General features: G+C 54.8%; 4 protein-coding genes and 1 pseudogene across 4 annotated transcripts in view; 2 read left to right on the plus strand and 3 right to left on the minus strand.

Annotated features, from left to right (window-relative positions):
* Positions 1 to 3: 3 nt before the first annotated feature.
* LOC148594821 (transcription elongation factor A protein 2-like) lies at positions 4 to 13,341 on the minus strand (the record flags this gene model as incomplete). Its single annotated transcript, XM_088523615.1, is given in 9 exon segments — positions 4 to 147; positions 452 to 511; positions 514 to 608; positions 1,356 to 1,412; positions 2,474 to 2,607; positions 8,494 to 8,581; positions 10,103 to 10,208; positions 10,837 to 10,899; positions 13,196 to 13,341. Coding segments are annotated over 9 exon segments (816 nt in total), but the record flags the coding sequence as incomplete, so codon positions are not given.
* Positions 13,342 to 22,278: 8,937 nt separating this feature from the next.
* SOX18 (SRY-box transcription factor 18) lies at positions 22,279 to 25,323 on the plus strand. Its single transcript, XM_088523549.1, has 2 exons — positions 22,279 to 22,819; positions 24,373 to 25,323. Exons 1-2 carry the CDS (start codon positions 22,429 to 22,431, stop codon positions 25,221 to 25,223), a joined length of 1,242 nt encoding a protein of 413 aa, XP_088379675.1. The 5' UTR covers positions 22,279 to 22,428; the 3' UTR covers positions 25,224 to 25,323.
* Positions 25,324 to 39,032: 13,709 nt separating this feature from the next.
* On the plus strand, positions 39,033 to 40,424 carry LOC148594822 (ammonium transporter Rh type B pseudogene; annotated as a pseudogene).
* A 3,707-nt stretch (positions 40,425 to 44,131) lies between these two features.
* CUNH20orf204 (chromosome unknown C20orf204 homolog) lies at positions 44,132 to 45,864 on the minus strand. The gene is made up of 5 exons (XM_088523616.1): positions 45,766 to 45,864; positions 45,440 to 45,574; positions 45,210 to 45,272; positions 44,951 to 45,103; positions 44,132 to 44,277 (listed from the first exon to the last, which is right to left on the minus strand). The coding sequence occupies exons 1-5, from the start codon at positions 45,862 to 45,864 to the stop codon at positions 44,134 to 44,136; spliced, it is 594 nt and encodes a 197-aa protein (XP_088379742.1). The 3' UTR covers positions 44,132 to 44,133.
* Positions 45,865 to 50,670: 4,806 nt separating this feature from the next.
* The window catches only part of PRPF6 (pre-mRNA processing factor 6), a 22,903-nt gene continuing 4,651 nt past the window's right edge, over positions 50,671 to 68,922 (minus strand). The window contains exons 7-21 of the mRNA XM_088523528.1: positions 68,520 to 68,614; positions 67,638 to 67,794; positions 67,259 to 67,421; positions 64,047 to 64,165; positions 63,155 to 63,373; positions 62,221 to 62,343; positions 61,319 to 61,440; positions 60,159 to 60,297; positions 59,069 to 59,188; positions 57,829 to 58,005; positions 56,847 to 56,980; positions 56,192 to 56,283; positions 54,005 to 54,119; positions 51,890 to 52,016; positions 50,671 to 51,142 (exon numbers count right to left, since the gene is read on the minus strand). Of these exons, the coding sequence (XP_088379654.1) occupies positions 50,990 to 51,142; positions 51,890 to 52,016; positions 54,005 to 54,119; positions 56,192 to 56,283; positions 56,847 to 56,980; positions 57,829 to 58,005; positions 59,069 to 59,188; positions 60,159 to 60,297; positions 61,319 to 61,440; positions 62,221 to 62,343; positions 63,155 to 63,373; positions 64,047 to 64,165; positions 67,259 to 67,421; positions 67,638 to 67,794; positions 68,520 to 68,614 (2,055 nt within the window). The 3' untranslated portion in view covers positions 50,671 to 50,989. The remainder of the gene's footprint in view (positions 51,143 to 51,889; positions 52,017 to 54,004; positions 54,120 to 56,191; positions 56,284 to 56,846; positions 56,981 to 57,828; positions 58,006 to 59,068; positions 59,189 to 60,158; positions 60,298 to 61,318; positions 61,441 to 62,220; positions 62,344 to 63,154; positions 63,374 to 64,046; positions 64,166 to 67,258; positions 67,422 to 67,637; positions 67,795 to 68,519; positions 68,615 to 68,922) is intronic.

Raw genomic sequence — 68,922 nt, forward strand, 5'->3', positions numbered from 1 at the left:
GTAGGTGTAGGTGCAGTTCTTCTTCTTGCATTTCCCACAGGTAAAGAGGTCAGTCTGCGTCCCTCCCGTCTTGGCCATCTGATGCTCCCGGATTGCTTCTTTCGTCATGGCTTTCCTGATCTCTTTCAGCTCGTTACTGGCCATTTCCTTTCAAAAAAGAAAAAAAAAGGCAATAAAATCACATCTGTCCACAGTTTAACCACCACATCCACTGCAGGGGAAGAGAAGCGACAGGGGCGGGATGGCTTAAGGGATAGGTAACAAAGCAAGAAGCCTTTCCTTTCTGGTTGTTGCCTAATATCTAGCCCCTTTTCATGATCTAAAGTCCCAGCAGGCTCCTCTTCCACACGGAAAATCCCATTGCAGCCCCCGCAGCAGACCAAGTCCCAGCTTCAACCCCATCCCTGTGACACAGCCCCGGGAGGAGACAAACTCGCTCCGACTTCCTCACCTCTGAGGTCATCACGGCGATCTGCTCCGGGGTAATGGCCCCCACACAGCACGTTCTTTTTTGAGCTCAGGGTTTTTGGAGTCCTTCAGGTTCGAGATGCGGCTCCTCACGCGGTTTTTGTACTTCATGTCGGTGTTCTTGATGTCCTGGTATATGCGTGCGTGGCAGTCAAGGAGCGTGCAAGCAATCCGGAGAATCCAAGCAGCGGGAATTGTCACTGCTGCCAGGACATCCAACAGGGTGCTGGGATCCCAAAGCAGTGTCTGCTCTGGGAGGGGTAACACTGGATTTGAGAACACATTTCCGCAATCCCAGAGTCCAGGGGCTGTCAATTCTTTGGGCTTTTCCCCTGTACTGGAAATAATCTTTACTTTCAGGTATGCAGCAAGGCAGCCACAAAACTCTCTGCTAACAGAATCCAGCTGCACCTCCTGCCCCACAGCCCCCATAGCCAGCAACTTCCCGGCTTATCTCACATCCACCTGCAACTTGATCCCCACTGCTCCATCCTCCCCATCACTTTTGCCCCACGTCAGCAAACTCTCCTCAGTAGGGAGGCAGAGGGAAGTTGCATGTACCTGGAAGCAGAGCTGGGAACGGGAAGCAGCATTTTGGCAGGATAGAGAAATTGAGGCCTGAAAATCCATTTGGTGAGAGCGGGAAGGAAGCAGCAGCATCAATCACCCCAGCAGGGGCTTGGAGCTCCCAGTACCCTGCTCATGTTTCCTTAGTGATCCAGGACGGAGCCAGGCAGAGCTGGAAGCCGACCCAGAGCCCTGACAAGCAGAGCTGCACTGCAATATTCATACAAACAAAGCAGCTTGGCCCATTTGTCCTCATTAATTTCCTGGCCTGGGGGCTGCACTCCTGCAGACCCCTGAAAGACTCCACATAGCAAGGATATATTCTTCGATCTGGGCTGCTATGTGCTCGCAGTCAGCGCCAATGGCAACATAGTCATCTGCAAGACAAGAGAACAGGAGGTCACTGACTTCCAACCAGGCATCCAAATTTCTGAGATACAAATCTACATAGTTTGTTATTCTGATTTACATCAACCGGCATCGTGGCCTTTGTTCTAGGTATCCTTCAACTTTTCTGAAAAGGCCAATGATAAAAACAGACAAATCCAGCCAGTTTATGCCCTCTGCCTCTCTGCTAGATAGACTGCACTGGGCCAGATGCAAAGAACCTACCCCCCAACTCAATAAACACAGTTTTCCAAAATCCGGTGTATCCCTGATATAGCTGAAGTCAAGCACATAGGGTCAGGAATTGATTCTCAGTGGCCACTGGTGTCAGTGAGAAGTAGCTCTACTCAGATCAAGTGATGGGGCCTGAAAATATATAGTGTTGGAGTTGAGCCTGTGTTTCCCTTCTCAGCTCCGTGCTCCATCTGACTTTACCTTTCCTTTACACAGCTCTTCTCGTGCGTTAAACAGCACCACACAGAGCACAGGAACTGTAAGAGCTTGGACATTGGTTATGTTAACCCATACCATAAGGCAGGAGAAGGTAGAGCAGAGCAGGGCTCAGCTAAAGGCAGCAACAGAAGGGACTATTTTTCAGGCTCCACAGAGCAAGGGTTTTGCTAAGAGTTACACCAAGTATGCAATGCAGCATATATATATACACACACACACTCAGCAAGGCTAGAAATGATGAGTTTCTGAACCTGTATTCTCTGGAGATCTTCCAAATCCTCCTGTGCCATTGGGCTCTGGGTATCCCTGCTAGAGCAGAGGGGTTGTACTAGATGATCCCTAGAGGTCCCTTCCAACCTCACCCATCCTGGGATTCTGGGATTCCTTGGCTCCTGCACTCCCGTTTGCACACACAGGTCCTAGCAGCCATCGCCTGACACACTGCCATGGTGCAGCTCAATGCCTGTTCCTATCCAAGTGCCTGGAAATGCCGCCGTGCCAGCAAATCTAACACTGGCTGGACTGAGCTGAGCAGAGATCCCACTGCCAGAGGCACCAGAGTGTCAGGAGCCAACACGCTGGTGCCTCCCTCACTTACCATCAGCCTGGAGAGCAGTTGTCAACATCTCTCTGCATTTGTTGCGGACCGCGTCGCAGGTGACGGGCGCTGGAGGGAAGCTGGTGATTTTGGGGGTTGTCGGGGTCTTCGGAGGCTCCTGCCTTTTGTTGGAGCTAAAAGAGAAACTTCACCCATCAGAACGCCTCGATTCACTGAGAGCAGTGAAGGGAGCAGCAGGCATGTGGCCAAGCACCCTGTTAATTATAACACAAAACCAGTCAGAGGAAACAGTGCAAAGACACATGCCCTAAATGAGCACACAGCACAATATAGCAGTCACCACCATCAATGCAGGTACAGGCTCCTCTGCACACCCTGGTGCTTTAATCCATTAAATAACCACGCCACAACTACTGGACCGCTGGATATCAGCTGAAAACACGATGGAGCCGTTGGGCACTGTCAGGAACTAGGGCTTAGGACTTCCATGAGCACCAGCACTCGCTGGGTCTGTTATCGCAGCCACACAGTCTGTCCTGTCCCTCCTGCTTCCCAAGATACAGCAAATATATTCTCTCAGAAGCAAGGCAGCACTCAGGTTAATCTCAGCGGGTTCCTCAACTCCCATCCAAGAAGTCAGCAGTGGGGAAGGAGAAGGGCCCAACAGAAAAGCCCCTGGCTCTCTGCTCAGCCCCCCAGGGCTGCGAGCAGAGGGTGCGATGGGGTCCCCTCCCGCACCAGGAGCCGCCAAGAAGCAGCCCCGCAGCTTCCACACGAGGAAGAACAAAGGAAACGGCTCCTTCAGCTCTGCTATTTTTCAAAAACACAGTGTTACAAATCAGAGGGGCTTTTATTTTCCCTGTGGCTCTGAACGAGAGTTTTGATTCCTCCTCTTGCAGAAGAGCATCCCTGCATGACCACATGCAAGTGCCAGGCCGACAGAAGACAAATAAACAGCACTTCACTTGCAAAAAAAGAGCTGCGTTTGCCACCTGCGAGCAATTGTGGGCACTGCAAGGGAGCACAAACATCTGCCTGTCGTGACTGTGCGTCAGGCAGGTCGTTTGCCAGAGGGGAACCAGCTTGAGGCCTAGGGCACCTACTTGCAGCCCAATTAGTGCACGAGGAAGCCCTGCATGTGACACCGTGTGCCAGGGGACCTCGGGGTGCACCTACAGCATGGAGACGTCCTGCCCATAAAGCCCAACATCTGCACAGAGAGTCAGTTAACCTCACAAAAAATGGAAAGAAAAAAAAGGCCTATTATGATTCCCAGATGATTTTATGGAGCTCTTAAATCTAGGCAGCAAAACAGCAAGCTTTTCAGCAGAGGTTGCTCTGTCTTTGGTGTTTGGGCCATAAAATGCACAGCATTTATGGGCAGTGTCTGGGTAATATTAATGCAGTAACAGACAAAAAGGAAGAAATAGGGAAACCCACGATACTTCACCCCTGCCATCCTGGAAATGCCTCCTTGAAGACCCAAGTAGCTTCACAGTCACCATCAGGCTGGGATGTGACCGCCAGTTTTTACTGTCATCTGTTTTACTAGTCAGCATTGCATGAAGCTGCTAAGGCACAAATTTAGTAAGGTGGGCAAATAACTAAAAACGTTCTGTAGGATTCGCACTGCACATTAATAAAATAATAAGGAACAACTTAGCTTGCAAATAACCAGTTCCAGGACGAGCACCTCCTGTTTGGATGTACAAATCACTACCAGCACTCTCGAACCTAAGAAGCTATGCAGAGGTTACAGACACTTTATAGTGCACGGTGGGGTATGTATAGCAAATCACACCCAATTCAGAAAAACTCTTCTAAAAATCAAGGCTAATGCTTCTCTTGTACGAAATAGCTTGGAGAAAAATAAGACTTTCCAAAAGACAAATGCAAAAAGCCTAAAAAACACAACCTAAGCAAAAAGAAAAGACTGAAAAAAATGGGGGTGATTTACAGCAGAAAAGACTATGAAAACCCAGGTTTTGAAAAACTTGCCAAGTTATTGCAAAGGACCATGGTAGGAAAACATCCTCGCTGTTTGCTGAAGATAGAACATGAAGCAACGGCCTTAAGCTGAAGCAACACAGGTTTTGGTTGAGAAGGGATTTCAAATTGCAGCTATAGAAACGTCTTACTCAAGTTTTTTTTTTAAGGGTTTTTAAAGAGCAGCTTAGGAACAGCTTGGACAGAGTTCATGATGTCCTAGGAAGGCAGTGGCAGATGGTGCCTTCTTCAGAGCTCTTCTAACTTCCCAAGTTCTTTGTCTCATTCTGGAAGCAATGACAAGGCTAAGGTCTCCCAGAGCAAAACACTAAGTGTAAATCCCCACCAAGGGCCTTCATCGCATCTTATTTATGACAGTTAACGTAAAAAGCACCAAGTTGACCAGCATCCTAACATGCAGGAAACAGAGCCACAATACCAAGCATCAATACTTAAATCCAGGCTTTAAACTAAGATTTACACAAGTAATATTTGATTTTTCAAGAAGGTTCTTGCCACAAGTGCAATTGACTTAGATATTTGGATGTTTGTATCCTGGAGGCAGGGGAGGAAAAAAATTAAAAATACATTAAAAATAGATAGTTTTTCCCATTTCTATTAGGTAATAAGTAAAGAAATATTCATCTACATACATGGCATCTCAAAAAGCTTCAAGCAGGCTGAAGGAAACTGAAGAACTTCTGCTTGGAGGTGTCTGGTGAGCGGAACCTCCCCCTGAGTGTCCTCAGCACCCGGTCGATGGCCATTTCGAAATAACTAAAAATACTCTGACGCACCAGGCTTCGTTCAGCTACAGCACAGGAAAGGCTTTGAAATCGTAAATTTCCACTGGACAGGAAAGCTGTTTCTTGCCTATTTCTAAAGAGAAGTCCCTGGAGTCTATTCCAGGAATCTTTATGGCCCAAGGTACCCCCAAATACTGCAAGACAGCGGATGAGTGAATCAAAGCGGAATCAAAGATGACTGGAGCGGGCGGGTTGAATCAAATTCCATTCAAGCCCCGTCAGACACTGACAGGACAACTGATGGCTCCTGAATCAAGAGAACAGACTTGGGCCACTCCACGGACCGTATAGAAAGTTATTTATTAGGCTTTAGAAGTTTATAATTAGAATAGTTGGAAAATAGACCTCAAACGGTCTGAGAAGACTTATTTCAGGAAATCCTTGTGGTTCATGCTGTTCCTGTTAAGAGAAGGAACTTTTCAGTCTATCCGGATAACCGAAGCTTATGTGTTAAAAAGAGAAAAATGCCAGAGCAAAATGGTGGTAAAGAACCAGCCGAGGCCCACAGGCAGAACACAGGGAAGAGAAACAGGCAGCAGAGCAGAATTTGGGCCACAAATCCCAAAATTCCTAAGAAAGGCTTAAGAGGATGCTGGAAAAGAGAAAGTTCACACTGTCAGAGAGGGAAACACTAGACACAGCCCATGAGAAGGCAGGTGTAAAATACTGGAGCCCAACGGAGCCTCCAGCTCCGGCACCACGCGAGGACTCCTGCATCTGCGCTCCAGAGCCAGGCAAGGCTCAGGCCAAGAGCTGCTCAGATATTTCTCCCTGACAGAAGAGGAAGCCCCAGCCAAAATCTATGAGGCTGAGAGGCTGAGCTATGAGAACACAAACTGATCTTTTGGGCCCTGGTAGCAGCCTCAGCTGAACCGGCCATCAGGCTCCAGGCAATGAATCAGCCTCCCTTCATCACAGCCTGTGCTTTGGAGAGCCAAGCCAAAGGCTCTTTACTGCTAATAAATTATTTTTTTTTTGTCAAGGCAGATTAGTAGCTTGTTTTGCACCACTGGAGAATAAGCAGTTTTGGCTTTGCAAGGAGAGCCTGGGTCAACAGCCTGACACCAGGAGCCACCCTCCTCCTCTGCGTCTGTGCTAATCCCCTTGCTCCTGTTTCTCCCAGAAAACCAAGGGCACGTCCTGTCATTTAGAAGGTACCAGAGGATGAATACACGTAGGAAGCATCAAGAGGGAAAAAAACATCTAACAAAGCAGGAACTGCAGCATATCCAAAGGCACGGTAGTGTGTGGCACAAGCCAAAAGGCTCCACTGCACACTGCTATAGTGGGGCAGTTACCTCTATAACTAACTTTGAATAATTTTGAATTAAATTACTACAAGCCTTAGCCATTCAGTCAGATGTCCAAACAAACCCGGCTAGCTTTGCTCACCAGTGCTGACCCCCACCACACGCAGGGATATGCATCATGCTTTCTTTGCTCTAGGCTTAGCATTCCCTGGACTCCCTCTTCCAAAGATTCAGTCAGGGGCTTCTCCTTTCCTTGAACTGCAAAGGCTTGAGCAGCATCAGCCACATCGGTAATACTTACCCCTCCTTTACAACCATGCATGAATCATTGGCACGGGTGTACAAGTAGCCTTAAGGTTAACTCAGCATGAACGCAGAGGCACTTACTACTGGTGAGAGCAGTCGGTAAGTGCAAAGCAAAATATTCCTCCTTCATGTCGAGCTTCAGAAGGAAAGGACTTTCTTTTCCCATCAGGAGAAGCAGAAAAACGTTTCCACCTCATCCTGCAGGGGAAGATGCCCCACCAGTGCACAGAAAACGAGCACCAAGGCTCTTACCCTCCTCTGGCTCAGTGCCACCCTGATCAGTCCTACAGCAGCTCCTTCCCGTGTTCACAGCCTCAGGAAGGGGGTACTAGTCTGCATTTTAGCCTGTTGTTGGGATCAGGTACCTGTCACACAGAGAAGGAGTTATCATCACAAGCCAGGTGGAAGTGGCCAGGCCAGTTCTCTCAGGTTATCAGCAAACTCTGCTATCATTGGCTGCTCTTCAGCCTCAGACTCAGGTCTCTTTTCAACAGCACAAAAGGAAACAGCAGCTGGGAGACTCCATCCTACTGCTCTTATCCCAGGAAGACTCTCACGCACCAGAGTGTCACTGTGTCACCCCCACACACAACTCGGACCCCGCGTTGCTGCAAAGCTGAATGCTTCTGGCGGGGAGGTCTTCTCCACACATTCATTGCAACAGTTAGTTGGAATTGTGGTCTTCCTATTCTATGCAAGGTGAGCTAGGCAAAGATGCAAGCAACAAAGTGAAGTTCTCCAGCTCAGCGTTAAGCAGCCCTCTTCAGAGCAGCCCGGGTGAGAAGGCTCTGAGCACAGTGACAAGCCTCGAGACAGGCCTGAGCAAGCACAGAAACGGGTGGAGGGACAGGAAAGGTGACTAAGAGAGAGTCTACAAAGCAGAGGGAATCTAGCACTAATATTCTAAATCCTCCGGCAAAATTCAGGAACTATCAAAGCTACAAAATACTCCAGGGATCTGAGGCTGAAAACAGTCTCACCTCTGGAAAGGGTCTAGGACAAGACTGTGTAAACCTGCATTTGCTCCCTCCCTGTAGATCACACTGCTTCCACTCCACGGCTTAGCAAGGGCAGCTGCAGACGGTGGAAACAGGATGCGACATTCAAGGCATGGCCAGGGCCAGGCATGCAGCAGACCTGCTGGATGGGGGGACAGCAGTCCAGAGCGAAAACAGGGCTTCTACTGGCACTTGCTGACAAGAGGACAAGAGAAAAAGAGGAAGGTTTACTACAGTGATGTATGAGGATCACTACCATCCACCATCTGAGCCTGCAAAGGCTAAAAATAATCTCTATTGTACAGGAGCTCAAAGTCAGAAATATGCAAAAGTATAAAAATGCAACACAAAACACCCAGAGGAATGTTTTATTAATAATAATAAAAATAACACAAAACCAAGAATGGAAAAATAAAAAATAAGTCATAAGACATGAACAAAAGAAAAAAAAAGGAAAAAAAAGAAAAAAAGAAAAATCACTAAAGCCACTGTATTTTGTAGATGTTTATTTCTGCATTACAGTTGTGTTTTTCTTTATTAAGAATACCACACAGATGGTCACTGAAGATGTCTAGACTCCTGGTGTATCTGACCAGGCATTTGAGTGTGCCAAATTCTTGGCTCAGACACTTAAAATTAAAAATTAACACAAGATGCCACAATAATATTTAAATGACCTAAAAGTACCATCTTTGGCTAAAGGGAAGTATTACCTTTGGTCTCTCGAGTTACTCTCCTTTGAGGATGATGTTGGCAATGACAGGTTTTTCTTTTTCTCCTCACTTTTCTCCTCAGAAGCATCTATATTCAAAAGCAAAGAGAAAAAGCAAATGTGAATGCTAAAGACTTCAGAATTGGTATTTACACTAGAACCCTGCATATATTAAGTGTCTTCAAGAGACTCAACAGAGTTGGCCTGAGGCAAACTGTTATCCTCAGAAAAAAAATAGGAGAGGGGTGGCCTTTGGGGCCTCCCTCACTTCCAGACCTTTCACTTGCCTCCACATAGAAAGGAGGTGAAACAAGTTTCCCTCACCTGGCTTCAGGAAGGCAGGGAGCAGCCCCCTTCCCTTGTTGGGAGATAAGCTTCCTCACAAGACATGCCTCATCACAAAGGTTTATTTGTGAGGGGCCTTTGGCTGCAGAGCACAGATTAGATCACGTTCTCCAGAGCACCACTTTTCTAGCAGTATTTCATGCCAGTGACACTTGAGGGGCCAGTAAGGGCAGGCCCTTCTGGGAATCCAACTTCTCATGTTTCCTAAATGCTGCTGAAAGCCAGTAGCACAATCCTGGAGAGAAGTTTCATTTTTACTGTAGAAAAAGATCAGCCCAAGAGGTAAACTGTGCCAGCCTAGCCAACACAGCTGCACTGTTAAAATGCCAGCTTAAGGTAGGAGAGGAAAACAGCACTTCCAGCACTCATTGAGCCTGTCAAGAAATGGGGCGTTCCCAGGTACAGATCAGGGCTAGCCACTCACTTCACTTGAAACAAACACCATGGCACATTTGTTCCTATTCTTTCACTTTACAGAGCTACACAAGATACCAGTTTTAAAATAGAAATAAGGCAAGTTTGGATTTCTCTTCAGTAGCACAGACTGGCAGACACGTTTGTTGTCCTGTTAGCAGGGCCCAGGTAGAGCTGCCTTCCTGGCCTCAGCACTGCCAACAACTCTTGGGTTTGTTTTGTTTTTAAAAAACTACACAAATGTAACCACTGAAGACCACATCTGTGAACTCTATTTGCAGTTTTGAAGTTGGTTAATTTGGGCTGTATCAGCATTAAGAGTCTTCAAGCAGAATCACAAGCTTCTGCCTGTAAGTGTCTAGCACCATGAAAGCCTCCCCAGCACGAAGAAGCCTGGGGGAATTTGCCTACAAAGGTGTTAAAACAAGGCCATCACCCAAAACACATTCCAGCATTTCTCTTTCCAGGCTGTTACACCAGGATGACAGCAGATGCTGGTTTAATGCACACCAAAACGTGGTGGAGTGTTCAGAGCACAGACACCGTTTAGAGTTTCTGCACTAACACTGCTAATTATATGATCGGGTACATGTTCAGAACAGTCCTGAGGCTTCCAGGACACTTTCCAGGAAAAGCTATACTTAGGGTTGACAACAGGAACTAAACCCAGAGGAATGCATGCTAAGACATGAAACTCCCAAGACAGAGGGTGCATTCTGAAAAGCCGACCTGCTGAAATGCTCCATATAAATCAATAGATAAATTTGCTTATTTTCTTGTGAGCCTCAATCTCTAGCTGAAATTAGCTATTTAGCAGGTTGAATCTGACAGGAAAAAATATATTTTCTTACCTAGAAGTTTTTTCCAAGACTTGATGAGTGATTTGGCAAGCGATATCACCTCTTCATCTGTGCTCTGCTTCCTCAGTGCATTTACTGACATCCCAATGCGGGTGGACTGCAAGGGAACGTTCAGATGGATCATTTGGGAGCAGACATTTGTTACGGACCAAAACCAAAAATAAGCATCAGCCAAAGCAACGACCAAGATGCAGAGTACCCAGGGACCCACAAAACGATTATCCCCTTCCAGCTCTGGAAGGGCAAGATGACAGTCCTTGGTTTACTCAAACTGATCACATGAGTTTGGCTTCTGCTCACCCTCAAATACCTTTTCTACCTATAAATGGCAATTAAAGTTGAACTTGCAAAAATCCAGGATGAATATCTTAGTCTCTGCATTGTTATTCTATTCAAGTCTCCCCACAGACAGCATCCCACATATCACCATTAAGAGACTTAAACAACCACACCCATGATGGCCTTTCTATTCTGCTTTTCCCTCTTTTTGAAATCCCTGAAAGGATTTGAGTAGCTACCCACACTTCCCTCATCAAGAGTGCATTAATTTATTGAGGCACCAAAACCACTTAACTGTGAGTCTAAAGCCACAGTTCAGCACTATTTTCTAGATGCAATGTTTATTTTGATGCTTCGAGGGAGGCAAGAAATCAAAGGGAACCTCATTAAATTCATTTAAACATTTTTGGTTCACTCTGGTGGATTTTTTCAGCTGTGCAACTCACCTGCAGCAAGTCCAGAGTCATAGGCATACTTCTGAGTTCTTTCAATAAATCCATTGCACCATCCTGCAGAGGAAAAAAAATCTAACAGTGAGAGTGCCTCCTTATGCAGAGGAGCTTACGGGTCCTAACAGCTGAAAGATACACCTTGAATCACAACCGTCTCAGCACAACAGTCATCTTGCAGGAATAATCCTACTGTCAGTGTTTTGGGGGTCTTATGAATGATGTAAGTTCAGCAAAAAAAAAACGCATTTTAGCAGAGGTGCAAGAACTTCACGATCACCCACCTAACACTCAGAACCACTGCCCAGAGCCAGAGCTACAGGCACCTTTCTACACTGCAAAACATGAAGTAGCTGTTTCCCAGCTTCCTGCTATTGAGCATTGACTCTGCTCAGCACCAGAACCAAAACCAGCAGCAAGGCCAACAACTCACAAAGCTTCCACACAGCAGCTGTGCATCCAAGGACCCAGATCCAAGCACTATCTCAGAGCCGAGTGGAAGCACCGGCCGAATCTGCTTTCAGTAGCTCTCTGGGCACAGCCTGGAACGTGTCGGTCTCCACTCAGCCTGCAGCTTCCTCCCAGCCCCCTTCTGTCAAGCAAGGCCTTCTAGTGTTCACATTTAGCAGCTCATTTTAAACACTAACCACTCCAGGGCCATTTGCAGTGCAAGGCCTGCGGAGCGGATAACTGCAGGGATGTGGAGCCACCTGCACTGATGGATTCTGTTCTCACATCCCTTTGTGCCTACGCAGAGAGGCTGTCTCCGACTCCTCACGAGCAGCAATCGGGCTGCAGTGCCAAGGCCAAGAAAGCCAGGTCAAAATTGAAGGTTTCAACAAGCACAAGTGATTTAATCCAGCACAAACCATGCGTTACTGCACCTGGAACGAGAGACTTGCCACCCAGGCCGGTTTCACATCTTCAATTTCCCCAATAGTCACAGACCGAGTCCATCAAATTCAAACACAAAACAACAAATCTTAACATACAAAACACCCGATTCCGGTGTCCGTTGTGAGAAATGGAGCCACTTGGGGCCACAGCAATAAACAGGGATCCACTCAAGCTAGAGCAACAAGCAGGTACTCCAGGATATCATCCTGTGGGAAGAGTTTACAAATTAGCTGATAAAATAAACAAACGTATATGGTTCAGTACCATACCAAATGCCAACAGGAGCACTGCAGACAGCTCATTTAAGAAGCTGTCTCTTTCGCCATGAAGTTTGGAAGGAAATTCAGTAAACTTGCTCCTTTCCCATTTAAACACGGGCATCACAAAAACCGCTGGCAGGGGGACCAGGCTGCCGTTTAGCCTGGACGCAGGGTGCTGCTGGAAGGGAAGGCTGGGGGACAGCGAGCTGGGCGTTCTGCAGCCACGACAAGGAGCCTTTTGAGGTCAGCAGTGGGGATAACAGCAGCAGGACATAGAAAAGGCCTCAGGTCCCATCTCTGAAGGCTTTTCCCCAAGCAAATGGCTTAATAAAGCAGCATCCACCAAGAGCAGCGCTAAGGGGATGTTTTGTTGGGAGGGAACCTGCCTGCTTCCAGCATGAACAGCACCACGCGAGCACCGAGACGGCGACGCTGCCCTCACGCCGCCCTGCCAGACGCCCCGTCGGGGCTGCGGGAGGTAAATACGGGAGCTCCTCGAGGGCACGGGAGGAAGAGCGGGGTCAGCGCTGGCGGGAGGCACAAGGAGCCCCCTCCCAAGGGCTCCCAGCTGGAATTGAGGGTGTCCCCCCAGCGGAGGGGAAACCGCTCAGCTGGGAGCAGGGGTGCTGAGCTGGGGGAGTCCCACTGAGGTGGGACAGAAGGGGTGTCCTCTCCTAAGGGGAGAGGACATGGAAGGGACCCCAAAGAAGGGACTGTGCGAGGAAACCAGGTGGATCCCACATCTTCAAGAGATGGATGGGGGGCACCAGACAGGATCCCCCACCACCACCCAACAGATCAGAAATTAGGAAGGGGGAGACTCCCCACATCACAGCAGGAATGGGCGAGGGGAAAGGATCCCCCCCCTCAAAGGGGGAGTTGTAGGGGGGGGAAAACCCCTCCTCGATGTGGGGGGGGGGGGGCATTGAGGCGTGCTGGGGGAGGAGACCACCCCAAAACGGGGGGGGCCCATCACAGGGGGCAGCTTTGGGGATGGGGGGGCTGGAGGGGGCATTACGGGGGGGAATCCTCCACGGCGCGGGGGGGGTTTCACTATAACGGGGAACGTTTATGGGGGGCTGGGCGAGAGGACACCCCCATCACAGGAGGGAATTAAGGGGGGGGGGGGGGTCCGGGAAGGGACCCCTCCCGCATCCGAAAGGGGGCCCCGGCCGCTGCCCGCGCCCCGCGGGCCTCACCGCGCTCTTCTTGGCCACCATCTTGTCCAGCCGCTTGGCGATACGCACGATCTCGTCCTCCCCGCCCATCGCTCCGCTCCCCGCGGCCGTTGCGCCCCCCGGGGAGCCGGGGCGGGAGCGCGGGGGGGCGCGGGGAGCGGCGGCGGGGGAAGGGCTGGCGGCGGCTGCCCGGCGCCCACGGCCCCCAGTACCGCAGTCCGGGCGGGCTAGGCGGCGCGCGGGGCACGACGGGACTCGTAGTCCTCCGGACGCCCGCTCCGCCTCTTCCCGCTGCCCCGGCGCGCGGCGGGACTACAACTCCCAGCGGCCCGCGCGGCGCCGCCCTGTCCCCGCCGCGGGGCGTTGTGGGGGCTGCAGTCCGCCCGCCGGGGCGTGGCGGGAGCGGCGCCGGTACCCTGTGGCGGCCGCCATTTTGCTCCCCGTGCTCTTTAGGGGCTCCCGGAGCAGCCGTTCCGGGCCGGCCGCGCCGGGCCAGGCCGAGCCAGGGAGCGGGGAAACAGCGGGGGCTGAGCCGCGGGAAGCGCCCTGAGAAGCGGTGGCGGTTTCCGGCATTCTTCTCAGCGAGGCCGCCGGGCAGGCGGGCCCAGTGACGCCGGTCTCGGTGCCCTGGCGGGGACGCGGGGCTACCCTGTAGGTGGCACTCGTACACTGCCAAGCGCGGCGCTCCCCGCGGGGCGCCGGGGCTCGGCCCCCTTCGGCGCCTTCCTGGCAGCCGGAGCCGTTGGGCGCCTTGGGGACGCCGTTGGGCGCCTGAGGCGAAAGCGTGAGCCGCGCGAGCAGGCACAGCCCAGTGCCGTCTCCTGCCCAGCACCACTTGTAGGGCCCTTCCTGTGTGCCCAGCAGCCCCCAAAGGGCAAGGAAACCCCTTGTGGGGCGAGTGCCCGGCCAGCAAGGGCTCCCTGAGCCCCCTTCCCGCCGCAGGCGGGTTCCTGGGGCTGGGTTCGGGTCAGCTTGTTGAGCAGGGAGGTGCTCGGTCACTGCTGTGTCACTGTCCCCGGAGCTGCTGCCCTGCCTGGTGGCCCGTGCTGAGGCAGGTGGCCGTTGGGGTGCCCTCAAACAAGAAGTGCTCCCCCAGTGTCCTAGGCAGACCCCTGGATCCTGCTGCAACGCAGCAGGAATGGCCTTGCTCACACCTTAGCTCCAGAGCCTTTCCCTGGCATCGTGCTTGGAGCCACCTTGAAACCTCTTGCCCCGGCCTCGTGTCTGCAACTGCAAATTCCCCCCAGCCGCAATCTGGAGTCTCGGCAGCTTCTGGAAAGCTTCCATGCTCCGCAGGCTCCAGCCGTGAAGGCAGGGGTTGCTGTTTTGGAGGAACCCACCTCTTGCAGGGAGCAGAGGGCAGGTCGGAGCCCGGGTCCGCTCCGGAGGGTGCCGGACACAGCGGGCGGCCGCCTGTGCCGCGTGGGGTCGGGTCACGCCGGTCCTTGGCGTCAGCGGAGCGCTCGAGCGGCCCCGCTGCCACTGCGGTTTGTATCGCTGCGGCGCGAACGTGTTTCCTAACCACAGCTATGGCCGGCGGCGTGTCTGGGATTCCAGAGCGCTCAGTCACGCCAGGCGCCGTCACCCCGTCCGCTCCCTGCCTCGGATCGAGACACCCAGCGCCCCGCTGCCCCCAAACGCCACCCGGCCACCGCAGCCGCACGACTGCGTGAGGGCAGCCCCGATGCACGAAACCCAACTCGCAGCCCCTGCAGCTGGGCGGGAAGGGAAAATGCCCACGGCCCTTGCGCAGCCCCTGGCCCTTCCCCACGGCCCTTGTGCTCTCCCCAAGGGTGGACGGGCGCCGCGGAGCGCCGAGGGCTCCCGGCTGACCTTGGCGGGGCGGCCGAGCGGCGTCGCTCAGCCCAGCCCCCCGAGCCGCTGGCCCCAGCGCTCCCGAGCCTGGGTGGAGGTAGATCCAGAGGAAACTCCACCTCCGCAGGAGCCAACCTGCTGTTGCAGGAATTCCCAGAGAAATTCCCGCTTGGGCTGATCTGTCAACGGAGCCGTGAACTTTCCTTTACCTCTTGCAACAGCAGCTACTTGAATGCACTAAAAGCGGAGCAGGGGTGAGGGGGAGGCTGTCGTTAAAGGCTGAGCCCTGCGAGCAGGCAGAGGTGGCAGAGCAAGGGAGGGAGGTCGGTGCAAAATACCACCAAATTCCCCCTGGATTTGCCACGGTCCCGCAGCTTTTCCCAGGTGATCCCATTCCCATGGGATGGGCCATGCTGGCACGGGGGCTGTTAGACAGGGAAGACCCTGGTTCTTCCCTGGTACCGTAAACCCTTGCAGCACTGCTGCCCAAGCCTTTCCCAGCACCGACCTTGCTCCGAATGGTTCATCCGTTCCCCCTTCCTGAGCAGCCTGTGTTTGGGAGAGGAGAGAGCCAGGGGAACCAGCCCCCCAGACCTGAGCCTTTCGGCACCGGCCCTGGAGTCAAGGCTGGGAGGCTGCCTCTTGTCTCGGTCCTTGCTGCAAGTGTCCGCTATCCCCTTGGAATAGGGGACGTTTGACCTCCAGGGCCAACATCCACCACCCAGAATCTTAAGAAACCTGGAGAGCTTGGTCCATACCATGATTTGTGTTTCTGTCTTGCAGAACATCCTGATTTCTCCTCCTTTCTCCCCCTGAGCACCAAGGGACCGAGGTGCTCACAGCTCCCCTGCGATGCCTGGACACGGCTGGCAAGCTCCCACCTGGGAAGCGAGCGGGACCGACCAGCGGATGCGTGTGAGGGTGTGGATGGGCCTTGGACCCCCAGGAACCACTCTGAGGTTAACAGAGGAGAGACCTGCTCCCCCAATCCCTCCCTCCTGCAGCTTCCCAGAGCGGCACTGCCACGTGGGGGGTAAGTCCTGCACGTGGAGGGACTGCAGGGTTTGACAGCAGCCAAGGAGAAGCCAAGGACAAGCCAAGGCCTCCTGCAAACACGGATGTGGAAAAGGGATTGTAGAGGAGCTGCCAGCTCCCGTGGATGCTGCTCATCACCAGTGCCCGGGTAGAGCTTGGACCTCCAGCTTTGCAGCTGCTCTGCCGAGACATTTTGGATGTTCCCCACATCTCCTCCTTCTAATGACTTTAATTACACTGGCTGCTGTTCAAAATAATCATGGAGGGGGAGGCAAAAGCGCTAAGTGAGCGCGAAGTTCGCAGGGAGCAACACCACGGCCGGGCCTGTGCGTGAGAGCGAGTGCGGCGGCGCCTCTCCCCCTCTCCCTGTCTCCTTTTATTCTCCTCCGTAAAACATAGGAAGTCGGAGCCATTCATTTTGCTATTTGCGTCTCACTCCCCACGCCCGGCTGCTCCGCGGCGCCCCGCGGCCCGGCCGCTCGCTGCTCGCCCGGCATCCTTGACCCCGCGCAGCCCGCTGCGCCGGCACTTCCCTTTTGGCCCACATGAAGCGCCGCTCCGAAACGGGGCCTTGATAACTGCGCTGTGGGAAGGCAGGGGCGCCGGGGCTCCCACACGGCCCTTTCCCAGGGAGCGCTTCCGACGCTGCCGCGAGCCCCGGCGCCCGCGGCAAAGGGCTGCGAAGGACGGGGACCCCCGGCGCCTTCCTCGGAGCCCCTGTCCATCCTGCAGGGACCGACCGGTCTGCTCAAGTGCCTGGCAGGGCAGCCAGCACCGAGACCACGTTGGGGCTGGGGACCCGTCACCGCCACCACGGACACACAGGGGCAGTGCCCACGGAGCAGCGCAGGGACCGGGCGGCGAGGGCCGCATGCGGAGCAGCTTCCCTGCCTTGGGGAAACGTGATCCGAAAGCGCGCGGCGCTCCGCTCTCCCGGGGCTGGATGAGCGCCGTGTCCCGCTCCTCGCCGCGTGGCCATGGCACGGGCGGCCCCAGCGCTGAGCGCGAGCCCTGATCTCATCCGCGCGCCTCGAACAATACCCCCCGTCCCCGCCCGACACAATTCCCAGAAACGCGCGGCCTCCTGCTAGAGCCTCCCGAGGGAAGCGTGCCAGCCGGCCCGCCGGCACCGCCGCCGCTGGCACCGGAGCCGCCCGCCACGAGGGGGGCTTCTCCCGGCCGAAACACGCATGGGACAGGGGCTGCTCCACAGCAGCGCAGGAAGCCCCCAGCCCCGGCGTGAGCGCCGTCCCCGCGCCGTCCCCGCGCCATCCCCGCGCTGTCAGGGCACGTTGTTCGCCGTAATGCGCGGGGACGGCCGGGCAGGACAGACTGGCCGGCTGCGTCGCGCTTCCTGCCTCCCCGGCCACGGGCGCCCGCCTGACATCATTGTTCCCGCTGGGAACGCCGGGGACGGGCCCGATGGCCCCGATAAGGCCCTGACCTCCTGCTGCGCTTCCCACCCACCCAGGGCCGGTTTTGGGGGCCGCTCGCTGGCCCCGCACCCCGGTGCAGAGCCAGGGTGCCCTTCCGAGGCCCTCCTGGTGTGGAGCACATGGGGACACCTCCCACCACCAGCCCGCAGTGCCCGGAGACAGGAGGCGGCTCCGGAGGTGCAGGATGGGGTGATGCCCAATGCCTGAAGCCTGGGAGCGCTCCCGGAGCAGGGCCCGAGTTCCACGCTGGCTCTGCCCCCCTGCCAGCCCTACTTTCATTTTGGTTTTGCACCGTGCAGCAACAGCAGCCGCTGCCTCGGGGCGCACGGCGGTGACAGGGACACGGGGCCCCGCGGGGTCCGCTCGCTCCTTCCCTCTTCCCCATGCAGGGAGCACGGATGTTTTCCCAGCTGCAACCGCCCTTTCCCTGTGAAGCCCCTACATGGATGGGGAAGCTGCACGAGGCCGCAGAGCCTGGTGCGCAGCGCGGGGACACCGTCCCTCCCTGCAGCGTCCGTGTCCCTGCACGCCTGGGGACAGCTCCCGCCACGCGCCGCGCTGCGTGCACCGGCGCTTCCCCGCCCGCTGCAGCCCCATGCGCCTCTTCCACGGCTCCTCGGCCCCTTCTCCCAGCATTGTTGGCCCAACAATGAAAACTGTTTGTGTTATTGTGTCCCCGAAGCCCTGCCAGCAGCACATGTGTCCCGCGCTGATAGCAGCAGCCTTTGGCAGGCCGGAGACTCCATCAGATAAGACGTGGAGCAGCGCTCCTGGCGCGGGCGCGTGGCACGCTCCGGCGCGCGCCCTGCCCGGCGCTCCGAGCCCCACGCGAGCGGCGCTGCCGGAGCGGGGCAGAGCTGCGGGCGCTCGGAGCTGGCAAACGGGCTGCAAGAGCCTTTCCCGGAGCCCTTCCCGCAGCCGAGCGGTGCCCAAGGAGCCTCCGCTGCGCCTGCCTTCGGCCCGGCGCCCGCACCCTCCTCCTCCTCCTCCCACAGCTCACGGCTTTGCGGCCGTCCCTGCTGCCGTTTATCCCCAGCTGTAGCACATAGGATGCTCTGAAATGGGAAAGAAAAGGAAAAAAAGACCTTAACATCTGCCAAGCTTTAAAACATCTTCACTTTCCGGGCAGTCTGTGCGGTGGGGACGGGCGCAGCAGGGCTGGGATCCAGCTCCCACTGTGCCGGGACGCAGGAGCCGCTGTCCCGCTCGCGCTGCAGCCCTTTGCTTTCGCATCCGCGCTCTTTATCCCTATTTCTCCCATCCAGGAGGGAAGCGCGGGGTGCCCATCGCCCCGCGGCCCCCTCCCTTTGCCGGGGAGGCGGCGGCAGCGGGCGCCGCAGGGAGCCGAACGCGGGAGCGAGCGCGGGCGGCAGCCGCCGCGCGCTGATGCCTCGCGCCGAGTTAAAGCACGTCAAGCAGAAAACCCTTCCCAGATGTGTCCTAGCGCTGCCGGCGCGGCCGCCGCAGCCCCGCGCGCCGGCTCCGCGCACCGCGATGGGGAAAAGGCGCCGCGCCGGGGGGAGCCGCTGAACGGCAGCCAGGGCCGCCTCGCGGCGGCTCTCGCGCGCTCCGCGTTCACGTATTTGGCATGAGCAGCTCCGCATTGAGGTAATTCATTAATGCTGACCCAAAAATGTGTTTATGAGAGTCTTGAAATGCTTGCTGCAAGCGTAAGACTTTCCTGCCTAAACGCGCGAGCTCTCGCCGGGAGAAGTGAGGATAAAGCGACCGCCGCCGCCGGCAGCTGCTCGGGAAGCGGCTCAGCCCGCTCCGGCCCGGAGGGCACAAGGTCCCGGGTGCCCAGTGGCTCCTACAATCTGGGATCCGCTGTGCACAGGAGGATGCTCCGGGTCCGGGGAATGAGCCCTGGAGCAGCCCTACGCTGCCTGCACAGGAGGATGCTCCCAGGGGACGAGCCTGGACAAAACGTGGCCGCTTTGAATCATCCCAGGCAGGAGAGTGGGAGAAGGTCAGCTCGATCCCGGCCACAATCCTGCCATCCCATAGGGCAGCAGCAGGGACCGGATGACCACACAGAACCTCCCATTTTTGCACCGTCTCCAGGGGCTTGGAAAAGTGGGGAAGGCAGCTCCTGCGTCCCAGGGCCTCTTCCCGCCATTCCCTGTGTGGCTTTACCCTCAGAAAAGAGGGTCTGTCCCCAGGCTGGGGATTCCCTGGGCTTTCCCCATGTCCTTGCCCACGCTCCTGATTTTCAAGCCCGCACTCGACAGGGCCAAGTGGCTCCGGGCACAGAGGAGCCTCCAGGCCGGGGTGTCCCCCGCTGCCCGCGGGGACCTGTGGGCTCGCTGGTGGTGACACCGGCGCCGGCGGGAGCTCACAGCAACCTCTCCCGGCGAAACATCCCACACACCCGGGCAGACGCGCCGGGAAGCACCGGGTCACTGCCCGGTAACTCACACGTTAGCGGCGCTGATGCTCCCAGGAGGGACGGGTGAGCCCTGGGCAACAAGGGGACAGTGCCCAGACCCCCAGGACGGGCTCCAGCCCCGCCAGACACTGTCATTACCGGCATCCACCTGCTGCAAATCTGGGAAGGGGGGCATCGAGCTGGGCATCCCTTGGGGCTGCTCGTGCAGCACCGTGAGCAGCGGGACACGGGGGTCCCCGCTCGCCAAAGTCCCCTGCACCTCTGAGGAACCCGGCAGCCGAGCGGGACGGGGCGACTTGGGGCTAATGAGAAGCAGGAGGCGACGCGCGGGATGGGGGCAGGGAGGGAGGATTCCCTTTGTGTTCGGAGCGGGGACCGCAGCGGGACCCGCCGGCAGCCTCTGCTAGGGGAGGTGCTGGAGCCGCCAGCCCCAAAACTGGGGGAAAGAGGAAAAAAAGGAGAAAAGAAGGAAGACAGCCCCCCCACAGCCACCCCCCGCCATCGGCTGGGCCGGGGCCGTGGCGACGCCGCGAGGGCGCTGGGAGAGGTCACCCTGCCGGCGCTCGCCGCGATCTTATCGCTGCCCAGGAATAGCCGGGGCTTCCTCCTGGAGCGCCGCGGGGGCCGGCGGCCGCGCAGAGGGATCCGGGGGGTTATTTGAATTTTTCCCGACTCAGGGGGCACTGGGGTGGAGCACGGATGTGTCGCTGCAGCCCGGCCAGGCGCCGCGGGGCCTTCGCCTGCTTCACCTGCTCCTCCTCCTCCTCCTCACACTGCCCCGGGCCCGTATGTCACCAGCAGCCCCAAGCACCCAGAGCCCATCCAGGGATCCTGCTGAAGCCGGGCAGACACCGATGCCAGGAGGCAGCGGTGGGTGCGGATGCACCGGGGACATCCCAAGCAGCCACCAGGGTCGATGGCCCCGAGCGCATCCCAAGCGCCTTCCCCTATCCCAAGGCTTGGGCTCAGCAGCTCCCCGGCACCCGCCTCACTGCTCCTGGCACTTGGAGCAAAATCCTGCAGTGAGGAAGGAGCAGCCGGGACTCTGGGGCACAGGGAAAAGCGGAGACGCCTCGAGCCCTGTGGCGTCTCCCCTGCACTGCTGCAATGCACTCTGCAAAATATTCCCTCCAGGAAGGTGAAGGAAAACTAGTCCAAAATCTCCATCGCTCCTGGCTAGCAACTGAAGTGAGACAAGGCTTTTTTTTATGCATATATGTTATTTTTTCTTATTTTCTTAAGGCCTTTGTTTTGTTCAGGGTTAACAACAGACCGGCGCTTTCAAATCACTTCCAGACACGCAGAGCCCGTGCGCGCAGAGCCCAGCGCGGGGCCGGCGCTTGCACAACCCCGCGCCCCGCTCTCGGGTTTCAGCCGCTGCCGCCGCGGGGGCTTTGGGGACAGATGCGGTGGCCGAGGAGCCTTTTGCCCGCGCAGCGGCCGTGCGGGCGGCTTCAGAGAGCCGCGGCCGGGGCGGCCGAGCTCCTCTCCCTGCTCGCAAGCTGGTGCAGGCAGCAGAGCTCGGGCGCTCGGCAGGACCTCGGCACCATCTCCTCGGACCCTTGTCACATCGCGGGTCCAGAGGAGCGACCCGCCAGGGCACTTAATCGTGGCTGCTGCAAGGGCATTGGCACAGCCCCGTGGTTGCAATGCTGCTGTCGGGGTCCCCATGATCCCCGAGAAGCCCCTGGGCTGTGACTTGGGAAGCACAATTCATTTCATGGGAACAGCCCTTGGAAAAGGAGCAGTTTCTCTCCCCTTTCCTCCCGAAAGCTTCCAGCAGAAAATTGCCGGAGGCAGAGGGCTCCCCTGGGCCCTCACCCCAGGGCTGCTTCCGACCCCAGGCTGGCCAAGACACACACAAAAAAAGTCACAAGGAAAATAAACGTCCCCCCTGCCCCAAGCATCCCTGCCCCTTTGCAACGCGGCCACGGGGCAGGCAAATCTCAACCCATCCCCGTCTCGGCTCCGTGGAGCCACGAGCACCTTTAGGCAGCCAGAAAAGGGGCTTGCAGGGAAAAGAAAGAAGAAAAAAAAAAGTAAAGAAAAAAAAGAACAAGTAAAAAAGAAAGAAAAAGGAGGGAGAGGAAAAATTAAGAGCCCTCCTCCTTGGAAGAAAGGAAACCAGGCAGCGACATCCACAGCGGTCCCTGCACGGCCCTTCACAGGCTGCTTTTCCTGCCGGTGCCTGGGGACGCCCCCCTTCCTCCTCCCGATCCTCCTCCTCCCCCTCTCCTCCTCCTCCTCCTTCGCCTCTCCTCCTCCTCCTCCTCCCCTCCGCCCCGCTGATTGGTCCAGCCCGGCTATATTTTGCCCCTTCCAGCTCAGCATCATCCCAAAAGTTTTTTTGGGGGGGAAAGGGGGAAAAAAAAAAGAAAAGAAACCAAAACAACAACAATATATATATAAACACCCCTGAAAGACCCCAGACCCGCCAAAGGAACCGCGGCGAGCGCAGCTGCCCCCCGAAGCGAGGCGGGCGGCTTCCCTGCTCGGCGGCTGCTCGGAGGCTCTCGGCGGCGGCGGCGGCACCCGGTTCTCACCCGTGCGAGTCGGACCCAAAGCGCTGTCCAGCTGGAATGAATATATCTGAGTCAAACTACTGCCGAGAGGAGATACCGCAACCCCGGGGCGACTGTTCCTGGGCGAGCGCCGCCGAGGCCGGGCTCGCCTTCGCGCGGCCCCCGCCCGCCGCCTCCCCCGCCAGCCGCACGCCCAGCCCCGAGCCCGGCTTCGCCTTCGGTGCCGGCGGCGGCGGCGCGGCCCCCGGCGCGGCCCCCAGCCGCTCGCCCAGCCCCGAGGCGGGCTATGGATACAGCCCCCCGGCCGGGCGCGCCGAGGGCAAGGCGGGCGAGGACTCGCGCATCCGGCGGCCCATGAACGCCTTCATGGTGTGGGCGAAGGACGAGCGCAAGCGGCTGGCGCAGCAGAACCCCGACCTGCACAACGCCGTGCTCAGCAAGATGCTGGGTGAGCGGGGGCGCGGGGCGGCGGGGATGGGGAGCAGGGAGCGGGGATGTAGGAGATGGGATACGAGGGAGAGGGATGGTGGGGATGGGGGTGAGCGAGCAGGGATGCAGGAGCTGGGATACAAGGGAGAGGGGCGGCGGGGATGGGGAGCAGGGAGCGGGGATGCAGGAGCCGGGATATGAGGGAGAGGGGCGGTGGGGATGGGGGTGAGCGAGCAGGGATGCAGGAGCTGGGATACGAGGGAGAGGGGTAGTGGGGATGGGGGTGAGTGAGCAGGGATGCAGGAGCCGGGATACAAGGGAGAGGGATGGTGGGGATGGGGGTGAGTGAGCAGGAATGCAGGGCTGGGATGTGAAGGAGAGAGGCGGCAGGAATGGGATGCAAGGGAGAGGGGCTGCAGGAGCCAGGGTGCAAGGGAGAGGAGCTGCTGGGATGGGGTGCGAGGGAGAGGGGCTGTGGGAGCTGGGATTCAAGGGAGAGGGGCTGCAGGAGCCAGGCTGCAAGGGAGAGGGGTGGTGGGGATGGAGTGCGAGGAAGCGGGGACGTGGGGATGGGGTGTAAGACAGAGGGGCTGCAGGGATGGGGTGAAAGGGAGTGGGACTGCGGGAGCTGGGATGCCAGAATATAGGGCTGTGGGAGCCAGGATGCAGAGGAGTGGGGCTGCAGGAGCAGGGATATGGAGTTGCAGGAGCAGAAATGCTGGAGTACGGAGCTGCAGGAGCCGGGATGCTGGTGTACAGGGTTGTGGGAGCCAGGATGCACGGGCACAGGGCTGCGGGAGTTGAGATGCAAAGGTAGAGGCTGTGGGAGCCAGGATGTAGGGGCGGCAGGATCTGGGACACAAGGATTCTGGGCTGCAGGAGCCACATTCCAGGGCACAGGGCTGCGGGATGCAGGCTATAAGGACAGAGAGGGCTGTGGGATGCAGGCAGCGAGGATACAGAGCCGTGGGATGCGGGCAGTGAGGAACGGAGCTGCGGGATGCGGGGATGAGGGGCTGTGGGCAGCAGGGCTGTAAGGATTTGGAGTTGTAAGGATCTGAGTCTACAAGGCTGCAGGATGCGGGAATGCAGGTTCACAGGAGGCAGGGATATGGGCTGTGGGGAGCTGGAGTGCAGAGATACAGGCTGCAGGATGAGGTGTCCAGAGCTGCAGGGGTGCGGGATACAGGGATACAAGGCTGCGGAATGTGGGATACAGGGATACAAGGCTGCAAGATACCAGACCCGGGGGATACGGGGCGGTAGGATGCAGGACGTGGGAATACGGGAAGCGGGATATGGGCAGCCAGGGCGGCAGGATGCGGGAACACGGGAAGCAGGATATGGGCAGGCAGGGCTGCAGGATGGGGGATACGGAGAGGGATACCCGGCTGCGGGGGGCCAAGATAAGGGAGCGAGGATGGGGGGGCACAGGACGCAGTGTTTGGCACCGGGGATGCAGCCTGTGGGATGTGGGAAAGACACCCCCGGGCCAGGACCCAAGTGCCCCGTGCCCGGGCGTCCCCGCCGCAAAGCCGAGCGGTTTCACAGAGCTTCGTTTTGCCCTCGCAGGCCAGTCGTGGAAAGCGCTGAGCGCCAGCGACAAGCGGCCCTTCGTGGAAGAGGCGGAGAGGCTGCGCATCCAGCACCTCCAGGATCACCCCAACTACAAGTACCGCCCAAGGAGAAAGAAGCAAGCCAAGAAAATCAAGAGGATGGAACCCAATATCCTCCTCCATAACCTTTCCCAGCCTTGCAGCGACAACTTCAGCATGAGTCACCACGGCGGCAGCCAGCCGGGCCACCCCCAGCCTCCCCCACTTAACCACTTCAGAGAACTCCACTCCATGGGGTCGGATATTGAAAACTATGGCTTGCCAACTCCCGAGATGTCGCCCTTGGATGTCTTGGAACAGACCGAGCCGGCGTTTTTCCCTCCGCACATGCAGGATGACTGCAACATGATGCCCTTTCGCGGCTACCACCACCACCACCAGCTGGAGTTTCCGCAGGAGAAGTGCCTGGGGCGGGACGTGCCGGTGCCCTACGCGCAGACCCCCTCGCACTTGGCCGATGCCATGAGGACTCCGCACCCGTCCAGCATTTACTACAACCAGATGTGCCCGGGGGCGCAGGGCGGCCTCTCGGCCCACCTGGGCCAGCTCTCGCCGCCTCCCGAGGGCCACCACCTGGAGAGCGTGGACCACTTGAACCAAAGCGAGCTCTGGACAGACGTCGACCGCAACGAGTTTGACCAGTATTTGAACATGAGCAGGACTCGGCCGGAGAGCTCGGCGCTCCCTTACCATGTGTCCCTGTCCAAAGTGACTCCTAGGAGCATCTCCTGCGAGGAGAGCAGCTTGATATCCGCCCTGTCCGATGCCAGCAGCGCTGTGTACTACAGCCCCTGCATCACCGGCTAGCTCCGCCGCGCTGCCGAGCGGCCGGAGCCGCCCGCCCTTAACCACGAGCTCCATAATATTTAGAGTATCTCATTAAATGCATCGCTTTTTCTTCCTTTTTTTTTTGTTTTTTCTTCTTAAGAAAACCCTCCCAGCTGAAGTCACTGATACACCATATATCTATATATCACACCCAGCCTGCGCCCCGTGCCCCGCGCAGGGCTCCCCGCCGCGGGGCTGAGCTGCAGCTCCCGGTGAGGCTGCTCAACCACCTCGGGGACACGGAGGGGATTTATTTTTAAGGCAAATTACAGCGATTGCTGCCCAAAAAGCAGCGTTGAAGAGGACAAGCCAGAGCAGCGCCGGGCAGCCGCGGCACGGGGGACGCTTCCGGAGCGCTTTGCAGGGACGGGGAGCGATTCGGTGCCTGTTAGCGGGGGTCTTTAGGACAGTTTTTACTGTATTATCAGCAATATATTTTAATTTGGGCAACAAAACTATATTTTTACTAAGCATTTTTTTATATATAAAAATGATATTTAATGTCTTTGTTTTTTTTTTTTAATTAGACTTTTTAAAAATAAATCAAGGGATATCCATGAGATCTAAAGCATTTATGTAGCAAAGCTGGATTAAAAAAAAAAAACACAAAAAAAAACCAAAAAGCAAAATAAAAAAGAACAAAATAAGAAAAAAAAAGAGATATTTTGTGAAAAGAGAATTGCAATGTAAATATTATGGAACAATTGACTGGAATTTTGTACAAAAGAAAAATATGACTGCAAACACTTCTATAGTCTCGAACTGTATGGAGAGCAAACTGTTTTATACTGGTTAATTATTAAAACATCTTCATATAATTGTTGCCATCTTGTGTGCTTGTTGTGCGAACACATATTTTCCGCAAATACATGTTGTCCCCAACCGTTTCCAGATTGCCGTATCCGTTGATTAATGCTCTGACAACCTGGTAAACGGATTAATTTGGAGGCCGCTGTCGGCATGGGCCGCACGAGCCCTCCGCGTCCGGCGGCTCCGGAGCTGCCGGCAGAGAAAAGCCCTCGATAAACCAGGAGGTCCCTCCTCTCCCCATGGTTTGGAAGGGGCTGGGTGGGAGGTCTGTTCCTGCAAACAGCCAGTTTTCCCGGGAAAATCACCAGAAAGAGGTGCTGGGTGGGATGGGGGATGCCCAAGCTGCCAGGGGGACCAAATCCCTGTGTTCCCTACGCGGGGCTGCCCGATCACCGCCCCATTCGCTCCTGTGCGTGTCCATCCTGCCGGCATCGTCCCGCTTCCTTGCAGGAACGTTCCCAAATGCAGGATTTGCAAACCAGCAAAGGGGGTTGCATTTACGCCCAGCGCAGGGTCGCAAACCAGCGGGTTTCGGCTCCCCCAGGCTTTGCAAACCAGCGGGTTTCAGCTGAACGCAGGGCCACACACCAGTGTCTTTAGGCTGCACGCTGGATTTGCAAATGAGCACCCTGAAGCCGAGTGCGGGATTTGCAAACCAGCGCGTTGAACCCGCGCGCGGGGCTCGCACGGCAGCGCCTTGAACCTGGTCGCAGTATTTGCAGAGTGGCACCTTCAAGCCGGGCGCAGCGCTCGCAAACCAGCGCGCTTAAAAAGGAGGGATGACAGTATCTGTTGCATAAAGACCTAGCGGCATCCGTTCCTTGAATGATGAGTGATTTAAACCAGGCTGATATAGCCAAAAAAGGCTCTTAAAAAAAATGAATAGAAGAAGAGCTTTTTTGTTGTTGTTGTTGGCAAAGAATTGCCTTTTAGGGGAAATGGATATTTAACAAATGACATTAATTTTCGAGCTTCTCCTAAATTAAATTCACATTAGTGTTAACAGGACTCAATCCTGACTCACTTTTTTTTTTTTTTTCCCTCTCCGCGGAGCGCTAATAAAACCGGAGCCGTTTGGGGGCCGGCGCTGCGCGCTCCTGCTGCCGGCAGCGCCGCGCTTCCATATACAGCCTGCGAAAAGGGGGAATACATGGAAAAATGACCTCACTACCTACACGGGAGGGCTGGCGCGGGGCCGCGCGCAGTGCGTCCGGCGGCTGCCAGCAGCGGAGCTTGCAGCGAGCGACGCAAGGAGCCGCATCCCGGCACTGATGATGCCTCGCGAGGAAGGAGTCTCCGGCTGGGAGCGAGTGGAGCCCGGGAGCAGAAAGGCCCGGCCTGGGCTCCAGCCCCTTCTCCGTGATGGTGGCTCCGGCGGGCACGCGCTTCCCGGGATTACGCATCCCGCTCCCAGCCGCTCGCACCGGGGCCCCGCCGGGAAAAGCGGATGCGGCCGTGCAGGAAGCGTGAAGTCATCCTGCTGCGGCAGAAAGTCCCCTCTCCCCCTGGGTTTGGTCCCTGAGCTCGCTGGCTCTCTGAGGACGGGGAGGTTTTGGCTGCTTTTAGCTGCTCTTCTTTGAGCATTTTGGGGCTTCGTCATTCCGGTGACGCACCCCGGCACGGCTGCTCTCCTTGCATAGGCACCGGAGCCACATGAAGGGGACGGGAATGTGGCCCCGGAGCGGGCAGATGGGGCCTCGCTTGGGATTTTGGCTCTCTGGCAAAGCGGGTCCCTGTCTGCCACGATTTATTTAATCAAAAAGTGTAACTGCAGTCGAGGACACAAACCACCCCATCTGCCCCTCCGCCAGGTCACAGCCGGTAGGGGCACAAGCAAGAAAGGAAAAAGAGAGAGAAAGAAAACACGGGCACAGGTTGAGGGTGAAAAACCATTGGGAGAAGAGCCCCAGCCAGGCTCATGGCCAAAACCTGCAGCGCCAGCGCCTGCTGCAGCGCTTTGCATCCGCACAGCGGCTGCGCTTGGTCCCGCGGCTCCTGGCATCGCCGAAAATGAGTTATATTCCCCCAAACTTGCCCTCGCAGTTTTAGTCATCACAAGAAAAGGCAGCTCCTCCATGGGGTTTGTTGTCAAGCTCAGCTGCATTGCAAGAGCTGCAGCTAAATCTTTAATTCCCGGCTGAATTTACATGGGATATTCGGCTGCATTTGCTTGATTATTAGGGAGAGTGTCCGGAGCGGGTGTCTGGATCGGGCATCCCGTGTGGGCAGCGCGCGGGGTGCAGGAAAGGAGCCCCGAGCGCCCCGGCCAAGCTCAGGTGTGAACTGGAAATGGGAATGGGCCATGTTGGAATAGTTTGGGGATGATTTCACTGCCATTACGGCTCAGGCTGGGGCTGTTTCCACGCAGCCCTTCTGATTTTATGACTTAATCTCTGCACAGCTCGGGGCCTGATGGGCTCTTCCCAGCAGGAGCAGCCAGGGGCTCTTAGCAGGTCGTTACTGCCCAAATGTGCAGGAGGAATTTGACAGGTATATTTAAAAGCTGACAGCCTGGGGCTGCGCGCAGGGCTCCGAGAGGAGGGGGGACACATGGGGGACCTCCTTGGCTTGCAGAGTTGGTGGCATCAGCCCTGTGCCTGCAGCGAGGCGCGCAGCCGCATGTGCACATCTGTGTGCGTGCACTTGTGCATGCAGCCGTGTGCAGGTGTGCCTCACTCTGCAGCTGTGTGTGCGTGCATCTGTGCACGGCTGCATTGCTGCATGCAGTGTGCCAGCGCGTGTGCACGTGCATCGTTGCATACCGGAGGGATGCATGCATTGCACACATGCATGGGGGCGTTTGCGTGTGCATGTGTGTGCATCCATTCTCCTCTATCCTTGGGCGAGCGCATCCCTGCGTATCTGCATCCATATGCATGGATCCATGCGCAGGGACGTCCCAGTGCGTATCTGCGCGTGCAGCTGTGCGTGATATCCGCGCATGTCGCACACGTGTGGCAGCGTCCCCGTGCGCACGCACACCCGCACGCGTGCGTGTCCGCGCGCCCGCCCGTGCGCGTGTGTGTTCTGCAGGAGGCTCCCTGGCCAGGTTTATAGATGTTCTGCTTTTTTATGGCACTACAGAGCACTCGATGACATCACCCAAATATTAAAACAGCATGTGCCAGGCGGCCCGGGCCGGGGACGGAGCGGCGCGAGGGGGAAAACTCCCCGGTGGGCCGGGAAGGGGCCCGGGAGCCTCCGGCACCTCGGCCGAGCATCCGCGCGCGCTCCAACCACGCTGCGCGGCGAGGACGACCTTCTCCTCCTCTTCCTCCCCATCCCGGTGACCACACGCTTGCGAGGCTGCCGCTCGGGAGGTTTCTTTGGAATTTTTGCTTTTCCACCAATAAATAAATAAATGAAGCGGGGATTTTTGCAAACCAAACCTGTCTGTGGGAAATGGTTCCCAAACATTTCCTGACTGCCGGAAAAAAAAATAGTGCTGGGGAAAAATAAAGTTTCCAGGTTTTTTAGCTCCAGGCTGTGTGACTTGCCTTATGTTTTAAAGACTGGATGAAGGGAAAAGGTCGAGCTCCAGAGGAAGGTTCCAAGGGTGCCTGGAGAAACTCCCCTCTACCACCAATCCACAGGCAAAGCCACCTTGGCTTGTGTGTTCCCAAACTTTCCCAAACTTTCTGCTTTGCAGCCCAGTTTGGGAACGGAAACGCTTTAAAATCTCGGCGCTGCTCAGAGCACAGGAAAGCCGTGGTTTCCTCCCGGCGCTGCGCGGAGGTGCCCGGCACAGGACACACAGGCAGTGCCAAGTCGGTGCGGGTGACGTTCTGGCCTTGTTTGCTGCTTTGCCCGTTAATCCCCCAAATTGGAGGCCAGCGAGGAGGGAGGAAGAGTGTGGCTGGGAGGGCGATGAAGGCCCTGGCCGCAGAGGTTAAAGCTTGGTTTTCATCCTGCAAAGCTCGTGGTTATGATGAACGGAGATCTCCCTGCTTCTCTGCTCCACTTGGGAATAATTTCCTGAGCAGCCAAGTGTCCTCAAGCCCCATTGGCTTCAGCACAACCCATCCCAACCTTCCAGACCCAATTGAACCCCACTAACCTGTCCTACCCTCCGCCTCACTCAGCCTAACCCATTTGAGCTGAATCTCCTCTTAACCCAGCACAACCTCCTCATAACCTAAAACTAACCTGCCCCAGTCCAACCTAATCAACCTAAACCAACCTAACGTCTTCCGGACCTGCTTCTAGTCCATTCTATCCAACGTATCCTCCACCAAAATCACCTAATATCCCCCTAACCTGTCTCCAACCTGCTTCTAATCCAACTTAAGCACCCTGACCTCTCCCAACCCAACCCACCCTCCCTCTAACCCAGTCCAACCTCCCCTTAACACGACTCATCCTTCCTCCAATCCAACATAACCAACTTGCACTTCCCCAATGCAATCCAGCTTTCCTCTAACCTGCCTCTAGTTCAATCCAACCTCCCCCAAACCCAAACCGACCTCCTTCCAACCCAGCATAACCAACCAACCCTCCTCCTAACCCAGCATAACCAACCAACCCTCCCCCTAACCCAACCCAACCGCACCATAGCCTGTCCCTCACCCAACCCAACCTCCCTTTAACCTAACTCAACCTTCCTCTAATCCGACATAACCAAGTTGACCTCCCCTAAACCCAACCCAACCTCCCCCTAACCCAACACAACCAACCCAACCTGCTCATGACCCAACCTCATGCTCCGAGCAGGTCTATCCGTCACCTCCCAGCTGGTTGAGCTCATGTCTCCTGGGCGGTGGGGAGGTGTTGGTGGAAGCCTCTCCTTGCCGGTGGCTCAGGGCTGAGCCCTGGCGGGGACTGGGTCACCCCCTGCGGCGCAGGAGCGTCAGAGACCGTCTAGAGCCTGTCAGGAGAGTCAGGCCAGGCCGCGCAGGGCCGTTCTGGGAAACCGTCCAGCCATCCGCTGGAGAGACGAGTCTGCCTAAAAATGACTCTCCTGGCTCCTCTCCACACTCCGACCGTCCCATATGGAACGAATGTACATTTTCCATCGGTTGTTTGTATTTTTCATTTAAAGAAAGGGAAAAAAAAAGAGAGAGAGGGGCAGAAAGAGGAGAGAACGGCCTCTCCATACATGCGAAGTGTCAGCGGCAGCAGATAGGCCCCATCGCGGAGAGGGAGAACCACTGGCCGCCGTTCAAGAGACTCAAACGTATGGTATGGAGCAATAAATTTTAAGTGTGTTTTGACATATTTGGTGGTCTCTGCCTTGCGCTTAACGAGTGTCGGCCCCTGTTAGAGGGGAGCCGCCGCTCGAGGAGGTTGGCAGCCGCGCGGGGAAGCCCCGGCCAGGAGAGCCAGCCCGGAGGTCGGTGCCGAGGTGGTCCCGGCCCACAAGGACCGGGCACAGGAGAAGAGTCCCAAGTGATGCCGGGAAGGGATGCGGATTGGGGGAGATGAGAGTCTGGGGTGCGGGACGTTGCATGGTGTTGCAAACCGTTGCACGCCGTTGCACGCCGTTGCACACTGTCACGCGCCACCCGCATGCTGCCGGATGATGCTCCATTGCACATCCGGATGGCTTTGGAAAAGCTGAGCCCAGATGTGCCCAACGGTGTCACAACAGCCGCGCTCGACCCCGCGGCCGCCCGTTTCCCTATGGAGCCGGGCGCTGGATGCAGGAGCATCGCTGCCCGCGGAGCCTCCTGCCTCCCCAGTCAACCAGGGCCTGATCACAAAGATGGACATGAAAGTGGAGCTTGGCTCTGTTTTCTCTCTCATTCAGAACATTCAAAAACTATTAACTGTGGTGGGGGTAAAAAAGCAGCTGGTTTCAATATCGTGCTCTTCCAATTGTGTTTCTTTTCTTTCTTTCTTTTTTTTTTTTTTTTTTTTTTGCTTTTTGCTTTTTCGCGAGCACTTTAAGTGACATGGTTACATGTATTTGATTAAAAAGCTGTAATTCAACGAGTGCGTTTTCTTGTACCGTACGAAACTGCTTAAAGACACAGGGTGGATTTCTGGTGGTCTCCAGGTTTCAGCTGAAAGCCGGGATGCCAGGGAGATGGGGAAGGAGGGATGGAGAGAGCCGGCAGCGGACACGAAATCGGAGCCACTACTTGGAAAACCAGAGCAGGGATTTGGGATGCAATCGGCTGGTCCTGCCCCGGGGTGCCCCATGGGGTGCAATGATGGGTGCCAAGCTGGGAGCCCCTTTTTGGGCACCCCAAGCTCCTTCCTGGGGGGAATGTCCTGCGCCCCCTTGGCCTGGGCTGGGTGGGCACTGACACTGCAGTCCTGAGCAGAAAGCAGCTTCGCCCAGGCCCGGGGTTGCCTCCGGCACCAGCGCTGCTTCTTGCACAATAAAAACAGAAAAAAAAAAAAAAAAAGGGGAAAAAAGGCAGATTTTGGCCCTCCAAGCCGCAGTCTTGCACCCTGTGCCCGCAGGACACAAACTGCCCCGTGCCCCGACGCCGGCCGGGGCGGGCAGGCGGCGGGTCCAGGGCGCGCGCCGCTTCCCGGCGGCTTCGGGCCGTGTCTTTTCCTTGGCTCGCGCCGGCTCAGGGATCACCTGCGGTTCAGTTGATTTATGAACGGAGAATTTTTCGGGCTGCGTTTCCTTCTCATTGTTGTTTCAGTTGCTGCGCTCGCTTCCGCCCGCCTTTGAATAGCTCCGGCCGCGCCGCGAGCGATGAGAATCGCCGGGAGTAAACACTCACACTCGGGCCGGGAACGGCGGCTCCCGGGCGGACGCGCGCGGAGGAAAGACCCCTCTCCCCCACCACGTCCCCATGGGGACGTTGTCCCCCTGCACTGCAGCTGCGGAGGGACATTCGGGCCCCGGTGCCACCGCGGGGATGGGGCTTTTCCTGGCCAGAGCCTGAAGAGCGGCTCGTGCCCCAGCTTTGTCCCGCTGCCGCTGCCGCTCCTGCCATTGCATCCCAAGGCAGGAGGAGGTTTTGCCGGGAGCCTGGGCTGATTTGCAGCAAGACCCTAAAAAAGGAAAAAAAAAAAAAAAAAAAAAAAAAAAGGAAAGAAAAGGAACAAAAGGGGGAAATAAAAGAAAACCAAAGGAACCCCAGCTGCAATCTCAGCTCAGCACTCAGGGCCTGGCGCTGATGACCTGCAGGCTGCAGCACCCGCTGCTTTGCTGTCCCCTTTGTACCACAGCTGGGGACATCAGCAGCAGCTTGAGGGGACACTGGGGTCCCCGTGGTGTGTGTGGGGGTCCCCGTGGCGCAGGGGGGTCCCGGGCGGTTCCTGCCCCCCGCTGCGGAGCCCGTCGCAAACAGGAAGCTCTCCCCAGCGTGATGCAGCGGAAATGAGACAAACGAGCTGGAGCGGCAGCGAGGAAGCGAGCGGAAGCGCGCCGGATATTTGGAACGGCCAGCGAATTCTTGGGCTTATCTCTGCGCCGCAGAGGCCCGGGAGTCCTTACAAAACAGCGCCCAGCTGGAGCGCGGCCCGCGGCGAGGCCGGAGCCGGCGGCCACCGGGCTGCTCCCTGGCCACCATTTGGGCTGGCGGCCCCAGGCGGCGGCAGAGCCACCATGCACGAGGCATGGGGACGGCTCTGGAGCTCATGGCCGTGATCCCAACCCTTTGCTGCTCAGTCCTTGCAGCCCGCTCTCGTCCCGGCCCCGGTTTCTCCCCGCGCTGCCCTCTCGCTCGCGCGGCACAGCCCCGAGCCCGGTGCCCGGGCGCGAAGGGTTACTCGCCGAGGCGGCTCGCTGCCGCGCGGCCGTTCCCACTGCCGCTGCCTTTTTGTTCCTTTTCAATTCTTTTTCGTAACAATGCCCCATTCCCGACAGGCCCCGCGCACGGGGCAGCCTGGGGAAGAGCAAATGGGTTCAGGCTGTGAGCGCCGCGCTGGAATGCTCTTGCCCAGAGAGGAAGGGCTTTGCAGCGGTTCCGAAAGCCGGGCAGGCGCCATCCGCAGCCATCGCGGCCGTGAGCTCGGCACAGCCCGACGCACTCCGCTCCATCCGCGCGGCATCGTGCTGGGTGACCAGAGCTGTCACAGGAGTGCAGGGATCGGGCTGTGCTGGAGCCCAGGGCACGGATGGGTCTGGGGAATGAGGACAGGGCTAGTGCGGAAGGCTGGTCTTGGGGGCAGCAAGCATGGGAAGCGGTGTTGGAGCATTGCCGTAGGGATGCTGGGGCCGGAGCATTGCCATAGGGATGCTGGCGATGGAGCATTCGTGCAGGGGAGCTGGATCTGGCGCATCGCTGTAGGGATGCTGGAGCATTGCCGGGGATATTGGGGACGGAGCATCCCTGCAGGGATGCTGGGATCGGAGCATCTCCATGGGAAGCCTGGGGTTGGAGCATCCCTGCCGGGATGCCGGGGCTGGCACGGGCGCCAGGGCCGGGGGGGCTGGCGAGCGCGCGGCTCCTCCGCGGCGTGCGGGGAGACAAAGGATGGAAGCGGCGGCGGGTTGCGCCACATCCCCCGCGAGCACAATGGAAATGCCACGGGCCGCCTTGTGAAACCCAAACCTCAGATGCTCCCGCGCGGGGCTGCAGACGCCCGCGGAGGTCCCGGCCCCGCCAGGTCCCCGGGGAGGCAGCCGGGCCCTTTCCTACCCCGGCGAGGGCCACGTGTCCCCTTGGAGCTGGGAAGCCTCCTGGGGACGCGGCTGGTGACGGTGACGTGGGGCTGGCGGGCGCAGCTGCCCGCACACCTGCAGCCCTGGGGCTCCAACCACCGGCACCTCCTGCAGCCCGGCCGTGCGACACCCCAAAAGGGGCCTCCCCGCACCAGGAACCCGGCAAAGGGCCGGGAAGCGGCGCCGGGATGTCCCCCTGCACCGGGTGCTCCGCACGTTCCCGCGTCGGCCGCCCCGCCGCCCCCGGGGCTGTGGATAAACCTGCTCTGCCTTTATGCTCTTGACCCGAGGTTTAATTAGCCCCCCGCTTCCTGGCGCGATGAAAAATCACTTCCCCGAGCAGGTGGCTGCGATCCCGCCGGGGCCACCGCTGTTGTGCTGCTTTTTATTTGTTAAGGGAGGGGAGGACAAGGTAAATCGGGGGAAGAGTTTGTTGTTTATTTTCATATTTACAAAGCGCAGCTTTTTCCTGATGCCGGGCAGAGGAAGAGGGGCAGGATGTGGCCTTCCTCCATCCCCTCCTCGCGCACAGAGCCGCAGCCCGGTGCAGCCGACGGGCCCGCGGCGCTGGCATCCCCGGCAAGGGGGGCAAAGCTCCAAGCGTGGGGTAAAACAAGAGCAAACCCCATGCAGTCCACAACTGCTTCTTATTTCAAATAAACACCACCATATATATATATATTTGCATGCATATACATATATATGTGCATCTGCAGGCCTGCAGCTACTTAAATGAGGGGAATACAATGCGCTGACTTCACTTCCAGCCTTTTTGCTCAGCGAGTGCTGAGGTGCTGAGGCCAGGGCTACAAAAAGCCACCCAGGGGCTACATGGCGATGGTCAGCGGGTCCCTGTGCCACCGTGGGGCCCCAAAGTGCCCCGGGTGCTTTCACACTGCTTGCCAAGACCGAGAGACTTTTGCTGCTGCGTTTTCACACTTTGGCCCCCAGAATGGTTGCCCTGACACGCAGGGCTCCAGGGCTGAGCCCAGCTACCTATCCCGGCTCCGACACGCTCCGTATCCGCATCGGCATCGGCCACTTCCACTCGGCTCCGTAGGGGAGGGTGAGCGCGAAGGCGCGCGCGGCTCGGGGCGGTTTCATACGCTCCGCGTTACGAGCTGGGGAAAAGCTGTGGAACACACAAGTGGTAACGCAGGATTAATCTTCCCTTTAGTCTTGGGAATTATGTTTTCATTAATCCTAATTTTTCCAGATGTTTCGCTCCTTATACCATGGTCTTCAAAGCCTCTGTGGCTACAGAGTCTAATGAAGCCATGAGAACATTTTAAAGAGAGAGATTCAAAGCTTAAATTGCTTCCTTTTTTTTTTTCCCCCCCCCCTTTTCTTTCTTTGCCCCCCTTTTCCCTTCGGTGTGTGTTGGGGAGCGCGTGTGTGTGCGGTCCCGGCGCCGCCGCGCACAATGTGCAAACAAGATGGGGCCGCGGCCGGGCCCCGCGATGCGCCCTGGCGCCCATGGGCCTGCAGGGCCCGGGGGTTTCACACAGGGCTGTTTAATGCAGCCCGCGGGAAGCGTCTCCGGGTGCTGCTGGAGAGGGGTGGCCGGGTGGGATGCTCATGGGTGGCAGAACCCGCGGTGCAGGAGCGCCTTGGGTGCAAGTACCCAGAGGGGTCCCCATGCCTGCAGCGTCCCTTATGTTTGGAGAGTCCCCAGTGCTTGCAGGGTCCCTGTTTGTTCAGAGGGTCCCCAATGTTTGGAGGGTCCTCGGGGCTTGCAGGGTCCCTGATTGTTCAGAAGGTCCCCAATGTTTGGAGGGTCCTCAGTGCTTGCAGGGTCCCCAGTGCTTGGAGGTCCCCAAGGCTCAGAAAGTCCCCGATACTCAGAGGCTCCCCGATGCTCAGAGGGTCCCCAATGCTCGGAGGATCCCTGATGCTCACAGTGTCCCCAGTACTCGGAGGGTCCCCAAGGTCCGGCAGCGGGTCCCCAAAGCGGGTGCCGGACAATCCCTCCGCTCGCCGCCGCCCGGGATTCACATCCATGTACTTATATGGCCTTCAAGCTGCGGCAGGAGCATGACCAACGTCTGGAAATCCAGCTACGACTAGCTCCCTTCATTAGTAATTTCTTGTACATGACTTTCGAGACCATAGGGATTTGTTAAATTTGCAGGAGTGTTTTCTCACAGTGCCACGGACTGGCTGCTGCCAGCATCTCTTGGCTCGGCTCTGTCGGATCCTGTTGCCTTATATGACCCTGGGCTAATTCAGCTTTCCTTTGTACGCGGCGCTCAGCGGGGAATCCTCCGGCAGGCTCGGCGCATCCTGCCGCGCCGGCGGCTCCGCGGGGCCGGAGCATCCCGCCGAAAACCTTCCCGGAGCCCCCTGGATCGGCATCCCCTGCCCCACACCACCGCAGGGAGGGAGATGCCCCCTCCAGCCTCCCCGGCGACCTCTGGAAACTTCGACCTTTTTTATGGGTGCCATAAAGGTTATTTTTTAATCGGCTCCCGGCCACGCGTCCCCACCGCTGGGTGCCCTGGGGGGCATCGAGGCGTTGCTGCGTTTCTGCTCCATTCCGTTTTTCTTTTGGGATTTTTTTTGGAAGAAGCGAGGCTTTTGGGAGCAGCTGCTTTGCTGAAGAGAGGCACCAGGGCAGGGATCCTGGCAGGAGGCTGCGGCCCCGGCCGGCCTCTCCTTGAGGCCAGGTCTGAGCTGCCTCCCTGTGGGCGCTCGAGGTGCCGGTGCCAGATTGGGCCACCCTGGGGCCACCCCGTTCCCCTCCGCAGGGACCAACCCCGCCACAGCCGTGCCCAACACAACCAGGCATGGAAAGAGCCTGGAGAACTACCCCGATTCCTCACGTTCTGCCTGCGCATTCGCAGGTGGGAGATGAGCACGCGTGCGCACGGTGTCCTGCATCGCCCCGCAGCTCGTGCCCTCTGGATTCGATCCTCGGGAGCATCGCGTGCCCCAGTGGGATGTCCCTGCCGTTCCCTGCACCGGCTCCGCTGCTGGAAGAGCCCCATGTTCTCCCAGCCGGATGCCTGGATTTCTCCCTGTGCAAGGGAGACCAGGAGCCTCCTGCAGAGGCAACGTCTACTCTTCAGCATCCACCAGGCACGCGCAGGGCGCAGGGCCCTGAGCAGGGGCATGGCCTATCCTCACCCAGGAGGTGCAGGAGAGCGGGATGGAGCCTTCTCCTGCCTCTCCACCTCCACCTCCACTTCCATCGCCACTCCATCTCCATCTCCACCTCCACCACCACTTCCACCTCCACTTCTACCTCCACTTCCATCTCCATTTCCACCTCTATCTCCATATCCAGCTCCACCTCCATCTTCACCTCCATGTTCACTTCCATTTCTGTCTCCACTTCTACCTCCACCTCTTCCTCCATCTCCATCTCTATCTCCATCTCCACTTCCATGTTCACTTCCATCTCCATCTCCATCATACCTCTCTGGGAGGAAGGAAGGCAAGAGCAGCTGGTGGCAACCTTGGCCAGGAGCAATGGTGGGACTCCACCATGCATCACCCCACCAAGTCCCTCCAGCCCTTCCCATCCCACCAGCACCCAGGGAGGTTGCTGGCTCCCAACCACCCTCTTTGTAGGACCCAAGGCCCTTCCCGTGGTGGAGCATCTCCTCCTCCTCCTCCTCCCGCGCGGTGCCCCCATCCCCAGCGTCTCGGCGTTGCAAATGGCCGGGGAGGCTTTGGCAAAGGCGCCGCTCGCGGCTTATTCAACAATTGTTTCCCATTTTGCGCCCTCGCCTGCCTCATCCTCCAGTAACAATGACGAAGAGCGGCGCGGAGCCAGCGCCCGCGGCAGGGGTGTTGAGATCAGGGACAGCACAAAAATATCTCCTCTCTGGAACAAATATTTACCAACCCTTCTGCCTTTTGTTCTTGTGGTTCTCATATTTTTTTTCCAGACATTCGCTGGCAAAATGTCACATTAAACAGCAACCCAGAAACTTCGGGGTAGCTGCTTGGCTGCTCTGGGCTTTGTTTTTCTCGCGCCGATGAATCTCCAGCCCGTCCTGCCAACGCGAACCGGTGAGAAAACCGTCGCGGCGGCCGCGTGTCGGGCCCTGGCGAGGTCGGCAGGCTGGGGCCGAGCAGAGCGGCACCCCACGGGGCGATGCACCCATCGGCGCCGTGCCGCCTTCCTCCCATCTCCTCGCAAGCTTCAAACGCTCGCGTCCACTTTTCCAGGGCTGCCGAGCCAGAGAACGGGGCTGATTTATGAGCTTTGCATATGGAGGAGGAGGCGGGTGGGGGGAAGCCTTGGTCTTCTGAACGTTGACTCGTATCTGCAGTTAAAAATTAACTGCGGCGATAAAACCGCCAATGTGCGAGCGCAGCAGAACCGCCGTCGCACACGGTCCCGTCCTGTCCATCCCAACGGAGGGACGGGCGCGTGGGTGGCCCCGCTCGCTGTCCCCGCGATGGTCCCACCGGCGGCCGGCAGCCTCCGCTGCCGCTTGCCCACCTTCCTGGGGCTCTTCCAGGGCGCCCTGCTGCTCTTCTTCGCCCTCTTCGTCTCCTACGATGAGCACACGGATGCTGCCTCGCAGGCTGCAGATGCCGACCCTGGTGCCAACGAGCTCTACGGCATCTTCCCCCTCTTCCAGGACGTGCAGGTGATGCTGGCCGTGGCCCTGGGGCTCCTGCTCGCCTTCATGCCGCGCTACGGCCTCGGCGCGCTCGCCTTCAGCTTCCTGCTGCTCAACTTCTCCACGCAGTGGGCCCTGCTCCTGCGGGGGCTGCTCTACCACCGCCGCGGCGGCCGCGTCCGCTTGGGCCTCCGCAACGTCCTCGAGGCCGAGTTCGCCGCCACCACGGTGCTCATCTCGGCCGGCGCCGTGCTGGGCAGCACCAGCCCCTTGCAGCTCCTCGTGGCCGCCTTCTGCGAGGTGCCCGTGTTCCTGGCGAGCGAGTGGGCCATCGTGACGGGCCTCAAGGTGCTCGATGTGGGGGGCACCATCACCATCCACGTCTTCGCCTGCTACTTCGGCCTCGCCATGTCCTGGGCTCTCTTCCGGGCGGGCAAAATCCGTCCGGATTGCAGCGCGGCGAAGCCCACGCGCCCGTCGGACACGCTGTCCCTGGTGGGGATGCTCGCGCTGTGGGTTTTCTGGCCCAGCTTCGTGGCGGCGCTGAGTGCGCCGGGCGCCGCGCAGCACCGCGCCGTGCTGCACACCGTGCTGGCGCTGAGCGCCAGCGCCCTGACGGCCGCGCTGGCCTCGGCCGCGCGCCGCGGCGGCCGCCTGCGCCCCGCGCACCTGCAGAACGGCAGCCTGGCGGGCGGCGTGGCCGTGGGCGCGCTGGCCGACATGGCGGTGACGCCGGGCGCCGCGCTGGCGCTCGGCAGCGCCGTGGCGCTCGCCTGCGTGCTGGGCGCCGAGCTCGTGGCGCCCGCGCTCGCCCGCCGCCTCGGCCTGCTGGACCAGTGCGGCATCCACAGCCTGCACGGGCTGCCCGGCATCGTGGGCGCCGCCGCCAGCGCCGCCGCCGTCCTCGCGGCTTCGGAGGATGCCTACGGGCAGCACTTCCATGAGCAATTCCCGGCCATGGGCAACGCCAGCCTGGCGGGCGGCGGGACGGGACGGAGCGGCGCGGAGCAGGCGCTGGCGCAGGCGGCCGGGCTGGCCGTGGCCGTGGGCAGCTCCCTGCTCGGCGGGAGCCTCACGGGCGCCCTGCTGCGCCTGCCCGGCCTGGTGCCGCCCGCGCGCTGCGCCGACGACGCGCTCTACTTCGACACCCACGGGGACGACGGCACCGCGGAGGCCGGGGGACCCGCCGAGGAAGCCGGGATGGCCCTCAAGGAGCGGGTGTAGAGGCGCCGGCACAGGGACAAGGACGGCAGAGCTGGCTCGGGGATGGCAGCGATGGCCCTTCCTCTGCCCTGGGGAGCATCTGTCCCCTGGGAGAAACACCTGGCTTTGACCCACCCAAGTCACCCTATTCCCAAGGAGATTCCTGGACTTTCCTGGCTGCTGTGCCGGCCCCAGGATGCTCCTCCGGCTCTGCCTGGGCTCTGGGGACATCTCCCTGCCTCAGTCCCCATGTGGGGCACTGCGGGAATGGGCTTCCACCCCGAGCCCATCCCTGGCATCAGCGCCAGGATGTGTGAAACGGGCTGCAGGACGGAGGGGCGTCCAGAGGCCTGAGAGCCACACGGGACAATCCGGGATGACGTCGGAGATGTCCACAGCGAGGACCGAGCAAACCGGACCCCTCGGCGGCGCCGGCCTCGCGGGGTGCCGGGAAGCGGCTCCTCCCGCAGCGCCGGCCCCGCACGGGCCCTGCGGAGCAGCGCGCGGCCCACGGTGAGAATAAAACATTGCCGAGGCCTCACAAAGGAATCCGGCGCGGCCGCCCGGCGCGGCAGAACAATGGGCCCCGGCGAGGCCTCCCGCCGCAGCGGCCCCGCTCCCGGCACCGCGCGCCCGCCGGCCCCGGCCTGCTCGCTTCCTGCCCAGGGGGGCTTGGGGAGACCGTGGCAAGCAGCAATGCACAGAAATGACATGCACACGCATGCACAAGCATGCACGTGCTTGCACAAGAGTGCACATGCATATGCACACCCATGCACAAGCATGCTTGTGCTTGCACAAGAGTGCACACACATGCACACACATGCACATGCCTGCACATGCTTGCACATGCTTGCACATGCTTGCACATGCATGCATAGCCCCGCAAGCTGGGGTTCCCCTTGCTGTCCACGGGAGCCTGCAGGGAAGCCCTCCCTGCTCTGCCAGCCTCGGCCTTCTGCAAACGCGGGAGCCTCCAGGCCTGGAGCTGCTTTTTAGCCTCGCTGAGCCCGTTGCAGCCTGGCACCCTCGGCCTCCACACGCGGTGGCAGTGCCAGGGCACCCATTTGTCAGCCACGGCCAAACCCGGCACCACGGGGTCACAGCAGCCCTGGGCACAGGGCTCCTGGGCACAGCGGGGTAAGATGGGCATGGGGCGCCCCATGGCCCCCCGTCTCGGGCACCGCGGTGCTGGCTGCGCCCGGCTCTGCCCACATCTCCACCCTGGCCGCTCCGCGAGGCCGGAGCAGCCCAAGCCGGCGCAGAGCCCCGGGCGTTTATCACGCCGTAAATCTGCCCTTTCAACAGCCGGGCGATGCCGTGGGGAGAGGGGAAGAGAACAAAACGCTCGTCCTCGCGGGCGGCGCGGGCCCCGCTGCCAGGCCCCTGCGCTCCCAACGCCGCCCACGAGCCCCTCCGGCCCTGGGAAACCGCAGGGAGCCTCTCCCGGCCCCCCGGGACTGGGCCTGGCCAGGAGCATCCGTCCCCTTTCCTGGAGCCCCCGTCACCAGCATCACCCGCTGGCCCCCAAGAGCCTGTCAGCACCACGGTGACAGCCCGTGGGGACCCCCAAACCCCATGGGGACAGTGGCAAGAGCTCGGGGGGACCCCAGCCCCACGCAAGCCCCAGCTCCAATTGCGGCAGGGATTGCAAGAGGAGAGCGGAAGGCAGGAAGCCGGAGCTGTTTTCCAGGCGCTCGGACGCAGCTGGGAAGCCCTTGGGCTGCTGTCCCGCGGGGCGGCCCCGCACACCTGCAGGCGCACGGAGCGCCCGAGGCCGGCACGCGCGGGAACGCCGGAGCGGCACGATGCGCATCCCGGCACGCACAGGATAACGCGTCCTGCAAGGATGCGCGTCGGGACGAGCGCCGGGACGCAGGGCCTGGCCCGGGCCGGCCGGCGGAGGCAGCGCGGCGGGCGCTGGAGCCACATCAGAGCCGCCCCCCGGAGCCGGCGGGAGCGCGCGGCGCTGCCCTCGAAGGAAATGCGCTCACTCCCATGTGCTGCACACTTGGGCTTGCCTCGCTGCTATTTTTATGTGACTTTTCAGGCCCGTTTCCTTTTTCCGGCTGTTTTGCTGCAATTCCACCGTGGCTCCGACCTCGCTTTTCCCCTCCCTCCCTGCAGCCCCTTCCTTCGCTCCTTCCTTCCTTTCCATGCGCTCATTCCTGCCGCCCGCTCCCCCCACCGTGAGCAAGCGCCCGGTGCCGGAGCCGCTCCGGGAGCAGCGCCGTTCCCGGCCTTCCCAGCCCGGCTGCGGAGCCGAGCGCACGGGCGGCCCCGGCAGCGCTCCGGTTGATCCGGGCGGGCGCTGACAGCTCCGGTGGGAGGGGGGGAACTTTGCTCCAGCCTTGACGCAGGAGCCGCCGCGAGTCACACGGGTGCCCTGGGTGCGAGGGCCCGGCCCGGCCGCATCCCCCGGGAAAAGCACCAGGATGCCGGACCCCCCACCCGGCCCTGCAGGGAAGCAGGAGGATTTGGGAGACCCCACGGGAGGGTTTTGGTGTAGCCAGGGGGCTGCTGGGCTCCCCTCCTGCCACTTTTCTTCCCTCCATTGAACCCGATGAAAAGCGCTGGCGGGGCCAGAGCTTTTGTTTAGGGAAAAGCAGGGAGGAAACACAAGAGAGAAAACAGAAAAAAAGCACAAAAAAAAGGCAAGAGAAGTGCAACCCCCATTGCCAGTACGGAGGCCCGGGCTGTGCACACCCCAGTGCAGTGCAGGGAGCAGCGGGTGCTGCCCGCGGTGGCATTGCCAGCCCTGGGGACATTGGGACACGGCCCCGGGTGGCAGAGCAGGCCGAGGGACACGCGTCGCGGCCAGGGGCCACGCGGCGGGGCCGAGCGCAGCCCGTTGCTGCCATCTCGTGTCCTGCACCGCTGTCCCTGCAGCGAGCGGCGTCACCGCCTGCGCTACTGCAGGGCCGGGCTGCTCTGCTCTTCGTCCCCATCGCGGTGGGGACGACGCTCCGGGGACACGCAGCATCCATGGGCACCTGCACACGGAGCAGCTGGAGCCCTGCGGGACAAGGAGCCGATTTATTTTCCCGCACAGGGAGCAGGGGCTCCGGCTCCCGCTGTGCCCCGTGGGCCAGGGCGCTGCATGGGGCTCCCCGCTCGCAGCAGCTCGGTGGATGTTTCTCCCTGTTCTTTTTGCTGCTCCTTTGCCCTGCCAGGTGCCCTGCGGCTCCTGTGGGTTGTGTCCAGGCTGTCCCCAGTGCAGAGGGGACGTGACACTGTGGGCAGGAGGGACACACCGGTGCCACGAGGGATGGGCAGGGAGGGAGCAGGGCAGCGCCAGCAGCGATCCCAGGCCCAAACCCTCCTCCTTGGGCTCGGCTTCGCAGTCACAAGTTGCCCCAAGGAAGCGGCGGGTGTTGCAGAGCCAGGGCCTGGAACATCACAGAAATCCAGGTCTCTCCCTTTTCCCAGCGCTCCCTCAAAGTTGCTGGTTTTTCAGACACTCCTGCAGCAGAGGAGCCCGGTGGCATCTGGCCCTGCAGCAGGGCTGCTCTGGGAGCACCAAGAGGATGAATCCAACCCTAGCACCCGCCAGGATCCACGCAGCCATCTCCGGAGTTGAATTTGCCCCAGATGGGGGAAGGAGAGCCCTGGAGCGAGGAAAGCGGAGCAGCGTCGCGCTGCAGCTCGCGGCACGCGCCGCACACGAGCGCCCGGCGAGCGCCGTTACCTGCAGGGCGGGCGAGGGGCCAGGACCCCGCGCGGGCAGCGCCTAGGGGTGCCGGGCGGGCGCGTGCAGCGCGTAGAGCTTCTCCCAGCACGTCGCCAGCCGCTCGGCCTTGCGCGCGATGTCCCGCAGCTGCTTCCTGCGGCGGCCGGGCCGCGCGCGCCGGGGCTGCGTCGGGGCCGGCGGCAGCTTCTGCTGCGCACGGGGGCGTCAGCGGCGGGGACGGAACCAGCGCGGGGCGAGCGAGGACATGCGTGGGATGGGGGTGCCCTGTAAAGGTGCTGGCTCCCCCCGGGCTGCCGCTCACCCCACGGCTTCCACCCCGGATCAGGAGCTATTGGCGGCTGCAGCTCATGGGCGATGCTGCTGCCTGCATGTCCCCAGCGGAGCCCCGGGACACAAGAACCTCCTGGGAGACCCCCGGGACATGAGAATCTCATGGGAGAGCCCTGGGATGCGACAACCTCCTGGGAGAGCCCCAGGACGTGAGCCCATCCTGGGAGAGCCTCGGGACATGAGCCCATTCTGGGGGAGCCCCGGCTTGTCACCCTCACGCCCTTCCCGGGAACGCCGGGATGCAGGAGCAGAGCGGGGGAGCCCACGCGGAGCAGGAGCACCCCTGGCCGGCTGGGGGGCTCTTGCAGCAGCACAGGCTGGTGCGAACCCTCCGGGCCGGGGGTTTCCAGCCCGCGCTGCCGCGGCCGCACGTCACTCTCTGGGCCGGGCGGTTGGAAGCTCGCGGGACACGCGTGTCCCCACCCCCCCAGCCGTAAAACCAGCACAGACCTTCCCGCCACGCCGGGCCGGAGTACGTGGGCCCAGGCGGCCTCGGCCCGGTTGGGGGGTTTGGAGGGGTTCCCACCTTGCCGACCTTCCTGCAGTTCTCCCGCAGGACGGACTCGGTGTTCCTGGCCACCTTCCACACGGCCAGCTGCTCAGGGCGGCGCAGGGAGCCCCCCGCCGCGTCCCGCAGGGACATGCTGATGTTGTAGATGGAGAGCAGGATCTTCTGGTCCTGGAAGAGGAGGAAAGCAGCACCAGGCAGGGAGGGAGAAGGGGGTGATGGCCGATCACCGTGTCCTGAGCTTGCTGGGGCTCAGCCCGCACGGCCCTCAGCTCACCTTGTGCCAGCGGCAGGCGGGTCCCGCACGGCCCTTCCCGGCTGCCAACACACTCAGGTTTCTCTGGAAAAAGGAATCAGAAAAAGGTCAGGGTCAGGTGCCAAAGCACCGTGCCCTTGCACAGGGCTGGACCCCCTGGCTGAACACGCAAAACCCTCTCCCGCAGCCCATCCCACGCCCCCGGCAGGCATCATCCCGGGAAGAGGGGCCCGGCGGCTCCCGCTCCTCACCAGGTTCTGGACCTCGTGGAAGAGGACGGCGCGGTACTGCCGCAGGATCCTGGCGATGCTGCATCTCCTGCCCCTGCTCAGCGCCGCCGCCACCAGGAGCAGCAGGACGGCGCCCGGGAGCGCCCGCGGGAGCAGCTGCGCGGGAGGCCGGGAGTCACCGCAGGCAGCGCTCCGGGATGCGCCGGGAGCCCCGCGCTCCTTCCAGGCACAACGGGAGCAGCCGCATCCTCTCCCACCCATCAGAGTCTTCTCTTCCGTCCCTGCTGCCCCGACATGGTTGGGCACCCATGGAAAGAGCCCGTCCTGGCACCTCCGCAAAGCGGGACAAGGATGTGGCCCTCGTTCCCAGCACATCCCGGGTGCTTCCACAGCCCTTGGCGCTCCAGGGCCTCCCGCCAGCCCTCGGGAAACTCGAGCACCAACATCGGAGCTGGCGGTGGAGCGCGGCAGCGCCGGGGAGGGACGGCGGGACCCTCCCGCGCAGGGACACGAGCCCAGGTGCTTTGACAAGGAGCCAGCGGGACCCGGGATGACCGAGACGGGGATATTTGAGCAGGGCCGCGGCAGCGGAGCGAGGACGGGAAGCCCGGAGCCTGCCAGGAGGAGCCGGGGGCCCCGCGGCCGCGCACACCTGCGGCGCGGGGACACTCCATCAGCTCCCGCCGCGGCCGTCAGGTCCGAGCAGGCAGAGAGCAGCCCGGAGCAGCAGCCAAGCGTGCGGAGGCGCCGGGAATGCCGAGCTGCCGGCTCCCCGGAGCCGCTTCCAGCATCACGGCTGATTCCAGCTGCGCACGGGACATTGCTCACCCCTCTTCCCGCACCCGCGCGCCCCTCGGCTCAGCCTCTATCCCCAGGGCCAGCACTGAGGATCTCAGCCCCAGGCAGCGCGCTCAGTGCAGGGAAATGAACCCGGGGGTGGCTTTTAAAATCCGTGACCCGTCGCAGCTCCCCACGCCATGAAGGGCCATCCCAGCTCCAAAAGTGTCGGGAAAGTCCCGCTGCTGCCTGGGGCTCCGTCACAGGGAGCGCAGGGCTGCAAACCCCCAGCCGGGGCAAGCGGCACGGAGCAGCTTAGCAAAGCCACAACAGGCGGCTGTGAATCCCGGGGGGCTGCAGCTTTCCTGAGAAAAACCCAGATTCCTGCGGCCCTGGCGGGCTGGGAAGCAGCTCGGCCGGCTGTGTGTTGCGCTCGGGACAGGGGAGAGACCTCGCGCCGGGAGGATTCCGCACCGGAGCATGGGAATAGCCCTCCGAGACACAACGGAGAACGTTGCTTCCACGAGGATGCCCCGTTCAAAGTCTAAGGGTTGCGCTCAGGAAGCCTCCGCCGCCACAAGACGAGGCCAGGCCGTTTTACTCGAACCAGTAAGTCGGGAACGACTTCCCCGAAGCGGCTTATTAAACTGGGAGCAGATTCCAGGAGCAGGCGCTCCGCCGCCCGCACTTCCAGGCAGCCCGGCCTGGCACCGACACCTCTGTCCCGGGAAGCGCAGGCTGCACGCGGAGCGGCCGGAGCTGCCCCGAGCTGGGATTGCTCCTTCCCCACGTGCTCCCGCGGGAGCCGCCTGCTCCGTGGGGCAGGGAAGCTAATCCCAGCTCTAATCCTCCGGCAAACACAGCAGATAAGGGGAATCGCCATTATTGACAGCAGCTCCTGGTGGCACCCCGGCACCAGGATGGCCAGGAGCCTCCTCGGGATACCCAGGAGCCCCCCGGGCCAGGGCACCCCAGCCCTGCACCCTCCCATGCGGAGCTGCCCCAGGACCTTCCGCAGCCCCCAGCACGATGGGACCATCTGTGTCCGTGCTGGGGACAAGCAGCATCCAGGCCAGCTGGGGACAAATCCCATCCCAACAAGTCCAACCCCATCCCCACTGGAGCAGCCCTCTCCAGCGGCTCCATCCTGGATGGATGAGGCCCTCCCAGGGAGGACAACCCCCTCCCAGCCATGCAGGAGCCCTATCCCAGCCCTTCCCCTTGGATTTCAGCCTCAGAATACCTGGAGCAGCCCCCATTCCAACCAATGCTTCCCCCTACATGGGATCCAGTGGATCCAGCCCCAGCCCAATAGGTCTGAGCTGCATCCCAGCCAGCAAGACCCCTTCCCAGCCGGACCAGCCCTGTCCCGAGCCCCTTCCCAACCAGACCAACCCCTTCCAGGTGCTCCAACCCCCTTCCCAACCGGACCAGCCCTGTCCCGAGTGCTCCGAGCCCCTTCCCAACCGGACCAACCCCTTCCAGGTGCTCCAACCCCCTTCCCAACCGGACCAGCCCTGTCCCGAGTGCTCCGAGCCCCTTCCCAGCTGGACCAACCCCTTCCAGGTGCTCCAACCCCCTTCCCAACCGGACCAGCCCTGTCCCGAGTGCTCCGAGCCCCTTCCCAACCGGACCAACCCCTTCCAGGTGCTCCAACCCCCTTCCCAACCGGACCAGCCCTGTCCCGAGTGCTCCGAGCCCTTTCCCAACCAGACCAACCCCTTCCAGGTGCTCCAAGCCCCTTCCCAGCTGGAGCAGCCCCCTCGCGGCCGCCCCGGGCACTCACCATGGAGCCCCCGCGGCCCCGGGCCGGGGCCCGCAGCCCCTGCGCGTGCCGCTCCGGCGCCCGCCCGCGCTCCGTTTGAACTTGGCTCCACGGTGGGAGGGGACGGGAGGCTCCCGCGCGCCGGGGGGGCCGCCCCGAGGGGCCGCCCGAGGTGCCGGCACGGGAAGGGGCAGGAAAAGCGGCACCGAGACCCGCACGGGAGCAGCCGACGCTGCCCCGGGGCCTGTGCGGGGCTGGGAGTGCGTGCGGCGTCGCGATCCCGCCTGCTCGAGGCGCTCCGGGAGCCCAGGCCACTGGGAATTGAATCCTCATCCTCCCACACGGCCTTTCTGGAACTGCTGCTGGCCCCGCTTAGCGCCTGCCATGCACCAAGATTCCGTCATTCCCATTTATCCATCTAGAAGAACCTGGCACAAGATCCCTCCAAGCCCACACGTGCTTCTCAACACCGACTTCCCGCACTCCCAGCGGAGCAAAAAATTCCTGTTTCCCCTCTGCACATCTCAACATTGGCACAGCGGAGAAGGCAGGAAAACAGTGCCCTGACGGGTGGCTTGGAGCATTCCCATGCGGGATGCAATGGGAATCACCCGAAGAGCAACGAGGCTCTGCTGAGAAGTGAAGCACATGTGTGTTTTAGGAGGAGACAATTCCAGTACTTCAATATTCCAACGTCTCTGAAGGTGACAGATGCAAGTGACCAGGAGGCCTCTGGAGAAGGGCAGCAGCCACTGCAAACAGGAGCAGATCACTGCAGACAGGACCCACAGAACTTGTTTACTGAGCTCTGTACACAGAGGAGGTTTATAGGTGCCATAATCCGTAAAAAATGTGAAACCTCTACAAACACTAAAAGGCTGTGAGATTGACGATCTCTTTTATCTAAAAAAAATGAATCTAATAATCCTAGGCCACGGGAAGGAAAAGGCCAAAGATACAAAGGGCAGTGGCAGAGGGAGGTGGTGCTGCAAGGAAACCAATAGCCCGTGGGGTGCAGATGCCCTCGCCAGCTCCGTCAGCTCAAAACATTCTCTCCATGAAAAGACCCTAAGAAGAAACTGCCCAAGTTCTTCCCCTGCATCATGCCCATCTCTGAGCACTTAGGGCAGCCTTTGCCCAACAAATCCTCCGGAAAGGCCGGGCGCTGAGCACAGGGCAGGGAGGCAGATCCCGAGCTCAGGGAGCCACCCCAAACGCTCTCCACAACCCGGGAGTTTCTCCCAAACAAGATCCACGGCTCTGCAGTTCCAGCCACCAATGAAAACGCCACGCAGAAGCCAAACGGGCTGATGCACACAGGGAGAACAATTATTTTCCATCATTTTCTCCCACATGTCCACCCAGTCCCTCTTCAGAGCACAGACCAACGCCTCCATTTTCTCCTCTGAAATCCCCCCTTCCTCCCTGCCCGAGTCCACACCCGGGACAAAAGTGACCCAAGACACCAGAGATGCCACACACCTCTGCACAAGAGTCTCCACTCCCACCACCTCTCACTCACCTTGGAAAACTCCAGGTCCTCAGGGCACCTTTGGAATGAAAATGCACCTTCACACATTTCCAACAGCTAGGCAAGAGAGCACAAGTTTTGGTTATAAATCCCAAAGAACAGGCTTTTTGCTCCAAGGCCAACCATTCCTACTCCAGTTTTAAGAGGGGGACTTCTCAAATATGGCAAAGGAAGCAGGAAAAACTCAGTGTAGCCACCCCTGGCACATGTATTCCCAACATCTTTGTACAGAGCCTGGAAAGCTCACAGGTTTCTGCAGTCAGACCCACTCTTCCCAGTAAGAGTCAAAGCGCCAAGACCATGTTCACAGAGAACTTAAGGAAACAAAAAGGAAACAATCATCAAACTGTATTTTATATGTATTTCCTAGGCAGGTGATAAGGTTTTCTTTAACTAAATACACTACACAGGACACAGAACGGAATACTTTTGCTAGATCCTAATATATAAGACATCTTATAGCTTTTCACTGAAAGAATAATCACAAGAAAGTCAGGCTCTCTGGGTCAAAATAATACAGATCACAAATATTAAAAGGGTCCTAAACACAACACTCTTCCTCCAATGATTTTGCTTTTTTCCATATGCATTGAAGAGTCATCCCAAATATCCAGACTCAAAGCAATTACCACGTTAAAAAAATGCAGTTTCTCAGCGGCTCTCACAAAAGGTTAACTCCTTCCAAAGGGCCTTTAGGGATTATATTTTGCCTTGTTACTTCAAAATACCACTTTGCTTAATGAAATCAGATTCCTAAACAAGGTTATATCATATGCCTTAAAAAAAGCTGAGAAAAAGGTCTTTAAAAATATGCTCTTGGATTTCACAAAGTGCTTTGTCTGCTCAGGTTTAAGGGAATGTTCCGAGTTAAGTTGCAGTTTGCCAGCAGAGGAGACAAATGAGACTTGGGGCCAAGAAAAGGGTCACCCCGGCCACCCTCCTGCCTCTCCTCCCCCAGCAGACACCCACACATCCCTCCAGAGTAAATTTGGTGCATTCAGATAGCAGAGAAACAGATCTGTGCAAAAAGAACCAGCATCTGATAGGGCCAAACACTAACAAAACTGCACAAAAGGGTGGCAGGACGAGCATTCATGCTAGGGAAGAAATCAGAGGAACAGCTAAACAACAGCAACCAAATAGGCAATAATTAAGGGTCATATTTACAGAGGGGATTCAGGCATTGAAATGAAAATGCCAATTGAGCATCAGAACTGCTCAACTCTGCTACATTTGCCCCAATGGCAACGTTCAGAGAGGTTTTAGATGCACTTGTGCTGCACACAGCCGACGACTGCACTGTGTGAGCCAAGAGCACTACATCAGGAGGAGAAGGGAACAGAGCTTTTTCTTTTGGAAAAAAAAAACCCACATCTTTCATTTTGCCACCAATCTCTTGTCCTCTAAAATGTGTCCCCTGTAAGGGCAAACACACGGAAAGCTGGTGAGCAGACACCCTAGTCCTACAGAGACACCGATGCAGCTGCGTCAGCATCCTCTAGAAAGTATTTTTAAGCTTGGCTGCCACAAGTACAAGAATCTCTCCGATCTTTTTCTGCCAGTTCTCAATATCCTTGGAGACGTCACACCAGAGCTCTCCGTGGCGGGGTTCGGCATTCTCACAGCGCTTCTTCACCTCCTCTTGTTGCTCCTACAAGGAAGGGAAACAGCAGTTTGCAAGTCTCTTAATGCCCTGGTTTGTTCCAGCGTATAGCCAGAGAGTTAACCATCCCTCCCTGAAATTAGTGCTTTTGGGTTTTGTTTCTTTGTTTTAAGGCAGTGTGGAAACCTGCTTTGAACGAGTTAAAGATCAGTGGCAACTGTCCTGCCTTGCTGGACAAACTGGCCTAGATACAGTCAAGCAAGTTATGGCTACACCAAAGAAACGATAGCAAAAACTTTCTCTGTGATAGCACGGCATGAGATATGCCAAGCGAGAGGTCCTCTGACAGCAGAGGACAAACACTCTCATCACATCAGTAACATGAGGTAGTAAAGGCACCCTAAGAGATGAGCACGCACTGTCCCGATGGCTGCGTTCACGTGCGACCCATACTCAGAACTTGTAAAGAAACAGAACTGGCTACACAAACCCAGCATCGTAACCACAGGACAGTCTTCCAGCAGGCTGGTGGCTGACACACAACACGCTAATTTCATGCATTTTGCACGAGCTGTGAAGACAGCAACGCAGCCTGAAGGACGGTTTGGCTGATGACACCCCATGTTGGTGTTAATTCACGGCCAGGTGTGACAGCCTTCGCCTCCTGATCTTTGAGCCACGCCGGCAGCAGAGGCAAAGGGCTCAGCTCAGCACTGCAGCAATTCCCAGGGCAGCAGGAAGGGATTCCCTGTCCGTGCTGGGGGAGCAGCTCCGTTTCCCCAGGTGCACACTCACCTCTGTGCCGTGCTGGAGCTCAAATTTGTAAAAGAAAGCCCAGGCATCTCCCAGGTCGGAGTCTATCTTCACTGTTCGGTGGAACCATTCTCGGGCCTTGGTTATTTTGCGCTCACTCCAGAATAACCTTTTGAGAAAAGCAAACGTTAATATCCAAATTTCCTCTTGGGAGAAACACAGCAATCTGCAAGCCCTCCAGCTTAAAGGCCCTACATGTATTTCAGTTCTCAGCTCTCCCAAGATGAAAAAGCCGATTTTGTAAATCTCTGCCAACTGTCCCGTCCTCTGGGAAGAGAGGAGACATGAGAGGACTAAAAGAGACATTTGCTTCTTCACTCTCCACCTGATCTAACAGGCTAAATTAGCTGCAGCCAAAGGAAGAGACAGGGGTTCCAGAAGAAGAAGGAATGTTCTTTGAGCTCCATCTTTGCTACCTCCTCTGCTCGGTACTGCTGTTCTGCATTTGGTGTAGGAATAAACAGCAACCTATACCTACATCTTTTTCCCCTCCTCCAAATTCTTAGTATTTTAAGGTGGCTTTAGCATTTTACAATTAAATAATCTCAAACAGTTGAAAACTGTAAGCAAGGCTGCTTAGAAAGCCTCCAGTGAGAAGCTCATGTGCACTCTGAGCTCTAACAGAGCGGGTCTGTCCCCAAGCCTCACTTTTTCCAAGGAAAGGTGCAGATTCCACACTCGCATCCCAGCTTGGCTGCTGCCATAGCAGAAAGCTACTTCGGAATGCTGAAATTTCTCCCCAGTAATTAACCAGCTGAGTCAATAGCCTATTGGTTTCAATCTTTCACATTAAAAGAGTTCATTTGAACTAGCAAGGTCTTTATCAAATCAGACAACCATCCCTCATAAAGAGCTTAGGCTGCCATAAAATTATACAACTTCTGTGATTGTTTTTAAGCCCTATAATACCCTTGATTGTTTGGTGTTAAATAAACTGTGATTTAAAAGAGCATGAACAATGATACCAGAAAGACTAAACACCTGCAGGTAGCAGCCATCTACAGAAACTTCTTTTTAATAAAGAGCTTTTCCTAAGTGGGTGACAGACCACGTTTTATTGCACCTACATGCAAGTCTTTCGGAGGGAGGTGGAAATTGTTTGTGCTGGGATTAGCTGCTAAATGAAGTTGCTTCGGAAGGTGCCCAGAATCAGTTTCACTAAAGCAAAAGTTGATTTTTTTTCTCACTTGCAGCTAAAGCTGAACAAGTAAACTGTCATGATCTGGCAGAAGCCAGTGTTGCAGTCACTGGAGTGTATCCTACAGTTTTCTTTGGCTTATAAAAATGAATTGTGAAAGAATTGGGCAACATGCTTCTCACATTAACCTCTTGTGCTACTCACAGAGCAACAAAAGTAATTTTCTGATACTGTTTTATAGCCTTTTACACATTAGATCAGACAGGGTATGGCAGGAGTCAATTCTAACGATAGTTTTTCCTTCCTGGAAGCCTCACAACTTGATCTAGGCAACAGGACAACTCCTAGCAGACAGCCTTCCTGTCTAGAAGCAAACTACAGCATGACTAGTAGTCTGCATTCTGGAAAGGGCCAAAACTGGGGAAAAAAAACTGACACCAAACTGACATAGCAGAAATTTAGGAAAGGAGAAGAATAGGACAGCTCACTGTTATCAGGGTAGGAGGGAAAAAAGAACAGATCACGAATTCACACTGTCAACGAAAAAATCTGGTCAATACCCAGGAAAAACTGTCCCCATTTCCACGAATACTTAAAATAGACCCCATGGAAGTTAAGCTTGTCCAAGTGACATGAAGACAACATGTTTTCATGGAGCACAAACAGCCAGCCCTGGAAAAGGACTCGGGGAGAACATGTTACATCTCCAGACCCCAGACCCACCACAGCAGCTTGAGGAGGGGTGGAAACCTCCAGTTTTGAATCAAGGGAGAGGAGCAGATTTGCACAGTTCCTAGGAGGCAGCTCAAGAGCTGCAACTTGCTTTGAGGTTTATCATCGCTGCAGCACTCACAATCACACGGGCTACTCAAGTTACTTGCTTGAGTGCAATATTTCATCATTTCAGATGTAGCCACAGAAAAATGGGTATTTTTACTGCATTAAGCTTGGGAACTCACTTGGCCACAGCCAACAGGACGTGCGGGTCATGTTCACACTTCTTCAGAGCATCCACACTCTTGGTCTTCCTTTGCGGCCGTGCCTCCAGGAAAATGGCCTCTGACCACAGGATTCCTTAAACGAGTCCAGTTGGAAGATGGTGTTATTTCAGAGATTAACCTCCCCACACGGTTATCAGGCCAGTGATCTCCAAAACAAGCAGAACTGTTGCCCCCAGGCTATGAGGTGTGCAATCCCCCTGTTCCAGGCTCGTCCCCAAGCACTCTTTCTGCACGGATATTCCATTCAGTGCTCCTGAATGAAATATCCCGAACTTCTAGCTACTGCTTCCACCACACCAGACTTTCAGAACTGAATGTTTTTGTGCCATAATCTTCCTGCAGCTCCTGTGTTCCCTGTGGCAGCAGGCAGTAACCCAGAGCTTGTGACTGTCAGACAAGACATTACAAGCAAGGAAGCAATGGAGGGTAAACCAGGACATAAGAAGTGAAAGATATCGAATTGTCTGAATGGGAAACTACAGCAGCAGATGTTGTCCCAAAAGGTGATGAGAACACCATTTGGAAACAGTTTCAAAGGGGCCAAAGAGCACCAAGCTCTCCACACATCTGAAGAACGCATCAGCAGGCAAGAGCGGGTTCAGGAAAGCTGGGCTTAATCCCTAGTTTCTTTCATTGCCAAGAGCAAAAAGGAAACACGCCCCAAGGAGCATGAAATCTTCAGTTTCACACGTCAGCCAGCGATACTTGCTGATCAGTTCAAAGCCAAGCCTGAAAGCTTGTGCCTGCCAGGGCTGCAGCGAGTGCTCCCACTTCCCATAAACAGCACCATGAGAACAGACACAAGCTCTGACGGCTGCAGCGACAGAGCAGACCAGAACTCCCTCCTCCATGCCTTTAGGATTTGCTCTGTTCATACACAGTCAAATCGCATTTTCAGGCCTCTATTTTCAGGCCAGCTGAGGACACAAACATCGTCTATGTTTCAGCTTCGTTCCCTGTACGGGCTGCCTAAGTGAGACACAAGCAATTGGAAATCAGTTTGGCAATCAAGGGCAATTCAGCAATGAAAGTGTCTGCTTTACATGACTGTAGGTGCTTAGCCTGCTAATTCCAGCAGGCCTTTATTTTGGTTTATAGAATTTCAAGCAAGAGTTGGAAGCTATTTTATTTAAACAAAAACTGAGATCCTGCTGCTTATTTCCATAGCAACCAGCAGATTCTGCAGCGAGGCCTGTGGTGGCAAACACACATTAAATGTTAGGCTAAGCAATTCACAAGAAGTGGGGCTTGTGTGGTATTGCTTTGTTGGCCCACTCTCACAGTGAGCAGTTTGTAATGAGTTTATGAAATCGTAAAAAAATAATAATAATAAAAAAAAATCACTTAATTCCCTTATTTCACTGGATTCCAGCACCTGCCAATTAAACACCTCTAGAAACCCAGCCTGAAGGCAAACTCTAAAGGCTTGCAGTAGACTACTGTGTTTCATAGTTATGCAACATCTTTTCTCCAAAGACAGCAACATGTTTAAATAATTAAGCCTTCCAACAGTTCTGCCAAAAAACAAGGAAGTATCATGCACTCTCTCCTCCTATCCCGGGAGGCAAATACTTCCACTGCTGGCTTGAACCAATTGATTTGGATTATAGGACCTATTTGCCTTGTTCTAGAGGCGTTCGAATAATCCGAAAGCAGGACTAAACTGTTGGGGTGAATACTCCACTGATAGGACTGTGACTGAGATTTGCTGTCATATATATATATGTATGTATGTATGTATGTATGTATGTATATTTCAGTGAATTTTCTAGCTCTTAAGAGTCAAGTTTAAAGTTTGGTATTTCTTCCTTTGCAAATTTCTACTAGCTTCAGCAAAAAACCACCCATATCCGAGGTGGAAACCTGGAAACCTGAGAACAAACTGCAGACAACAGACCCAATAACACACTGTGATTCTTCAGCAAAACAGAATCAACACCCAAGACCTCTCTTGGTGTGAGAAAGCACAAAGCAACTGGGACTATTCAATAACACTAAGAGTTTCCCTCATTAGAGAATGACACCTCTTTGAAGAATCTTGTGGCCTGACCAAATAGGACATCTTGGAGAAAGGTGAATCTTTTTCTGCTGAGAAAATATAACTGTGTTGAGATTAAAGATCAATAATTAAATAATCCATCTTACCCGAATTGGGACATTCTTGCAATGCCTTGGCCATCAGCGTATTTGCAATATTCTTCAACCCAGCTCTGTATTCTAATCGTACAGACTCTAACCTGGTAAGGAAGAGATCAAGTGATGACACTTATGAGATTTAATTCATTATGTAGAAGTAAGTGACAAGTCAGTCACATGAAGAACATAAGAAAACATAAACGTCTGCCCATACTCCGACTACATATAGATAGATGACTGGTATCTCCCCATTGCTCACTGTTTAAGTAATTATGATCTTTATTCTATAATATAATAATATTCTATAATATATATAATATATATATTCTATAATATATAATAATATAATAAAATAATATTCTATAATATAATAATATTTCTATAATAATAAAAAAACTCATAAAGGCACTAAAACAGAAATTAAAGATCCCTGGGTTTTCGAACTCTACAGCTATGAGTAAAACAAATAACTGGTCCTCAACTCCTTAGGGGCACCTCTGCACTAGCAACAAGAGCATTTTTAGGATTTGGAAAATGTTGCTAGTCCAGAGAACATTAGGATTGGCAGGGTCTTAATCGCTCAAACAGCTGGGAAGATGCAAAAGGTTAACCTCAGGAATGCCTTAACCTCATAGCTCAAATTGTCTGTGTCCACACAACTCACCAGAGATCAGGATTCTTTGGGTTTTTTAGGCGAGACTTTTCCAAGATGGCTCTTGCTCTAGTCAACTGCCCAACTTTCTCCTCCAGCCTGGATAGCAAGAGCCATAGGGGTATGGAATGGGGACACTTCTTCAACTGTTTTAAAGAAGGAAAAGCTTAGATAGTCTGTAAATTTGCAAACATCTTATAATCTCTAAAGAAACACCCCACCCCTCATCTTCCTGGAGAATACGGAAGAGGCGAGATGAAGTTAGACTACACCACTCCAATCTCTCCTAGTTAATCTTGTGGTTCAGATCAGTACAAACATCTGGTTTGCCCCACATCCAAAAGAACCAGGCAGTACACCAAGAAGGCCTAAGCCCTGCCTATATCACAAGAAAGAAAACACCTCCTTTAACAGGACATGTCGGCTGTGCTCGTCTGGAGGGCTCTTACACAACCCAGGCACTGCAACAGAATACACTGGGATTGCCCTTAAAGCCAAGGCAATCAAGAGGATACCAAAGCAGGCAGCAAGGAACATGTTTCCCTATTTCTTTCATGGATGATTTTCAGGAACATTTATGTGTAAGAAAAACAATAATCATTTGAGAGAGACATGAGTGCTGGGTAGGCCCCTCCTTCCAATGGGTATATCTAAGAACTCATTAACAGGCTTTTCTGTTAAAGAGTTTTATTGCCTATCTGTGCAGGTCTTATAGATTTATTGTGCAATGAGCTTTCTTTTCCTACCAGCGATGAGTCCAGCATACAGCAAACTTATTCAGGGGGAGGAAAAAAAAGTGAATTTTGCCTATTGATAGCGGGATAAGAGAGACATTTTTTCTGATTATTTCAAAGTCATGATGGTTTCTTTGTTCTTATTGCTATAACAAAAATAAATAAATAAATAAAATCACATCTCCAACAGTCTGGAACAGGGCTTTCTGCACACTACAAACTACAAATGCAAAGCAAATTTGCAGTAACATCCATCTCACCCCTTGATTATAAGCTTCCCGTGCTTTCTCTGTCAGCTCAATTTGTTCCTCTATTTGTCCCTTCATCATCCACAGCTTGGGGAAGTCCTCATAGTGCTTCAGGGCCTCCTCGCAGAGCTCCTGGGCTGCAGCAATGTTTCCAAGCACCCACTCTAACTTCACAGACTTCATGAAGACCTAAGAACAGAGTTGTTTATCACTACGAGCCATTGGAAAACCATTACTCTGCCAATGCTGAGGGCTCTCAGGTTCAAACTCTCACTGAAGTGTTATCGATTTGCTACAGTCTGAAGGGGGAGAAAGTCAAAGTTAAGTAACAGAGGGAACATAACAATGAGAACATTAAATGCAAGTGTTAAAGCAGTTGGAACAGTGTGATCAGAGAATCTTTATCCCAGCTATTAGCAGAAAATTGATAGTTTTATCTATGCAAAGAGCACTGCTTTAAGGGCATAACCAAATACATAAATTAGAGTGTGCTCAGCTGCTTCATCTGCACACCCAGAGCTCCCTCCAAGGACACCCATACCCAAGGCTACTGCAAACACCTTTTCTTACTTAAGGCTCTAAGTCACAGCTGAGCTCCTGCTAATTACAAACTAGTAAACAGCCTCTTCTGTCTTCAATGTCTTTCTTCTGAGGCAGGGAGGTTGCAGCTGTGAGAAACAACTTACAGATGGAGGCAGTTTAGCTGCTCTGACCCCTGTCCTCCTCTTACCCAAACTCCTCCACCTATGACTCAGCAAGGGACACATCAAATGTGACAAGAGATTCAGCCTCAGCTGCCCTGACAGGACAGAATCTGACTAATGGAGGGAAAGAACAATTTAAAAGAGCAAGAATAAAGCACAAATAAGAAGGAGAAAAAAAAAATCATTTCCTCATAACATGACCCAGATCTTTCCTCTTCAACGAGTTAAAGTCAGCTGTGAAAGTATCTATTCTCCTTTTTCCAAGGCAGGCTTTTACACACAATGATTAATCTACAAGCAGCTGTAAACCAGGAAATTCCTGACTTTTGCCATGTGTGCAAAAAAACTGATCGTGGTCTTTTTTTCCCCATCATGCCCTCATTTATGTCGCAATTAGCTGGAGAAGAGCAGCCACATGCCCACAAAGGCAGTGGCAGGGAGCCACCCGCTCCATCGCCGAGGCCACAGAACTGAAGGGCCTTCTCCTTCCGCCCGGACTCCTTGTGCCAAGAGAGGTCTTGGGCTCTCCAGCCTCCACACGTCCTTACCCGTGCGGTGGGGGCACTGCTGCGAGCCTTTGCCAGCAGCCTCCTTGCTCTTTCATATTCATTGTTTTCTGACTCGAGCTTCACGGCAGCCAGCCAGATCTCCTCGCTGTTGGGGTTGGCCTGCAAGAGCATAAAATGACAGGCAAATGCATACAATGAATCAACAGCAGATTTAATCCTTCGTTTGATCCAGATTAAAATTGAAATCAGAGCTTTGTCAATCCTCACTAGGTTTTTTTTTTCAGTTCAAGCTCCTCCCAATCGTCTTTGACCTTTGAAGTTTATAGAAATTCTCCGAAACAGATGCGCAACACAAAGATACACGCCAGTTTAGAAGTTGGATGCTTCTCAATTGTTGAAAAGCATTAATGCTTGATCTTCTGAACTTCCAGTTTAAATACCAAAAAGATCATAAAGTCTGTCACAGCAAGACCCTCATTTTATTACCCTTGAACAAAAAAATTTAAAAAAAATAAAAAATAAAAAAAAGCAAGCCCGAATTCCCCATTGAGGCCTGTGAACACCACTCCAAAACAAGTCATCTCAGCAGCAACCATTTCAAGGAGTCTTCAGAATGGTAACAAGAAGTGCCAAAAACAAATTTCTGAAATAAATACCTCCTTCAGGAGCAAGTAACTACCATCACTCAGCTTTTGAGTTTTACTCCCAACGTTAGAGTTCTGTCGTTCTGCCCATCTTTCAATGCTTGTGGATGATGATAACCTTCATTTTGCTACAGATTAGTGCAGGGGCTCTATTGATTAGGGTAGACCATCACTCTCTCAAATGAGCATTTTCAGAAAAGTCAACAAAAGGGAATTCTGATCCATGGTGAGAGTTTGTGGGAGCCCATTAAAATTAACAGTCTGTGACCTTAGGAACCTGAAGTTGCACTATTAAAGGCAGTAACACACTCTTGCTTCCAGCTTGCCTCTATTTGAACATTTTCCTGTATAAAGTAATCAAAGAAGGGTGGAAGTCCCCTCATTTGGGGAGGAAGCAGCAATCAGGTGGGCATCCACAGAAAAAGCTCACTCTCCAATCTTTAACAGTCAACCCCAAAACCACCACAAAAGTCTAACATACCCACCTGGAAAGCCAGGGCCAAAATGCTTCTGGCCGCGGGCACATCTCCTGCCAGCCACTTGGATTTGGCTCCCATGAGCCAGAGCACTTCTGCTTTGGGACAGTGCGCAACGGCTCTCTGCAGCAGAGCCTCCAAGGATTCCCTGGGACAAGAAAGAGCAAGTTACAATCATTCAAAACACTGCCAAGCAGGAGCTCTCACCACTTCCACTATCAATGTTATAAATATTGTTGCAAAGTCCAACACTGTCAACCTTGATAAGTTGTTTCATAACCAGGAGAGGGTGGGTCTTTTGTCACAAGGCTCCCGAAACCAGCGCTCCACAAACAGCTCATTGTTCAGACACCTGTGTTCAACAGCCTCTGCGGAAAGACCCTACATAAAAACCTCTCATTTGTCTTGGAAAGGGCTTTTTCTTTTAAACAAACCTGAGCAGAAGCTGGGACAGGAAGTCTTCAGAATTATTACATGAGCCTGGGTTAATCTCACTGAAGTTTTTCATCCTCTAGAAAACATACTTTTCAATTGGGACAAGGGGCTAGAAAGGAAGTCACCATCAGAAAACATAAAAGAGGATCAAAAGAAAGAAAGGGGGGAAAAAAGGGGTGGGGGGCACTCCCTGTCCTATACACACAAGCCCTGTTGGCTTTAATAGGGTCAGCTGCATGTGCACAGAAACTTTGGGCAGCAAGTTTCAACTGCATTTGACAGAACTTTATGAGAAACTTTAAAATGAGAAGCCTGGACCACTGACAGTGTAACAGCAATATTAATACACTGATACATATGCCCAAAATGTTTAATCAAAAAAAAAAGTTAGAGATACTCAGGCAGCTTCAGTGATCACATAGCTTATTTATGGAAGTTTAAGGAACCATGTGCTATATTCCTAGGTGATTTGTTACACCATATTCCCATTTCTTTCTAGAAATCCATTCTCTAAGATGAGGAGTCTTCATTTTAAAAAAGTCAAGAGATGCTCTGACCACAAGAAGGAAGGTCAGATCCACAAATAATGCCAGCAAGTTTTCACCAACTGAAATAACTCTGCTTGTGTAACGCACAACTTTGTGATTCACCTTGCAGCTCTATGACCTGCCCAATCTACCTCTCCAAAAGAGGAAACACGAACCCTCCATCCAAGGATTATGCGGCGTGCTCACCTGGTCCCGTGGTTCTTTTCAAAGTAAGCTGCTCGCAACCAAACACTTTTCTTGCTCGGGAAAACTTGCAAGGCATAAGCATAAATTGCTCGGGCACACTCCAAAGCATTATGAGCAACACACTGAAGAAAAACAGATCGTAATTAAGTTAGTTTAGGGTTGGACTGAAATGAAGGGTACAATAGAATGACACAGACATAATTCAATACAGACTAGAACAATTCTAATTAATATATAAATTAGGGCATCACAGGCAACTGAATAGCAATTTTCTTAGAAAATTCCTCACTGCTTCCTTTTTTTATCAGAGCACAACTATTGCTGGCCTTTCACTGGGACTGACACACGCAGGCCAACTTGAAGAATTATCAGGACATCATAAAGGCTCTCACATGTTTGCACTTCGCTCCTCTAAAGGCAGAACTCTAAGCACCACAGCCTACGCCCATCTTCCACAGCAAGTCTAATTCAAGGCTGCTGAAATGAACATTTCTCCTGATGAAATACAATTTACTTTTTAGTGTATATTTAAACTACTCCCCAAAATCAAAGAAAGACTGGTAAAACTTTTACAAAGTCCTCTACCTACTCTTGCAATAATTCTTGAGCTACAGTGAGCAATTCTTGAGCTTTCAAGCTCAAATCTGGACTGCAATCTTTACTGACACTGCAAAAAGAGCAATAAACAATCCAGCACAATCACCAATTTTATGCTTAGGAAAAAATCCAGATCAGAAGAAAGCTGCACAACACACCAACCCCCCGAGAGGCAGATTTGCACAACCTCTGTCAGCATTTGGCCAATCGCATCCACTTTCACTGACAAATAAGCATGTAATTTCCCAGGCACCAGTTCCATTTCCCCCAGTTCAAAGAGAACAAAACAGCACAGCTGGACGTACGCTGTCTGCGTCTTCCATCCAGGTATGTTTCCGATCTTCTTCCTCAATCCCAATCCCAATGACAGCTCTCATGATCGCCTGGCACGTGGCCACACTTCCAGCTTTATCGCATTCCTCAGCATCCTAAAAACAAGAGCAGAGAATTGTTCCTTTACAGGAATCGTGACAAAAGGCATCAGATTCTGCAACAGCAACCCAAGTGCAAACACACGGACACCGTGGGCAGTACCGTATTAAAAACACTGCTTAACCATGTCTTGACACTAATCAGTGAGACAACAGCTACTCTGAAGATGCTGTAGCTGTACATACAGAAACAACCACGGCATCCATTGAGAAAGACCATGTGACAACTCATGAGCTTTCCTGTCTGAGAGGTGTCTTCTCATCACCCCACGGACCTTCCCTGGGCTGGGTTGAGCAGGGACTTAATGAAAAAGAAAAGCAGCAAAGATTTGGGAAGAAGGACTTTCAGCAGCAGAACTACTGACCTTATTTCAGCTTTGGAATCATTCTGAAAGCTCAGAAAGGGCTAAACAACAGCTGAGATTAAACACACACTCAACCGCTGTTGAATTACAGCAAATTACACATGCAAAAAATACATAAAATGTCTCACTGGGGGCTTAAAGCCTCTATCCTCCTTAAGGCAGCAGCTGCTTCCAGAACTGGAAGCTGCTTGTTCTTCAAGAGAGAAGTAAACCAGACCCTCCTCGGCTGAGCACACACAGTGAGGCCCCAGCGCTCCAATGAACCATGGGCTTGGGCCTCCCCAGCAGACTCTGGGGTCTCGCTCACTGAATTTTCACAGGGGTCAGACCTCCATGGATAAGCCTACTGCAAAATAATAATTTCATAACTCCAAGCACCAGAGCCTCTGAATCGGAGACCGAGGCTCTTCTGGGTATCTGAAAGAGAGGAGGCAAACAAGTACCTGTATCCATTGCTCCCTGTTGATTTCCACACCGTTGGCCCTGAGAGACGTGATGGCTCTGTCGATGATTTTCTCCACCATCTGAGTGTTTCCATTGGCCTCCTCCAGTTTGGCTGCAGTAATCCAGATGTGACGATCCGTCGGAATATTCTCTCGGGCTTTGTTTAGGACTTTACGGGCATTCTCGTAAGTCTCCAGTCTTGCCAGCGCCAGCCAAAGCTACAGAGCAACAAAGAATGTATTTCAGATTAGAACAAGGAGATGGCAGTGCCTCAGTGCAGCAGTATTGGGCCAGGAGAGATAAGCAGCTTTATGCCGTTTGCTACAAGTTGGCAACCATCCTCCTCATGTAGTACAAGCAGACTGCGGGATATCTGTATAGAAATGGTATTTTTACAGTTTGCAACTATTCTTAAAGTTAAATCCCAATCATTACAAGACATTACCTCCTCTTTGCTGGGCTGCTGCGCTAGTATGTTCTGTCCAGGCCACCTTTTAAACAGCTGAGCTTAAAATTCCTTGGTTCAATGATCCAGAAACAAACCACCACCTTTAAAGTTTCCTAAGCTGTACATATGCTAGTTTTCACAACTGTCAGGGCACTGAACATGAATGCAAACATGGCTAATTGGCTGCTGCGGGCACAGCAGTCTCCTGGCATAACAAACATAACAATTACACAAGAAAATGAGGCATATAATGACCACCAGGCAATTAGCTCAGGAGAAAGAGAACACAGTCCACTACTCAGCAAACCCTTCTGATGTCTTTCTGGTAGAAAACTTGGGAGTGCTTTTTGTATCCAAAGCCCACCACTATCCTGAAACACTACATATATATTTTTTAATTTTACTTTTTAAAAAAAAAGAGGAAAAATCCCCCCAAACCTTACTTCAACACTAGTTGGACAGCATTCCACAGCCCGACTCAGCATGATCCTGGCATCCTCAGGTTCTTCCAACTCCACTGCTGCCTTCCATAAACGCACCGAATTTGGAACATGCTCAAGGGCTAGAGAAGAATAACGGTTATGTGAATCATGATAAAGTAGTTCACCAATTGGAGCTGTATTTTTCCAATATGATACACTAAATTTTAACCCCCCCAAAAACCAGATGAAACTTCCTGAAAAAGGTGGAAACTATATTTTTCCCAAATGAAAAAACCTTTTTCCTCTCTAGCAGTGACAGAAGAACAAACTGAAAAAATGCTCGCTTAAAATACTACTGGCACCACTATTTTTAATAGCAGTATCTACACTATCTCTTATGGACTTCATCAACTGAGAATTTTAAACCAGAAAATAAATGTTTATTTAATAATTTTAATTGAAAACAGGTTTTGGTGAGCCAAGAGCCTTCCCCTGTACAAACTACTATAAAAGGAAATTCCAGACCCTGATCAATATTTTACTTATGATGCTTTCTTAATCCACATCTATGTGATTTAAAATAATAAAAATAAATAAAAAATCTAAGGCATTAGTATTAATGAAAATACAAGAAATACATACCATTCCGGTATAAAATCCCATAGATGCAAGGGTTAAGTTCTACAGTAGTCTAATAAAAAAATTACATTTTTTACAACTTCCATGTCTTGGGAAATGGCATTAAGAGGTATTACACATCCTGCCCAAACAGGGCTCATCTGACAAATGTGTAAAATCCTTATTTGATCTGACATTTTGAAATATATGAGCATATAAGAGATCTGAAAAATTGGTGAGGCTAATAATGTTGTGTCTTCCTTCAGGACAGGAAAAAAAAAGAAAAAAAGCCATTTGATTTTTAACCCATAACATCCCTGTTCCCACATTGCTGAAATCACCTCTTCACAATCAAGTTTTCCCGTAAGGATCTGCTGACAGCTCAATGATTATTGCTTTACCTTTCCAAAAGGTTAGACCCACTACCCAAAAATAAAACTAATGGAAGCATAAAAGCTTAAAGGTATCGCAGGGCAACTTTAACAGCCCAGCCACAGAATTCCACGTGTTCTCTCTGTAATCCAATATGGGATCCCTCTAACAAAGAGTCTTTCAGGCTTCTTTAATCTTGCCCAAGCATTTTCTGCTCCTGGCAGAAACTTCATTCTCGGCAGATTTTCCTAGAAGCGCTGTCCAAAACATCCAGCTCCAAGCAACGGCTCTCCTCAGCCTGCCTTTTCATAACCCTGTATCTTAAAGTGACATTGGGAAAAGAAAGCAACTTTTTTTTTTTTTTTTAGCCCCTTCATTGCCACACTTAGTACGTAATCAGTTTCGTTGCTTCTACTGTGGTGACACACAAGTGTGTTACAGTAATGGAAAACAGAACGTAGTCTTCTTCAATAAAAGTGTAACTGTAGGACCACCAATATGAGTGTTAAGATGAAACTTTATATACTTTCAAACCAATTCGGCTTCTAAGTCAATGGTATCCCTTAATTATTGCTGCAGTGGCCGAGGGACACCGAAACCCCGGGGCTTTACAGAAACATACGGAATATTTACAGGGAGCACGCTCTGAGGACATGGGCACTAACTGTTCCTCAGAGCCCGCAGCAGCAGGAGGTTTTTCTGAAGCATTTTAAGTGAGTTATATCAGTCTGCAAGAACTGAAAGCCCCACTCAGCAGGATAGAGCATGTTTTCATAGATACAGCATTCAATTTCAACACCTCAGGATGTATTTTAAGGCACAGCTTGCTGCCTCTCTGGTGAGAGAGAGGCTTTTAAAACCCTAGAGGTTTTGCAGGATGGTAGGAGTATGCACAGGCCACGGCCAGAAGAGCAGGATAAATTACGGAAGACTGCACTTCAGTGATGCTACCTGGCACACAGCCTTTTTTATTTATGGATGAATATTGTGTTAAAGTGCGTGTTATGTAAGGCTGTGCATGCAAACACTTTAAAACCATCAGATTTCTTTTACTTCCTACGTAGTCTAGGCGTGCTGTAAAGCTAACTGTTTAAACAGAGAGAAATTAGAAACAGCATGATAAATTAACACTCCATTCCACGAACAGCTTTGTATCAAAGCTCACATAGAGAGCTCCTAAAACTGACACGAGATGTTTTCTCTTAGAAAACACAATGTTTAAAGCAAAAGAACAGACTCGATACTTCACAGGCAAGATGCTTTCCTGCACGAGCCAGACTCTGAAATCTGTCTCTGCTCATGTGTTTTTCTTGCAGCAGAACACACGCTTTCACAACAGAAGTGACACTCTACAGAAGTCTACACTGCTTTGCCAATGGAAATTCAAAATGCTGCAGTTAATACCTGAACTCTCACAAATTCAGGTGAAACACCAGCAACCTGGACGTGCAAACCTTTTATCCATATGCTGATACATGCAATAAAGAAGTAATTTCACTGCAGATGAGCAATTTACATGCACTAGTAGGAGGTGGAAGGTAATTTACTCCCTTTGAAGCCACATCATTTAATACTGTGGACTGCTGCACGCAGAAAATGCATTAAATCTGGATTTTCTTTTCCCCGTCTAGATTAAAGTCACTAGAAATAATTGATATGATTCAATAGGCATGAAAGATTTAAACTCTACTGATATGGGCACAATAGCTTCAAGCAATCAAGGAATTGATGCCCTGAACTTGCAAGGAAGACCTGGATTCAGAGCAACAAGAGGTGTTTAAAGAGAACAGCTTTGGAAAAATGCTGAATTCCACAAAAGAGGAAAACCCATGAGTGCAATAGGATAAATGATGAAAGGTTTTGTGTTTTCCCAAAAACTCCATGTGAGAAGATAAATACAACACCATTTTCCTTTTATAGTATCACCTTTTTAATTGCCTTCCTCTGTCCCTCTAATTCTGCTCAAGTTGGAATTGCTTTTAGCAAATAAAAGGGCCTTATGCAATTGTTCAGCAAGAGCAGCTTTCTGCCCAGCAGTTTCACAAACACCGCAAAAACTCCAGTCTTTGCCTCAACGGCATCAAGTTCCATCACTAAGGCACACATTAACAACTGTGTGCTTACCAAGGGGGCAAAAAATAAAATGCTTTTAAAATTTAAAGGCACACCCTGAACAATTTACAATATAATACTACAGAGATAGACTTAATGAAGGTTTTATTCTCCCCATCTGCAGTTCTCACCTTTCCTGAGGACACGTTTCTTTGCACGGATGTCTGTCTCCAGCTCTGCTGCCCTTATATATATCCGGACAGACTGTGGGAGGTGGCGGACAGCTTGGGCCACAACGGCCTTTGCTGTATCCCCAGGCTGCAGCCGAGCAGCTTCTAGCCAAACATCTTCACTCTGCCAGGAAAGAGAAGCAACCCTCCTTGGTATCAAAGCAGGCACTATGAGCAAACACTTAAAATTAGAGACTTCAGTTAAATCTGTTATTTTAATACTACGGATGATGGAACTTTATCAGGCTACAGCTGGTACATGCTTAACAGAGATGCTGCCACTCATAACCCCAACCTTCTCCTAAGGTAAGGAGTAGCAGGGAAGCAAAGGAATTCTGACCTTGGGGCACATCTCCGTTCCTTTCATGATGAGGTTCCGAGCTACTTGGAGTTTGCCAGTGACCTCCTCCAGTCGGGCTGATGCTATCCAGGCTGGCGGGTGGTGGGGATTGGTCTCTCGGACAGACTTCAGGAGCAGTCGAGCCTTCTTGATGTCACTAGTGAAGGGCAAGAGACAAGCAGGAAGATTTTCAGAACAAACAGCTCTCCTGAATCAGTGCCCTACAGCCAATGCTCCACAGCGACCCTCAGATGCACAGTAACCAGCACCTCAAACATTTCCATGCTTTTCCACATTGATGCATTATACACTACTCCAACAAGCTTACAAAGAATACAGATCAGCACAGCAAGGTCACAATGACAGCTGACTATCTAAGGGTTTTTTTTTTTTTTTTTAAAGGAATTACAGTTGGGCACTTGCAGTTGGAAGCACAAATGTTGATGCTTAAGTTTCACTTAAAGCAACACTTGCACATATGGCTTTGACTTAAATAGCAATTCTTTATGCAAATAGGTGTCAGACTTCCAGTTACAGAAGTTTTCAGCAGCCAGTCAAGCCTAAATTAGCTGTATGGACGTACAATTAAGCAGATTGTTTCCTGGCTGGCAGGCAGCCACACATGGCCATCACTGTCTGGCATGTTAGTCCAGGGATAGAATGGAAATTACTCTCACAATTAACATATCCAGGTCAGATCCTAAATAAACCAGTTAAAAGCACATGTCATACCTCATGCTAAAAGAATTCATCCTCCAAAACTCATACTGCACCTCTTAAGAATTCATGGCAGGCTGAAAACCATCCACTCAGATTTCCATTTATATGCAGAAACACAGCTCTTACTAAAAGGCTATATCGGTTAATCCTTCTTAAACTTACTTGATATCTCCTCCATGAGTGGGAATCATTGAATTCAAGTCCGTCAGGTATCCTTTTGGATCTACTACAGTCTGGCCACTCACAGAGTCCGACACCTAGGAAAGTCAAGGCAGTGCTACTGAAATGACCACTCACAGCATCACCGTTTGTCTGCACACATTAAGGACACATTTATCTGTTACCAAAAGCAAGCAAAGTTTTTATTGGCTTTATTAGCTTTGCTTTCACTTCTAAAATAGAAGGCTAAGGTTAAGCACTTTGCATCACTGAAAATCCAGAAGACATGCAGCTTGGCTTGCAGCCACAAGGCCTTGCAAAACTATTTTTAGGTCCAACTGGGCTATATTTCTTGTATCTAATGCCCAAAAGAATAAAAAGGTATTCTAAAACCTCAAAAAAAGCA

The sequence above is a fragment of the Tinamus guttatus genome, unplaced genomic scaffold (genome assembly GCF_059628265.1).
Source record: "Tinamus guttatus ecotype Peru unplaced genomic scaffold, ASM5962826v1 Tinamus_guttatus_pri_ptg000194l, whole genome shotgun sequence".
Classification (NCBI taxonomy): Eukaryota; Metazoa; Chordata; class Aves; order Tinamiformes; family Tinamidae; genus Tinamus; species Tinamus guttatus.

Bases quoted from the DNA above. Each gene is read 5' to 3' on its own strand.
- SOX18 (XM_088523549.1), top strand. From the start codon at position 22,429: ATGAATATATCTGAGTCAAACTACTGCCGAGAGGAGATACCGCAACCC. The intron at 22,820-24,372 runs GTGAGCGGGGGC...TTGCCCTCGCAG, and splicing joins CGTGCTCAGCAAGATGCTGG to GCCAGTCGTGGAAAGCGCTG.
- CUNH20orf204 (XM_088523616.1), bottom strand. From the start codon at position 45,864: ATGTTGGTGCTCGAGTTTCCCGAGGGCTGGCGGGAGGCCCTGGAGCGC. The intron at 45,575-45,765 runs GTCCCGCTTTGC...CCTCCCGCGCAG, and splicing joins GGAACGAGGGCCACATCCTT to CTGCTCCCGCGGGCGCTCCC. The intron at 45,104-45,209 runs GTGAGCTGAGGG...CTCCTCTTCCAG, and splicing joins CCGCCTGCCGCTGGCACAAG to GACCAGAAGATCCTGCTCTC.